Source organism: Lolium rigidum, chromosome 2 (assembly GCF_022539505.1).
Source record: "Lolium rigidum isolate FL_2022 chromosome 2, APGP_CSIRO_Lrig_0.1, whole genome shotgun sequence".
Taxonomy (NCBI): domain Eukaryota; kingdom Viridiplantae; phylum Streptophyta; class Magnoliopsida; order Poales; family Poaceae; genus Lolium; species Lolium rigidum.
This window is the reverse complement of record NC_061509.1, coordinates 216,490,129-216,562,217: the sequence shown is the minus strand read 5'-3', so window position 1 is coordinate 216,562,217 and position 72,089 is coordinate 216,490,129. Positions and strand designations below refer to the sequence as shown.

Here is a 72,089-nt window from a genome sequence, read left to right as displayed (position 1 = left end):
CCTAGGCCTTGTTCCTAAATACTGAAATCACTGCTTGTTTACTGTTTTACTATGTTTCTACTCGCTCGCAATATTACCACCATCAACTACACGCCAGCAAGCACTTTTCCGGCACCGTTGCTACTGCTACTATTTATTCATACCACCTGTATTTCACTATCTCTTCGCCGAACTAGTGCACCTATTAGGTGTGTTGCGGACACAAGAGACTTCTTGCTTTGTGGTTGCAGGGTTGCATGAGAGGGATATCTTTGACCTCTTCCTCCCTGAGATCGATAAACCTTGGGTGATCCACTTAAGGGAAACTTGCTGCTGTTCTACAAACCTCTGCTCTTGGAGGCCCAACACTGTCCACAAGAATAGAAGCTCCCGTAGACATCAAGCACTTTTCTGGCGCCGTTGCCGGGGAACGAAGGAAAGCTACACCATTTCCTCCCTCGTCAACCACGCGCCATCAAGACACTTTTCTGGCGCTGTTGCCGGGGAGGAAAGGTAAAAGGCACTCATACTCCGGTTCCAGGTAATCGTACTTTTCTGGCGCCATTGTGTGTGTGCTCGAAGCTATTTCCTTTAGATCCTGCAATTGCATCTTTTTGTTTCTTGTTTACACTAGTAAGGCATAATGGACAACAATGAGCTTCTTATTCTATTTCCTGATTTAAGACATGGATGGTTTGATCCGAAAATTAAAAAACCCATGGAACATATTAGCATGAACACATTGAACACCATTGTTGCTAATGATATGGAAAATTCTAAGCTTGGGGAAGCTGGCTTTGATGAGCATGATCTTTTTAGTCCCCCAAGCATTGAGGAGGAAATTTACTTTGATGATACTTTGCCTCCTATTTATGATGATTATAATGATAGTGGTCTTTTGGTACCGCCTGTTATGGAGGATAAATTTGATTATGATTACAATATGCCTCCTATATTTGATGATGAGAATAATAATGATAGCTACTTTGTTGAATTTGCTCCCACTATTACTAATAAAATTGATTATGTTTATGTTGGGAGTAGTAATATTTTATGCATGAGACTCATGATAAGAATGCTTTATGTGATAGTTATATTGTTGAGTTTGCTCATGATGCTACTGGATATTATTATGAGAGAGGAAAATATGGGTGTAGAAATTTTCATGTTACTAAAACACCTCTCTATGTGCTGAAATTTTTGAAGCTACACTTATTTTATCTTCCTATGCTTGTTACATTGCTCTTCATGAACTTGTTTATTTACAAGATTCCTATGCATAGGAAGCATGTTAGACTTAAATGTGTTTTGAATTTTCTTCTTGATGCTCTATTTTGCTTCAAATACTATTTCTTGCGAGTGCATCATTAAAACTGCTGAGCCCATCTTAATGGCTATAAAGAAAGAACTTCTTGGGAGATAATCCATGTGTTATTTTGCTACAGTACTTTTGTTTTTTATTTGTGTCTTGGAAGTTGTTACTACTGTAGCAACCTCTCCTTATCTTAGTTTTGTGTTTTGTTGTGTCAAATAAAGTCTTTGATAGCAAGGTTGATACTAGATTTGGATTACTGCGCAGAAACAGTTTTACTGTCTGTCACGAATCTGGGCCAAAATTATCTGTAGGTAACTCAGAAAATTATGCCAATTTACGTGAGTGATCCTCAGATATGTACGCAACTTTCATTCAATTTGAGCATTTTCATTTGAGCAAGTCTGGTGCCTCAATAAAATTCGTCTTTACGGACTCGTTCTGTTTTGACAGATTCTGCCTTTTATTTCGCATTGTTTCTTTTGCTATGTGGGATGGATTTTTTTGTTCCATTGACTTCCAGTAGCTTTGAGCAATGTCCAGAAGTGTTAAGAATGATTGTGTCACCTCTGAACATGTGGATTTTTGATTATGCACTAACCCTTTAATGAGTTGTTTCGAGTTTGGTGTGGAGGAAGTTTTCAAGGGTCAAGAGAGGAGGATGATACAATATGATCAAGAAGAGTGAAAGCTCTAAGCTTGGGGATGCCCCGGTGGTTCACCCCTGCATATATCAAGAAGACTCAAGCGTCTAAGCTTGGGGATGCCCAAGGCATCCCCTTCTTCATCGACAACATTATCGAGTTCCTCCCTCGAAACTATATTTTTATTCCGTCACATCTTATGTACTTTACTTGGAGCGTCCGTATGTTTCTTGTTTTTGTTTTTGTTTGAATAAATGATTGTGTGGGAGAGAGACACGCTCCTCTGGTTCGTATGAACACATGTGTTCTTAGCTCTTAATGTTCATGGCGAAGGTTGAATCCGCTTCGTTAATTGTTATATGGTTGGAATCGGAAAATGATACATGTAGTAATTGCTTAAATGTCTTGGATAATGTGATACTTGGCAATTGTTGTGCTCATGTTTAAGCTCTTGCATCATATGCTTTGCACCTATTAATGAAGAAATACAAAGAGCTTGCTAAAATTTGGTTTGCATAATTGGTCTCTCTAAGGTCTAGATAATTTCTAGTATTGAGTTTGAACAACAAGGAAGATGGTGTAGAGTCTTATAATGTTTACAATATGTCTTTTATGTGAGTTTTGCTGCACCGGTTCATCCTTGTGTTTGTTTCAAATAGCCTTGCTAGCCTAAACCTTGTATCGAGAGGGAATACTTCTCATGCATCCAAAATCCTTGAGCCAACCACTATGCCATTTGTGTCCACCATACCTACCTACTACATGGTATTTCTCCGCCATTCCAAAGTAAATTGCTTGAGTGCTACCTTTAAAATTTCTATCATCTACCTTTACAATAAATAGCTCATGGGACAAATAGCCTAAAAACTATTGTGGTATTGAATATGTACTTATGCACTTTATCTCTTATTAAGTTGCTTGTTGTGCGATAACCATGTTCCTGGGGACGCCATCAACTACTCTTGTTGAATATCATGTGAGTTGCTATGCATGTCCGTCTTGTCCGAAGTAAGGGAGATTTACCACCTATTTAATGGTTAGAGCATGCATTTTGTTAGAGAAGAACATTGGGCCGCTAACTAAAGCCATGAATCATGGTGGAAGTTTCAGTTTTGGACAAATATCCTCAATCTCATATGAGAACATTAATTGTTGCTACATGCTTATGCATTAAAGAGGAGTCCATTATCCGTTGTCTATATTGTCCCGGTATGGATGTCTAAGTTGAGAATAATCAATAGCGAGAAATCCAATGCGAGCTTTCTCCTTAGACCATTGTACGAGGTGGCATAGAGGTACCCCTTTGTGACACTTGGTTAAAACATGTGCATTGCGATAATCCCGGTAATCCAAGCTAATTAGGACAAGGTGCGGGCACTATTAGTATACTATGCATGAGGCTTGCAACTTGTAGGATATAATTTACATAATGCATATGCTTTATTACTACCATTGACAAAATTGTTTCTTGTTTTCAAAACCAAAGCTCTAGCACAAATATAGCAATCGAAGCTTTCCTCTTTGAAGGACCCTTCTTTTACTTTTATTGTTGAGTCAGTTCACCTATTTCTCTCCACCTCAAGAAGCAAACACTTGTGTGAACTGTGCATTGATTCCTACATACTTGCATATTGCACTTGTTATATTGCTTTGCATTGACAACTATCCATGAGATATACATGTTACAAGTTGAAAGCAACCGCTGAAACTTAAATCTTCCATTGTGTTGCTTCAATGCCTCTACTATGAATTATTGCTTTACGAGTTAACTCTTATGCAAGATTTATTGATGCTTGTCTTGAAAGTACTATTCATGAAAAGTCTTTGCTTTATGATTCATTTGTTTACTCATGTCATTACCATTGTTTTGATCGCTGCATTCATTACATATGCCTACAATAGTATGATCAAGGTTATGATGGCATGTCACTCCAGAAATTATCTTTGTTATCGTTTACCTGCTCGGGACGAGCAGAACTAAGCTTGGGGATGCTGATACGTCTCCGACGTATCGATAATTTCTTATGTTCCATGCCACATTATTGATGATATCTACATGTTTTATGCATACTTTATGTCATATTTATGCGTTTTCCGGAACTAACCTATTGACGAGATGCCGAAGGGCCGGTTCTGTTTTCTGCTGTTTTTGGTTTCAGAAATCCTAGTAAGGAAATATTCTCGGAATCGGACGAAATCAACGCCCGGCATCCTATTTTTCCACGAAGCTTCCAGAACACCCGAGAGTCGCCGGAGGGAGGCCACAGTGGGCCCAGGAGGGTGGCCGGCGCGGCCCAGGCCCTGGCCGTGCCGCCTTACCCCCTCACCGCCTCTTCGACCCTCCGACTCCGCCTCTTCGCCTATATAAAGGTCCTCGACCTAAAACCTCGATACAGAAAAGCCACGGTACGAGAAACCATCCAGAGCCGCCGCCATCGCGAAGCCAAGATCTGGGGGACAGGAGTCTCTGTTCCGGCATGCCGCCGGGACGGGGAAGTGCCCCCGGAAGGCTTCTCCATCGACACCACCGCCATCTTCATCAACGCTGATGTCTCCCATGAGGAGGGAGTAGTTCTCCATCGAGGCTCGGGGCTGTACCGGTAGCTATGTGGTTAATCTCTCTCCTATGTACTTCAATACAATGATCTCATGAGATGCTTTACATGATTGAGATTCATATGAGTTTTGTATCACAATTCATCTATGTGCTACTCTAGTGATGTTATTAAAGTATTCTATTCCTCCTGCATGATGTAAAGTGGACAGTGTGTGCATCATGTAGTTCTTGGCGTAGTTTATGATCGTGATCTCTTATGGATTGTGAAGTTAACTATTACTATGATGGTATTGATGTGATCTATTTGGTTATGTTAATCTATCTTGCACTCTAAGGTTATTTAAATATGAACATTGAATATTGTGGAGCTTGTTAACTCCGGCATTGAGGGTTCGTGTAATCCTACGCAATGGTGTTCATCATCCAACAAGAGAGTGTAGAGTCTAGCATTTATCTATTCTGTTATGTGATCAATGTTGAGAGTGTCCACTAGTGAAAGTATGATCCCTAGGCCTTGTTCCTAAATACTGAAATCACTGCTTGTTTACTGTTTTACTATGTTTCTACTGCCTGCAATATTACCACCATCAACTACACGCCAGCAAGCACTTTTCTGGCACCATTGCTACTGCTCATACTTATTTATACTACCTGTATTTCACTATCTCTTCGCCGAACTAGTGCACCTATTAGGTGTGTTGGGGACACAAGAGACTTCTTGCTTTGTGGTTGCAGGGTTGCATGAGAGGGATATCTTTGACCTCTTCCTCCCTGAGATCGATAAACCTTGGGTGATCCACTTAAGGGAAACTTGCTGCTGTTCTACAAACCTCTGCTCTTGGAGGCCCAACACTGTCTACAAGAATAGAAGCACCCGTAGACATCACCCCCATAATAGCTTTAGACCACGTTTAAGATAAACTCTAGTTCATAGTTGATTGCTTTGCAACTCTATTGAATCCCTACACCATATTGCCTTGATTTGGTGTAATTCTGAAAGTCTTGTGTGATCTGCTGTTCCATTGGGAATTAGAAGGTTGCAACTTACCGCTTCGTGGTCGGCGGCTACGTGCGCAAGTGTGTGGAGTTACGAATATCTTGCAGGGTTGAGAGCTGTTGCATTGGCGACAGGGACCAATCGATAGATCTCGTTGCGTCATACAAGTTATCATCCACTTCATCATCAAGTTATCTCCGCTGTGTTCACCCCGTGATCATCATCACCACCGTTGCTTACTGAGAAGATCGGGCCACCCTTATCACTACAGGACCTGCAGTCGGCCATATACTACGCCCGTGCATTCGAGCAGCGCGCGTTGGCCCTACAGTAGGCCTTCCCGGCCTGAGGCGTACGGATTCCCCCCACCCTGCACCGACGGTCCCCAACCAGGCGCGGCCCACCCTACCGGCCGCCCCTGCGGTCGCGGCCCCGACACGTCCCTTCCGTCGGCTCACCACGGCCGAGCAGCTCGAGCGTCGCCGCAAGGGGATGTGCTTCAACTGCGACGAGCCCTACGCGCCGGGCCACGTGTTCTCCCGCCTGTTCTACTTGGAGACCGTCGATGATGGGGATGTTGCGGCCCTCACCGAGGAGTTCGACGCCGCTACACTCATCGAGTCCGACGCCACGACCCAAGGACCGGTCAACGCGACCTCTTTCGTCTTCTCCCTTCATGCGATGGCGGGAATCAAGACGGAGAAAACTATGCTACTTCCGGTGACGATCAACGGCGAGCGCCTCATCGCACTCTTGGATACGGGGTCTACACACAACTTCCTGTCCGGGGACGCCATGCGTCGGTTGTCGCTGCAGCCGTCGGGCGCCGAGAAGTTCAGCATCACCGTCGCCAACGGGGACCGCCTGGCTAGCCAGGGCGTGGCTCGACAGGTCCCCATCATCATCGGCGATGAACACTTCTCCATGAACTGCGTCGGCATCGACTTGGGCTGCTTCGACTTCATCCTCGGCGTCGACTTCCTGCGCACACTAGGTCCCATCCTCTGGGACTTCGAGGCCCTGCCACTGATCTTCTGGCGCTTTGGTCGCCGCATTCAGTGGGAGGGCATCGATGGTTCCTTCTCAGCGACCCCTCAGCTCCAGCTGATGGCGGCCGCGCTCGACGAGGCGCACCCCCTCCTGGCCGATCTCCTGCAGCAGCACGCTGGCATTTTCGACGAGCCGTAGGGGATCCCGCCGGCACGCCCTTGTGACCACACATCCACCTCCTGCCGGACACTACCCTATTCCCCGTGCATCCATACCGATACCCCCAGCTGCAGAAGGACGAGCTCGAGCGCCAGGTGGCAGTCATGCTGGCGCAGGGCATCATCCGGATTTCGACATCGCCTTTCTCCGCGCCGGTGCACCTGGTCCGCAAGGCCGACGGCACGTGGCGGTTCTGCATTGACTACGGCACCCTCAACGCCCGGATGTCCAAGGACAAATTTTCTATACCTGTCGTGGACGAGCTCTTGGATGAGTTACACGGGGGGCACTTCTTCACCAAGCTCAACCTTTACTCCGGCTATCATCAGGTGCGGATGCATCCGGACGATATCGCGAAGACGGCGTTCCGGACTCATCACGGCCACTTCGAGTTCTTGGTGATGCCATTCGACCTCTCCAACGCCCCGGCCATGTTCTAGGCCTTGATGAACGACATGCTCCACCCTTACTTGCGCTGCTTTGTGCTTGTTTTATTTGATGATTTTATCTACAGTTCGTCATGGGCAGAGCACTTGCAACACGTGGCCATCATCTTCAACGAGCTTCGGGCACATCATCTTCACCTCAAGCGCTCGAAGTGCTCGTTCGCCACGATTCTATCGCATACCTGGGACATATCATCTCGGCGGAGGGTGTTGCGATGGATGCTGCCAAGGTCGCAGCCGTTGCGGCCTGGCCGACCCCGTAGTCGCCTCGGGCTCTACGCGGATTCTTGGGCCTTGCCGGCTACTACCGGAAATTCATCCGGGAATTCGGCCTCATCGCCGCGCCCCTCACACGCCTCCTGCGCTGCGATGCCTTCTCATGGGACGCGGAGGCGACGGAGGCGTTCCAGGACCTCTAGCAGGCCCTTACGACAGGGCCAGTGCTCCAGATGCCGGACTTCGAGAGGTTGTTCGTGGTGGACTGCGATGCCTCCAGCGTCGGCCTCGACGCCGTCCTCCACCAGGGCGACGGGCCGCTAGCCTTCTTCAGCCGCCCGTTCGCTGCTCGACATAACAAGCTCGCGGCGTATGAGTGCGAGCTCATTGGGTTGGTCCACGCCGTGCGTCATTGGCGGCCCTATCTGCGGGGGCGGACCTTCCGTATTCGCACGGATCACTACAGCCTCAAGTTCTTGTAGCACCAGTGGATCAGCAAGCTCTTTGGCTTCGACTGCACCGTCGAGTACCGTCCGGGCCGTCCCAACACAGTCGTCGATGCCCTGTCACGCCGCGACACTGAGGACGTCGCCGCCTCGGGCATTGTCCTGTGCATCCGCTCCGGACCGTCCTTCGCCTTCATCGACGACATCCGGCGGGCTACCTCGACTACCGCAGACGCCTAGGGTCCACCAGCGCCTTGAAGCCATCGAGCTGGTGGCGCTGCGGCGCCCGGACGATGGGATGCTTCTCCACGGGTGCCGCCTCTTCGTGCCGGACCACGACGACCTTCGCCATTAGGCCCTGCTCTTGCACACTCTGCTGGCCACGAGGGCGTACGAGAAGACACTCCACCGTCTCCGTGCTGATTTCTACATCTCGGGCAATCGTACGCTGGTCCGCGGCTGGGTGCGGTCTTGCGTGACGTGCCAGCGTAACAAGACGGAGACACTGCGGCCAGCCGGACAACTACAGCCGCTTGATGTGCCCTCGCAGGTGTGGGCTGATATTTCCATGGACTTCATCGAGGGTCTCTCCAAGGTGGGCGGCAAGTCTATCATCCTCACGGTGGTTGATCTCTTCTCCAAGTATCTGCAGTTCATCGCTCTCGACCGTATACAGCCGCATTTGTGGCGCGGGCCTTCTTCGGCGGCATTGTCCGCTTGCACGTGTTTCCCTCTTCGATCGTCAGCGGCCTTGGTCCGGTGTTCACTGGTCACGTCTGGCGTGATCTCTTTCGGCTGGCGGGAGTGAAGCTTTGCCTGAGCGGAGTACTGCTACAACACCTCCTATCACTCCGCCCTGCGCACCACGCCTTTCGAGGTGGTCTACGGGCGCCCTCCTCCGTCTATGCTGCCTTTCGAGCCCGGGACGTGTCGGACCGAGGCCGCCGGCGACCTACTCCGCACCCGCGACGAGATCTTGGCCGAGGCAGGCCAGCGTCTTCTCTAAGCATAGCATCTGGCCAAGAAATACTACAACGCTCATCACCACGAGGCGAAGTTCGCGGAGGGCGATTGGGTGTGGCTGCGCCTCCTTCACAGGACGACGCAGTCCCTGGACCCGCGCGCCACAAGGTGGGCCCTCTCTACGCAGACCCCTTTCGTGTGCTGGAGCGTGTCGGCATGCTCGCATACCGTCTTCAGCTGCTAGCGGGCACTCCCATCCACGACATCTTTCATGTGGGCTTGTTGAAGGCCTACTGTGGTGAACCACCAGCAGCGCTGCCGGCACTTCCTCCCACTTCTGATGGACGCCTGCTTCCATGACCTGCTAAGGTATTGTAGGCGCAGCAACGTCGAGGCGTGTGTCATCTGCTAGTCCAGTGGGAAGGCCTATCACTGGAGGACGCTACCTGGGAGAAGCTCGAGGAGTTTCACCAGCAGTTTCCAGATATCTAGCTCGAGGACGAGTTGTTTGCGCAGGCGGGGAGAGATGTTATGACCGGGCTCTAGTATACCCGAAAGAGGCCCAATAGTGGGTCGGTTTAAGGGCTTAGGGCATCACTAGTAGTACCCATAAACCCTCAAATCCTAAAAAATAACCGCTATTTTACAGTTTTCGATCGAAAAACGACGTAGACTAGAACCCCTTAACCCTCGAACCCTCAATTTTTTTTAAGGGACGGACCCCTATTCCTCCTCCCAACCTGTAGTTGTAGTGGTTGGAGAGGACCAACCCCTACAACCTCTATTTCCCCACACGCGCGCGCGGGAGAGAAGTTTCAGCCCCGCGCCCCGCCCGTCGCCCCCGCTACTGCCGGCCGCCCCACGCCATGGAGCCGGCCACCTCCGCCCTCCCACCCGCCTCCTCCGTCGCCTCCCTCCCCCCGCTCCAACTCAATTCCGCCCGGCCCCGTCTCCTCCCTCGCCCGCCTCCGCGACGCCAGGCTCCGCCGCGGCCGGAGGGCCGCATCCCGCTCGGCCCCGCCCTCGCCGTCCACCTCCGCTTCCTCCGCCCGCATACTCGGGCGGGGTGGCGCGTACGCATACGCCGGCCCCGAGCTCTCACCAGGTAACCATCGCCTCCTCCTCCTTCGTCCCCTCTCGCTCTCGGATTGCTGCTCGCTCCGTGCGGCCGGCGTGTCTGCGTTCTCCTGCTGCTTCTGGTCTTCTACTCAAGGGGAATTCCTCTCGAGCGTGTGCTGGGGCAGTCGGCCGATTCGGTGCCGCGATTTTGTTCCTGCGGTGGCCCAACGGATTGCGGGGTAGCTTAGGATTCATGGCGATTTCCTAGCAACTTTTCCACCACGGGGGCTTGCTCGTGTCGCTGTTGCTCCAACCAGTTCCATGCTGCCGTGCTCGCGCAGGCAAGCTCATGTGTTCGAATTTGGGTGTTGGGTGCAGTTATTAATACACAGAATTGGTTGGACAAGTCCGACGACTGATCAGGGATAATTGTGATATGCATTACTAGGGGATATTCGATAATTGATGTCACAGTTTGAGGGTTTGAGGGTTGCAGCAAAGACTAGAACCCTCAAATCCTTAAAAGATTGAGAGTTTGAGGGTTCTAGTCTTTGTCCCTATTTTCACCCCTCAAAAGTACCAAAAAAATGTTAATTCTCAACCCTTAAAATGCTTTGAAGATTTGAGGGTTTAAGGGCTCTACTAGTGATGCTCTTAGTTCAAGCTATCTAGGGTTTTGGACTAGCTAGCCTATTATATAAACACATGTAATCCCTACGTATGAAGACAAGCAATAAACATATTTGTTGCCGGCTCCCTCAGGAGTCAAAGTCCCTAAACCCTAGCCGTCTCCCTGTTCCACTGCCTCCCTCCTCCTCGCGCGGTCACGGCGCCCAGCCGCCGTCGTCCACGCCACCCTCCCTTCCACCCCTACAACCTGAGACCGAGACATGGTAGGACCCTAGTTCCTATCAGCTACCTTGATATAATGTCCAAAATTTTCTCTGGCATGCTTCCACCTTCTCTCGAAACTTTTCCTTGCATGTTAGCTCCGAGGTAGAGGTTCAGGGAACTACGCCATAGCCTGCAAGGAAGCATTACGACTGTATTGTGACCTGTAATGCCCAAAATTGAATGCTGTAGCAAAAAACATTAAGAAGTCGTTTGGAAGCTAGATTTTTATTTTATTTGTAGCATTTTGAAACCATTTACATTGTAATTCCAAAAATAGACACTTGTTTGGTTGCCATAGAAATTGCAAATGACAGCAGAATTCAATATTGAATTTGTAAATAGCTTCCATAGAGAAACGTGAATGAGAAGTCTCAGCTCGGAATTGTGTTTACCCATGGCGTCATTTTGCTGGATTTTCTAAATAAAATGACGGTCCAATTCTGTGGCAACCAAACAGCCCACCTATAAAATTCCAAAATGAATTTCAGGATTTGAAGGCCCAAATGATGGATACCAAAACAACTTCTGAGATAAATGAAGCGCAGAAATAGCGGAATGCTCTTTTGCTAAATTCAGTGTTGCACACATACGTATATATGGGTCAGAGAAAGAATAGCAGCCGTTAACATGCTGAATTCTCTACAGTTATTTCAACGACTTGAATTCTCCAAACCACATGGCACCAATCAAGTGAAGTTCAGAAATAGCATATTAATCTTCTATAAAATGATCACAAGGTGTCCCTTTAGCATCCTAACTTCAGGAAATTATTTTCCGATGAACTGTCCCATGAACAAAATACATTGCACCTGCATTGAATAAACTACTCCTTACATTCTAAACGCCAATTAGCTTGAGACTTTAGGAGAAGAGCATGGATATTAATATACACATGCTAGTTACAATTATGCGCCTGGGATTTTCACATGATAAGACTCTGAAGTAGAAGGACATTATTATAACCATATGTTGCTGAATCTGGGGTTCTGCGTTCTCCACATGATAAGAGCCTGGCATAGCCAAGAATTTGGTATTTCCACAAATGTTTCTGTTTCTGATAAAATGCAGAGGTCTACTATCCCGCTATCCTACTTATGGTATTTGGGTTTACCATAAAATTCTATGTGAATCCTTTGCATCAAAGTTGGTGCCACCGCTAAACTTAAAGAGGCAGGTGTCCAGCACAATACCCAAGAGCATATGAGTTACATGTTCTACAAAAGGATATTACTGGATGAGAAGTCGTTTGAAGGAAGAATACCTCAATGAGGCATTCCAGGAAATACAGGCAAGAGGATGCAGCAACAGTAAGCCTGAATCCAATACATTTAGAATAACGGTGGAGAAGCAAGCTGGTACAAGAGGTGATACTAAAATCAATAAGCTGTATATGGTCGGCATGCCTCGGTGGCTACTGTGGTCACCTTGGGGCTTGATCTGCAGCCCCGCCTTACCTCAGCTGCTGGGGCCGAGCTTCTCTTGGTGCGCTGGATCATCGACGGCACACACCTCGGGTTTGACCCCGACAAACGCTTCATTGACTCCCCTTCGACGTCTCGCTTCTGCTCGCGTGAGGCTTACCGTATGCTCTCTCCGGTCCGCCCCCGGGACGCATCCGCTTCCGTTTCCTGATCCTTGCGCCTCCCATCGAAGTTGATGATCTTCGCCTACCTCGTCGACATCGACCGCTTGAGTACCCGCGCCAACCTCTTCTACAAAAGCTGTGCCCCCTCCGATATTTGCGCCGCGTGCTCCGTTGTGGAGTCGGGTAGACCGTAGACACCTGTTCTTCGACTCTCACCTGGCGGCGGATGTTTGGTCTTGTCTGGATGTCCCAATCCCAGTCTGGCGCTTCTCATTTGGGACCTCCGGCCACCTCTCCCTGTGCCCGACGCTACTTGGCACATGGGGGCCGCGACGATCCTCTGGTCCATTTTTTTTTCGATCAAGGAGCATAGCCCCAGCCTCCATGCAATGCCTTACAAGGGGAATACAAAGATCAACTCGAAGCCTCCTTCCTAGCGACAACTCGCTATACCTACGATGAAGGGGGATCATGAACAAGGCCATACTCCCCGACGGTACACCAACACACATCATCCAAAAAGCAAAACCCCGAGGGTATGCCATTACACACGTCGCAGAGTTCGCAACCGCCATCTATCTCGTCCATATGGAAGAGCCGCAACAATCTCGTCTTGAACGGAAGGTCCTCCACCTCGAGGTCCGCGGCGGAAGGCCCTCCACCTTGCACTCTGGCGGTGGCGCCTCCCGACCGCCACCCGGGCGGCGTTGGATGTGTTACGGTCTTACATTCTGGCTACCTTATACATATAGACCGGCTGCTTAGCTCTATATGATGTTTCAGTTAGTAGCATTGCAATAGCATCATTTAAATCTCATATGTAAATCAAATTCAACTTCAGCTGTCAGTTGAACTTTGAAAGCACCAAGTGGTTCCCAGTGGTACAATAGTTTTTGTAGTAGTTACTACCATATGCATATGCCCAAAAGGATTCTGAAAACCAAATGGTGCCCAAGTTCTCTCTTTCCAGAACCAGCACATCTCCAGGTTCCATTTAATCATCACTTTTGTATCAAGTCATAGACAATTTATATTTACATGTAACTCTCCAGTTATAATCACTATAGGGGTGTACATCAGGAGATAGTGTGAAAGTAGTAGAAACCTCTGAAGTTTTAAATTATTTTCTTAGATGAAGTTTATAATTCAGGTAACTACAAACGGATGAAATTTTCAATGCAGTACAAACACCTAACTAATCATTAAGTTATCATCCACCAATCTCCATCGGCTTCTAATACCGCAAAATAGAGATAATATAGGTATGCTGCTAAATTAAATGCAAGAATAAAAAAGTGTTCAGATAATCAAAGGGCAAAATAACAGAACGCTCTTTTGCTAAAATTTTCAGTTCCACTAACTATTAGTCTATTACTACAGTGTCGCAGACATGCATATATACAGGCCAGAGAAAGAATAACAGGTGCTTACATGCTGAATTCTCAATAGTCACTTCAAGTACCTGGATTCTCCTAAACACATGGCACCATTCAAGTGAAGTGCAGAAATAGCATACTTATACAAAATGATCACAAAATGTACCTTTAGGACCCTAACTTCAGGACATTAAATTTTTGTGAACTGCTATATAATAAAAGGCATGTCACCTATATTTAACATACATTCTAAACACCAATTAACACTTGACACTCCGTTTTAAGTTTATAGTAATTGTTTTTGACGATCGGAGATAATGCCATGCGCTAAATAAGAGGTCACTTAGCGATATGTTCATGGAGTGCTAGATTTGTGGGTGCTTTTTTATGTTGGTAACGGTGGATGTATGATATTGATGGAAAATTTTGGTGGGCTTCTTGATTTCAGAGTTCTATTAGGTCTCTGGTTTAATCGAAAGACATGTTGGCATCTACTGAAAAAAATTGATTTATTTCGATGAATGCCTTAGTGGATTGTTATTGCTGTTGGTAGTATTGGGCCATTGGAACAAGTAACTAATGATCATCTCTTGGGAGGAGGTTTGGACTATTGTTTTGGTTATTTTAGCAAGCACAACACATGTCTATAATTTAGTTAATAATGTTTGGCCCACAATATCATAAGAGGGGTATTAAATCCTCTTGCTTCACTTTCGTCATGCAACATCTAAACACTACTCTTCTTTTTACTATTTTGTATATAGGAAATACATTGATATAGAGCTGTAATGGTCACACATATGAAACAATCTTCATGGCAAAGACCTAAAACAATGAACATGAATTATTGGTGCCTCAAAAAGGCTGAATTACCTAATGGAAATATAAATAGCATGAATACTTAATGGATGTGACTAGCATCTAGTGATGCCCTCCGTACAATGCATGGATATCCTCATCTTGCCTACTACAAGAATACTCTGGCGGTCCATTAGTTTCCATGGAAGATTGGCCTACATTGGTACCATTATAGCCCATGCAAGCCTCCACCCCTAGGAATCCATTGCGGTATACATTATTTGAGAGAGGATAGCCCCATGAGTCACAACCAACAAGGCCATCAATTGCAAAATTATTGACACCGGAGTTGACTGATAATGCAGAGTCCTCCAGATTATGCTTGAAGGTTATGTTATGACTCACGTAGTTCTGTTGTGGTTGCACCGTGTTGCAAGGACTTGGGTAGCACGGAAGGTGTCGATCTTGCCGTGGAGGTAGCTTGTGTATTAGATGAGGAACCGGTTGTAGCAGGGAAGTCAATTGTTGTGGCGAAGCTGATGGTGCAGTATGGAGAATTTTTGGTACCTCCACAGTGTGAAGTGGAGCCAATGTTTGTTCTGGTGGTGGTGGTGATGATAGTGGAACCGAAAGCAACTGTTGTTGCGAAGGATGGTGAGACCATGGCGACTGTTTCGACAAACAAGTAGCCTGCATGTGATCATATGATAGGCCAGCTGGCGGTAGCATGTTCCTTGTCATGCTTTGGCGGCTAATTTGGGCCTGATGGCCATGATGCAATGGAGGCAAGTCCTCCTGGACCCGCGAGAGGTCATTGAAGAGTGTACTGAGATCTTCCAGATCAAGATCTTCATCCTTCAAGAGGATAAGGTTTGCTGCAATACCTGGGTTCTCATCTTGCATCTTCTTCATACGGTCGATGTAGATTTGCATTGTTTTATCCTTGGTTGTGTTCTCCATGTCCAACCGAGCCACTTCACTTTGCACTTGTGCAATCTTCGCTTCTTTCACCTTGTCGATGTATGGAGCTGTTCCTGATAAGTAAGCATCAACAAGGGGCTTCGCTGATGGTGTACCAAATGAGTGAATCTTTCCATTGTCCGTCTCTAGTACGACAGAAGCCCTAGCGCCAGTGAGGGCAGAGAGGTCAGCGGCACTTTTAAATAAGCCAAAACGTCTCTTGTAGAAAGTGACGTCACGCTCTTTGTCATTTGCGATGTGAACGACACCCGACCGCCTCTCTCTTCTTGGCATACTAACCTGGATAATTTGAAAGAAACTTATTACTACAAGTAGGTAGCACAAGGATCTAGAAAAGGCTAAAGATTTACGGGTATTATTGGCTAACGACATACTTTTGTGTGAGATATGAGGAGAGATATACTACCCTTATATAGAAGGAAAATTGTTTTGAATAGAAATATCATAGGTACAAATTGATTAGAAAATTATATACGACCGTTACTATATGATCGAGTAGACGCATATCCTGTAAATCTTTGGTAAGTATTTAACATACACCATTTATAAACATTCCGGTTCATAGATATTTAATTATTAGCTAATTATCCCATAAGTAAATTAACATCCTTTTTTTGGAACCATTTAAAGCAGTACTATGTTATTGTTATCACGTCACATCTTATCTACTACATGATAAGAAACTACTATTTAATTCCATAGTACTGGTTTAAATGGTGGAACCCTCTAGCCCATGATAACAAAACGAACCATTTTTTGACGGCGGGCAGGCGGCGGAGGAACCCTCTAGCCCATGATAACAAAACGAACCATTTATTTATATATTTATTTTGACTAAGCGGTGGCTTTTGCTGTATTTTAATATCATTACACGAGGATCTTCTGTACGTATATGTGGTGTGATAAAACGTCTAGCCCATGATAACAAAACGAACCATTTATTTATATATTTATTTTGACTAAGCGGTGGCTTTTGCTGTATTTTAATATCATTACACGAGGATCTTCTGTACGTATATGTGGTGTGATAAAACGTCTGATTGATGTGGTCAATGTGCTGTCAGTGTACATATACATTAGTTATAGCTTAAGGCATTGTTTACTTCTAGTGTATTCTAAGAGTATTCAAACAGATTAGAGGGGATTATTAAGAAGTTTTTTTTTTAGAAATATTAAGAAGGTTCTGGATGGCCTAATCCGCTTGATGTGGTCCATGTGCTGTCAGTGTACAAGTGTACATTAGATTAAGTTCAAGGTCTTGTTTACTTCTAGGGCATTGAAAGTGTATTTGCGGCTTGTTTGGTTAATCCCCAAACCAAGTGAACTGAAGAGTATTGGAGTTGATTTGGGGAAATTTTAACTTGCAAGGTATTGAATATCCCTTAACCTCCCTGAATCCACTTCAAATCTCATCTAACCGAACAAGGTCTTAAGCATACTGGAGGGGATTATCCGTGATCCTGAAAAATCCTCGATACAAAGAAGACTTTGGATGGCCTAATCTGCGATCCTTCCTAAAAACCCTCTCATTTTGATAGTATCAAAAAAAGGATGGCCTAACATCATACTTGTGTATTGAGGTGGAAGTGTACTTGAGGGGATTAGGTATAATGCAAGGATTCATAAAATCCACTCACATCCCAAAACTCTAGGTGTGAAAATAGAGGTAAACAATGCCTAAGGCCTACGCACTAGACGAGTTACAATAATAACCGTGTGTTGTGTGTCCTGTGATTGCCATTAGTCCTAGACCACACTATCTTCCTAAATCCTGGTCTTGTTTTCTACGTACCTCCATACTCTACGGACAGAGGCGTAGGTATGTTTAGCCGGACGAGTGTTGAAAAAATCTTTGAACCAATTCAGATCATTGTTTAGAAAATCAAAGCTGAAGCAAACCAGTGGTCCCTGGTCGTTGCTTTCTTCCGGCGCCATAACTTGCTAGAGAGTTCTCGCCTTTTAACTATAGTGTTTTCCTACTATATCGAGGTGTTTCCTGTTTTTGTAACATATAGATCGTGTCTGGTTGCTTGTTTATCTCTCCTTCCTGGACTCCTGGTCTTCCCAGGCAGGATATGGTGACGTCAGTGCGAGTGTTTTTTCTCCATCTTGAAGTTGTTTTTGCAGAAGAATTCCTACTAGTTATAGGTGTTTATTTCATATATGTTTGGATGGTTTTGTCCCATTGTTGTTTATTCTACGTAGTTTATTGATGTTTTAGCCTCGATGGCTTGTATCATCTTTAGTATTACCATGTGTGCATCCCCAAATTATGTAATACCTTTTTAAAAAATGAAGTTCAATCGGATGAAGGTCCAACACGTGGTTCATTAACAATCTTCTGACAGTACTAACAGGCGATGCACGAGCTAGGGTACCTACATGTTCGTCCTTCACTAGCTTTGATCGGCAGGAGGGGACTCGGTTCCAGAGATCTCTCAAGGCCATCGAGCATGAGATTCGCTTGGGTACGAACTTCTCCATAGAAGATGGAGAGGGATACCCTTTTTTGTTAGACTCATGGTTCCATGGAAGCTCGCTAGAGTTCCAGGATCTCTACACGGGTTGCTCGCACCGGCGCACCATGGTGTGCCACTACTACCACACCAATGCTAAGTGCTAGCAGTGGCGCGGTGCACCACTCGTAATCCATATACCAGTGATGCACCACATGGTGCGCCACCGCTAGCCCTCCTTGGCGTCACTACTAGCTCTTAGGATGCGCCATTGCTATTTTTGAATTCTAGATCTAGATCCGGATCTATTTTTGCGATCTTTTTTTGCTTGTTTTTGTTTTCGAACTATTTGTCCTGTTCATCTAGCACCATTTTTGCTCATTTTTGTTCTCCGAATTAGATGGTCCGTGGGAGAGGTTGGAGGAGACTAGGCCGGAGAGGAGATGATGGAGAGGAAGAGAGGATGGACAACGGAGGAGAAGAGAGGATGGAAGAGAGGACCTCCAGAGAGGAGGGACACCGGAATGGAAGGAGGAGAGGAGGTTGGAGAAGAAGAAGGATAGGATGGAGGAGATAAGGAGAATGAGAGAATGTAGGACATGAAGAGGAGAAGAGGATGGATGAAGAGGAGAACGAGAGGAATGCGTGGAGGAGGTATGGGGAAGGTGGATAAGAGGATGGATGAGAGGAGAACAAGAGAAATGTGTGGAGGAGGGAGGTGAACAAGAGGGTAGTAGGGGTAGATGGTGGCCGACCATTTTGAATTCTGGAGGAGGGAAGGTTAATTTTTTTCTTGACATTGAAAAAACTCCTATTTACTTTTTAATTTTGAGGAATCTAAAAGTTGGTAAATGGCCGTCGGCGGTTGGTAACTTTTTCGTAGATACATTTTTATAGATTTTTTTTCATCGGAGGTCGTATGCACCAGAAAAGCCATTTTACCGAAGCATAACACCATTTTGCATAATATATTGAAATTCATGTTTGTTAATTTTCCTAACAACTAGACCACATAACACATGACCATCTCGAAAGATTTTATTTTTTCAAATTTCTATCATTTTTTTCAAAATTGAAAAGGCGATGGGGTGGGGTGGGGATTTTGGTACCACATAGCAGTGATGCACCAAGGCATGGTGCGCCATGCTATGTGGTCCCATTTTTCAGCCCCCCTCCCAGACATACCAATAGCGCACCCCGACCTAGTGCGCACTAGTATGTGAGGTACTAATGGCGCACCAATGCATGGTGCGCCATCGCTATGTGGTCCCATTTTTGGGCCCCCTCTTAGACATACCAATGACGCACCCCTGACCTAGTGCGCCATTAGTATTTGAGCTAGCAATGGAGAACTTGATAGTGGTGCGCCACTGCTATATAGAAGTGGGGCACCACTATCACCGTGCGCCATTGTTAGCGATATTGTGGCTAGTTTTTTTCCTTGTAGTGTCGTATTTGATGCTAATTATTTCGTTGGCGACCTAAATTTGGACTTGGAGCATCCTGTTTCGAAGCACATTTGGATCGGAGGAAGCCTTAGCTTGGACAGAGCTGCGAGAGTCTCTGCCAAATCACCATCGGGATACCTAGATGTTATATCTTGGCATTTATCCTCCTAGGAGATATTCTTGGCCATGTCGTTCTATCGTGCCCTATTCTGTTGGCAGACTCTGGCATTGAACTTTCCTTTATGGAAAGTGCCACCGCCTTTGAAGGTTAAAATATCTATCTGCAGCTTCTTAGAGATTGCCTTCCCTAAAGTGTCGAGGTGGCGAAGCGGTACAGGTTGGGTGATGGCATTTGCCCCCTCTATGTGGTTCCCGAGCTCGTGATCCACATCCCTTTCTCGTGTCATGGTACCTCGCTTCCTATGGAGCTGAGTGGCAGGCCTGAGACCTACCAATAGGAGGAGGCACTTCTTCGGGATAGTGCTCGGGGCTAACGTGAACCCTATGAACCATTCAAAAGAAAATGGTTATGGAGCAGGTCTTCTTACACCGTGTCTCTGATACGTGTTAAAACAAATTATTTTCTAGAAATCTAAATCTTGTTTGGACGTGATTCTTTTATTTATTATAAATGGAGCGAAATCAGTTTTCAAACTCCTGAAATTTAGACGACATATAATCTCATGTATATATATATATGTCACGCTTCCTAAGAGAATCATGGTTGGGAGTCAGGAAAGGTCGGGATAATTTCTTTTAATCATTAGGCAAGTAGTACGATAGCAGCTCAATTATAGCATGCACAAGGGCTTGTGCATAAATAGGCACCGAGGGGACCTCAAGAGAGAGCCGGCCACCATAGTTGATACCGCCCACCCTCATCTATCCTCCTGGCCGGGGTATCCCTCTCCCCGCCTCCCTCTGTTGCCTGGCCAACACATGGAGGAAAACCAAGACCAGGAGAAGGCTGCTGCAGAGAGCGGCGGGGGCAGTGGCCGGGGCCCAGTGCGAGCGGTCTGCGTCTTCTGCGGCAGCAGGCCGGGAAACCGGCCGTCCTTCAGCGCCGCCGCTCTCGACCTTGGAAGGCAGCTGGTGAGTTAGTAGGCAGACCAGTAGCCGCGCGCGCAGCCACCTTGAACCCAGAATAGTACATGTCTCTCTAGCGCTGCAGGTTCCCACTCGGGCGCCAACGTTTCTGACTCGATCCCCATGTCCTCTCCTTTGCAGGTGGAGAGGAAGCTCGACCTTGTCTATGGCGGCGGCAGCGGCGGCCTGATGGGTCTCGTGTCCAAGGCCGTCCACGACGGCGGCCGCCATGTCCTCGGGTAAATCCAACACTACACAGCTGCTCCTACCTACATTGTCTGTCCCTCTCTCTCTCTCTGATTCTGAGCACATCGAACCTGCCTATAGCTCCATGAATGTAGCTTGTGGTTAACCCGATCTAGCCTCATATCTATGCAGGGTCATCCCTAGCGCTCTCCTCCCCGAAGAGGTATGTAGTGCGCGAATCTCTCCTGCTATCTCTGAACGAAATGCATGTGCGTGCTTGATAAAAGTTACGAACTTTTTTGTTTTTTTGTTGCTGCGACCACACACATGAAACGTGTTTTTGAATGTGCATATTTGTACTATGTGTACGTACGTACGGGCCGCTTCCTAGGTATCAGGGGAGACGTTGGGAGAGGTGAAAGTGGTCAGGGATATGCATGAGCGCAAGTCAGAAATGGCGAAACACTCCGACGCCTTCATCGCCCTGCCTGGTACGTCACACACTGCTGCTCTTAATTAGCCACTATACGACTCAAGTCATGCATAGTGTACTCCTGTGTATGGAGTTAAACATACGTTTAAGGAAGATCGAGATAATAACTAAGCGCAGCTTGCTTAATGAAATAACAGGCGGTTATGGGACGATCGAAGAGCTGTTGGAGATCATAACGTGGGCGCAGCTCAGGATCCACAACAAACCTGTAAGCTTGTCGTATTTAACTGACGTCTTGCATTATTCTCATGTATTGCCGAGGCCAGTGGTCTTATGTGTGTAGACATTGGTTGGCATCGGCATTAGCCAGTGATTTGTAGGGCGCTAGCTAGCTAGCTTGATAGCTCGGATTTCCCAACGAAAGCTATGTGTAACGTACGGTTGGTGTGTGATCCATTGCATTAGGTGGGATTGCTCAACGTGGATGGCTACTACAACAGCCTGCTTTCGCTGTTCGACAAGGGCGTCGAGGAGGGCTTCATCGATGAGGCGGCGCGCAACATCTTTGTCGTCGCCGACACTGCCGGGGAGCTGCTCACCAAGCTCACGGCAGCAGCGGCGGCGGCCCCGGTTGACGACGACGACGGTCAGAAGGGCGCGGCGGCCGCCGGCGTCAAGAGGAAAAGAAGCTAGCTTGTCCGGATGTCGTTGTCTAGCTAGCCTGGTCCGCTTGTATATTTTCCATCCACTACCTAGCTTATTGTTCACTTGCCTAAGTACGTAGTCTAGTAACGTGTTCAGTTATTTATCTTGTTATATGCATGTAATGTCAAGCGTTCCCTAACCCCTGTATCGAGCAAAATGCCGTGGCAGCACGAAGAATAATGCTTCTGTGCTCCGCCGTAAGAACAGGCGAACAATTAAATTGCATGGGTGCCGTGTACTTGTAGCTTGCAGTGTACCAAGCAGTAGCAACGTACTACCACACGCTACATTACAGCAGGAGTATGTGTTTTCTAGCTACCGTCTGAATATGCACGTCATGTGAGCAGCAGCACACAAAGCGTTGTTTCTTTCAAGCAGTACATGCCGTACGTGCATATTGCAACTTGCAAGAAGAAATAAATGGTCTGCTTGTGCTAAGATATTTCTACTCTAGCTACCACAGTGAGTTGTTTGGCAACACCGCCACAGGAGCGATCCACACACTCAGACTTTGACCCCCACAACCGCTACTTTGTGTTCATGTCGATTTGGAGTCTGAACCGAAAGGACAAGCTTACTTTCTTGCTAACGACGGAATGTTAACTTCTAAAATATGAGTAACAAGGAGGTAGCTAGAGAGAGGCTAATCAAGGGTTTATGCCCTGAATTTGTCCCTGGAGGCATGGTCTGCCTCCAATATGCTGACCATACTCTACTTTTCTTAGAGAAAAATAGTAGAATTGCAACAAATATGAAGTAGATTGTGACAAGTTTTGAACAAATTTGTGGTATGCACATTAACTATCATAAGAGTGAGCTGATCCCTATCAATGTAGACATAGAGCAGTGTTCTCCTTTTTTGGATATTTTTGGCTATGTCCTCGGTTCTTTTCCTATTAAATATCTTGGGATCCCTTTACACTATGATAAGTTGAGGAGAGAGGATTTACAACCTTTAATTGATGCTCTCCTAGGTAGAATGACTGGCTGGAGAGGAAAACTTTTGTCCTCTATATCCAAAAGAGAATTAATAAGATCTATTCTTTCTAGTATTCCTATATATCTATTATCTTTCTTTAAATTTCCTAAGTGGGCTTTGAAGCTCATTAATACTCAACTAGCAAATTGTTTGTGGAATGATGAAGAGGGAAATCACAAGATTCATTTAGCTAATTGACCCTCTGTATGTATGAGGAAAGAGTTTGGAGGTTTGGGTATTCCTAACCTGCAAGATCTCAATGTCTGTTTACTAGGATCTTGGGTTAAGAGATATATACAAGGTGAAGGGACTCTGTGGAGAAAAGTGATAGATAGCAAATATAACACTAGAAATCCAAACATTTTATGTTGCCATGATACTCACCCATCAACCTTTTGGAAGGGAGTGATGGGAGCTGCTAAAGCTGTGAGTTTTGGTCGCAAGTGGAAGATTGGTAGTGGTAGAAGTGTTAGATTTTGGGAGGACATCTCGTTTGGTAACACTAATCTAGCTACACAGTTTTGGGATATCTATTTTGTCTCTAACCAACAAACTAAAACTGTTTGTGAGGTTTGGGATGGAACAAATCTGAGATGCGACTTTAGAAGAACCTTTTCTGATGAGATGATGGTAGAGTGGCAGGACTTAGTTGCTATTGCTAACACCATAACATTAGATGCTGAGGAAGACCAACTTATCTGGTCATATGAAACTAATGGAATATATTCTTCAAAGTCCATGTATGCTTTAGTTAATTTTTAGGGGTATAACTCCAATTTATCTTCCTGTTGTTTTGGATCTCAAAATTCCTCCCAGAGTCTAGGTGTTTCTTTGGTTGTTTTCCCAGAACAAGATTGTGACTAGAGATAATCAGAGACATAGAGGAACCCATGGAGTGTTCCTTCTGTAAAGAATTTGAGAGTCTGCATTTGTGGCTAAAAGCATTTGGCTTTTGGTATAAAGTTGCTTTAAGTATAGGATTGCTAAATTTGTAGATGTAGCTGGTAGATGGATATACAATAAAAGATTCTTACAGTTTAATTTCATTTCTTTTGTTGTCTTGTGGGGGATTTAGAATTCTAGAAATAACATAGTGTTTAATAGACTGATTTTGATGGATTTGAAACAAGTGTGGAGATTGATTCTATCATATCTGAGGAATTAGAAAATTCCTTTCAAGGATCAAACTTGGAAGGATGTGGATATGTTTGTGGAGGCCCTGTTGAAACTCATCAAGGCACCACGACAATGATGTCAAGCTGAAGTGCACCAGCTTCGACTGGATTTCCTCTTGGACCCCTGCCTCAAAGCTGGCGCATGGTGGAAGAGCTTCTCTGGCTTATCTGAAGGAACATCCAGAGGAAGACTCCTCGCTCCATGTCGTACTGGGTTGATCTGCTTCAAATAGCTTGCAAAAATAGGGCTTCAGTTGTTGGTGTAATATAATGTCTGTGGTGGTTTTTGGATAGTTTTTGGCTAGAGAGTTGGCGTGCTTTTGCTGGCGCTGAGCTGAGGTTGGTTCAGTACCCCTGATGTGGGTGGTAGTGTTTAGTTTAAAACGTCATTCCATTTCAAAAAGTTGCGTCTTTGTTTTTGCTTTTCATTTTGAACTCTGAATATGTTCCTGAACACTTGTTTCTTTTATGATATAAATGGAACCGGCGAGGTTGTCTCCGTGTGAATCTAAAAAAAAGATTAACAATATAAACTTTCAGCGGTTATCATTTTATTGAGTCTTGAAACTCCATATTTGTTTTTCTTTTCTCCTCTGCTACACTAAGGGCTGCAAGAAGATCTCGAGGCTTGAGATTGACTCGAAAAGAAATGAGCCAAGTAAGAGCCTTCTTCCGTAGTCCCCACATACACTAAACAGCGTACTTCCAGCTTTCTTGAGAGTAAAACTATTTCAACTTTGACAATTATACACAAAAATATACCAATAGTGATTATATCAAGTAGCTAAATAGTGATTATATCAAGTAGCTATATAATGATTTTTTTATCATAAAACTATTGATTTTCATTTGATGGTATAAATATTGTTGGTGTCTTTTTGATAACCACGGTCAAACATAAAAAATCTTACCTTTCCAAGAAACTTGGAGTACATTGTTTTGTGGGCGAATAGAGTAACTGGTTAGAAAACAAATCGAGCTTTCGAGGCAAAGAGTTAGCTTGCCCTATTTTGATCGAAGTAACATACAATAGTAGGTAGTTTTATCTTTGATACATACAATGAAAGTTAAAACCATATGTTATCGTCTATGTTTCCCGAATTCCATATGAAAATACATGTTAGCTTTTAACATGTGTGAGATTTCTTATAGTTGTACAAAAAAAAGCAAACATCATTTCTTAATTTAGTCAATTGGGTTATCATCACCCGTTAATTTTTGTATGCTTTTACCTAGGCCGAAGGAGGTTCGGGATAGCTACAAGGTGAGTAAGAGCCAATCCTACACCTCGAGCTTGTTGAAAAAATATGCAATAATTTAATAATTAATTTTAGAATATTAAACATGAGGATAGCATCTAGTACTATGCGAAACTCGAACATACCACATGCAAACATCAACATGAATAGTAACAATGCATACACAACAACAACAACCATAACAAAAGAGTATATCGGAATACGTTAGACATACAATTCGGTTGTAAATGAAAAAGCCATTGGTGTAGTGTTGACATTTTTCTATGACATCGCTGGTGAAGATTGGTTGAAGAAGATGGCGAAGGAGACGGTGGTTTGCGGGACCGCTAGACTTGTCGGGACATGACCCATGATAGATAAAGTATTCTAATTCCTCCTCCACTATCAATGTAGGACTAAAAAAATTCAGCTCCACCTCTTGCCACACATGTGGGCCTTTGAGATTTACTTAGGGTGTGTTTGGTAGCCCGGGTTAACTGAGAATATATATCTCTTATCATGCATGCTCACCCTAGCTAAGCTGAGATCAGACTCATCACATGTTTGGCAGCTCCGGATGTGTTGAGCTAGGCTGATATGGGATGGTGTTTGGTACAATTTGTGCTGAGGTGAGCCGGTCTCATAGCAGTTTTACAGAATGGTCCAACTTTTTAGCAAAAAGGTCCTAAAACAAAGAGAGAGAAAAGCAATCAGGCCCTCAAGATCTCATCTCACGCCATGGACATGCTGGGCGGCGCGGTGGCCGGAGCTGGGCAGCCTTGGGCGGAGGCGGGCGGCCTTGGGCGACGGCGGGCGGCGCTGGACGGCGGCGAGCGGCCCTAGGCGAGCTTGGGCGGCGCTGGCCGAGCTTGGGCGAGCGGTGTCCAGGGGAGGGGGCGACGGCGGCCAGGGAGGGGCAACGGCGGGCGGCGAGCCGTGTGCAGGGGAGGAGGCGACGGCGTCCAGGGGAGGGGGCGACGGCGGCCAGGGGAGGGGGCAACGGCGGGCGGAGAGCCGTGTGCAGGGGAGGAGGCGATGGCGGCTCCCAGAGGCGACGGGAGCGAGCAGTTTCGTTCGAGGCAAATGACAGGTTCAGGAGAGGGTCTGGGTGTGCGTTGGTGGGCCCCCTAGGTGGATTGCGGGATCAACTCAGCTTGGCTGGGTTGTGAAGCTCGATTTGAGCTTCACAACCGGGCTAGGCTGAGGGACGTTTTTTGTACGAGGTGGGCATAGCCCATCTCTAGTGACCCGGTCTAACAAACACAGTTTTCTCTGAAAATCTTAGATGAGATGAGATATTCTGGATAGGCACGGGCTACCAAACACACCCTTAGGAATTTCATAAGCATGCTCATGGGCCCAGCCCATTTATTATAACAGAACTTTAGCCGGTCAATGTGAGCTTGCTACTTGTATCACGATATTATCCTAAAATAAACTTGTATGACAATATGATGCGATCTTAGTCTGGATCGCTCGAACCTGGTCATTTTATGATCGGTGACTCCTTTTAAAGTTTCAAAGTCCAACTTAGAAACTTTAAAGAGTCGCTGCTCTCAAAATGAGGAATTAAATTAAAAACATGGTATTGTTTTTTATGACTTACATTTCCATGCATATTGAGTCCTAGATCTATGCTATGTTGAGTTTTCTTTTCTCGACTTCATTTACAGTAATGTCTTTGGTATATTATATTATATTGGTGCCTATAGCAACTTTAAACTAAATATTGTTTTTGTTGTTTGTACTAAATTGCAATAGTTTACTAGATTCACTAGATTTTTGGGTGCATTCCACTCCACACTTTTGCGCTGAGTCTATTGTGTTTTCGACTAGAATCATCTTCATATTTTAAATTGGTTGTGCTAGGGTAACAAAAATGATGAAACTAATATATAATTACAAAATTTCGTAAGATTGTTTATGGTAAAAAGAGCTTCAAAATCTATATGTAAAAATATATAAGTCTTTTGAAAAGCTCCTACATTTTCAAATGAAGCCTTAGCTAACTAAGACCCATTTTTTGGGTTTATATACAAGGTTAAGTTTAGCTTTACTTATTGTACTTTGCAATTGTTTTCTCCCAGAAGAACCGGTGGCAATTACATATCGGGCTGTTGGCTGTCGGCTTGATTGATTCAGACAAACCACTTCCTTTTGGGTGGATCTCGATAGTATATATGCCCTTCTAAATATCCAAAATAAGTTATACGTTTGTGCGAATTCAGAGCAGCCCGCATGATAATATCCTCCCAAGTGCCAAGTGTTGGCCGCGCTACCTACGTGTTGCGCCCGGCAGCTTGAAACGTTTCCCGTAAAACGGAGGTGAGCAAAACGGGGGGTACAGCCGACGAAAAGCCATAGGCCGGCGTCAGCGCCCGGACGGCTGGACGCACTGGCTGCTCCGCCGGCTGCCGCGCCGGGCAGGCAGCAAGTGAGTGGGGTTCCTTTCTGTTGCCACAAATTGACCACGCCCCTGGCTCTGCTGCTACGTGCTGCCTGCCGTCCCCCCGCCCCCGGCCCGGTGCCTGCGTGTGTGTCTCCTCGGTTGGCCGCTTGCCTGCGCCCCGCTCGCCGGGGCCGGCTGCCTCTGCCGCGCCAGCCGCGCGCGTACACTGCCACACGCATACAATGGCGCTGCCTACCTGCCCGCTCACAGCGCGCACCGAGACAAGGGCGAGAGAAAAGAGGGCCGGATCAATTATTGGGGCTGGGCTACACGCCGGCGCATTGGACGCCCGATCCTGGTGCGCGCGCTCGCGTTGCTACGTCTGCCAGCCGTGGTGCGCACGCGCCGGCCGCCGTACCTCCACTGGGCGAGGCGGCTCCCTTTTCTGCTGGCGACCGGACGCACGCCGCATATGCTTGCGCTGCACCACGCGCCGGCCGGACTCCCCGTACGTACCATGCCTCCACTAGGAGGAGATGCGCTTGCGGCGACAACAGGCAATCCACGCGACGCGACCGGTGAGGCCGGCCGGCCGCAGCCTGCACGCAGGCACGCAGGCGCCTAGCTAGCTTGTCTTCTTCCCCCGTATCGGCGTCCGATTATTTGCGCGGCCGAGAAGTCGATCGGCAAGAGGACAAGTGGTTCGTGCTGCTGGTACGGCGTGTACTGGGCCAAGTACGTACGTGCTGTACTAACTACCAGTGAAACGTTCGCGTCGCCGGCGCTATGTTGGAGCCGCCGGACTGAGCTTGCATGATCCGTCGGATGCAGATAATATTCTGCCGACGGATCATTGGGAGAACACACGCCCGGCAGATCATATGTCGGCACGTAATCAGGATTTCTGTAAAGTCCTTTGAGTATTCATAGCATTGCTCTGCGAAGCTTCATGCCTTCATCTTCATGGGCGTCGAGGGTTCATATATACGCGCTCGACCTTTTTTTTTATTGTCCTTTCTACATCCTCTTACATCGGGTTTTCTCTTTTTTTTTTCACCCTTTGCATCAGCACTATCTAAATGTTCATTTCTTTGGTGGAGTTTCTTGATCCTCAACTCCCGCTTCACACTATGCTCAAAACACCTTCCAACAAGGATCGTGCTGAGGATCCTCCGGAGGATCCGAACTCTCGAACCTCCGGTCCCGCGCCGTCAGATCCTTGCGTGTGTACGGTCGTGATTGGTTGTTGACTGGTCAGCTCACGCGCACCGCGTCATCTTCACCGGAAAAAAGAAAAAGTAGGACCCCATCACCTCACGCGCTCCCGACTGCTCGCCTCCCCGCCCTGAAAAAGCTGATGTCATCAGCGATGCTTGTCACATCAGTTCGCCGGCAAAGGAAGCTCCGCCTCCAGCTTGCCGAGGCGGCCGGCCTGTAGAAGATTGCAGCACCGCCGCCTGATGGTTGTAGCTCAACCGTAGGCGATTGCAGCTCCCATGGGGTACGTTAGCAGCTCCCGTGGAGGACTATTGCAGCTTCGCCGGCGGGGCCTGCAGCTTCGCCGGCGGGGCCTGCAGCATCGCGGCGGCGCTCGACGGGCGGCTTGCAGCTCCAGCCATGCACCATTGCAGCTCCCCCGACACACCTTCGCAGCTCCCCTGGTACACCTTCGCAGCTCCCGCGGCGCACTGCCGGTGACGGGCGACAAACATTTGCAGCTCGGACGACAGACATTTGCAGCTCAGGCGATAGGCATTTGCACCTCACGTGGCGGACCATTGCAGCATCGCGGCAGCGCTCGACGGCGGGCTTGCAGCACCGGCGACCGGGCTTTGCAGCAGCCGCGGCCGGCCAATGAAGCACCGCCGGAGATCGCTTGCAGATCCGACGGCCAGCCTTTGAAGCACCAGCGGCCGGCCTTTGCAGCTCCGGTGGTCGGCATTTGAAGCACGGGCGGACGGACTTTGCAGCACCGCGGTGGTCGCTTGCAGCTCCGGTCATCGACCCTTTCAGCACCGCGGTTGCGTCGCCATTAGCAGCAACAGGCGAGCACGGCGGCTGCGGCCTGCGGGTCCGATGACCCACCTCAAGCTCCGCCGACGCGCTGCTCGGATCTCCGCGGCTCCACGGCTGGGAGCTCCGCCGCCCAACTCCTCAGAGCTCCGCCGCCTCGCATCACGGTGGCGCCTGGCAGCAGCGGTGTGTCTCTCTGCGGTGGAGGCAGGTGGGAGAGGAAAAACTGGGAAGAACGAGTGGAGGAGGAGGCCGATGAGAAGATAAGGTCACGTTGGTGGCCCCCATTGATTTCTCCCGATGGAACGGGACACGCGGCGCGTGGTGGAGTCGGAGGCTGCGACAGCGCGAACCTCCGAAGGAATTAAAGCGTTTTCCTTCCAACAATGGTATAGCATAAATGACCGCCGAGTAGTTCAGATACTATAGCACGAATCTAGTAAAAGCCAACCAACCACGACATGTGGATTTCGTTTCTGTGGCAGAAAAATGATGTTAAAAAATGAGGAACCTGGTTTGTGGTTTGGAGTGCTGATTTCAAGATTATTCCAATATTGGCGCTTAATTGAGCTCTATAATTTCAGCTTTATGGGAAGTGAACACTTTTGCGATGCTGATGCAGGGTGTTAAATAGGTAGATGGTTTATCTTCTATGTAATCATCATGACCTATTGCCGTGAAAGCAGGTACGGATTCAAGGGGGGATGAGAAGGACTATGTTTCTGGCTGAAGAATGAGCGGCGACGGCGCAGTCCAAGGTAGCAGCTAAACCGACGTTACCGTGCAAATGGTCTGTCCCTGCGTTAGGTTGGCACAAGGCGAACACAAATGGTGCTATGCCCCTGAGTGGAGCTTATGGAGGTGGCGGTGTGGTCCTTCAGGATCACCATGGAGGCTTTGTTGCTGGAGCCTGCCATTTTTTTCTCCTCTGTGTGCGATGCTGAGAGGACTGAGCTCCTAGCGTGTCGTCGAGGAGTACTCCTTGCTCGCGAGATGGGAGTCGCCAAACTGGAGCTGAAAACGGATAGCATGGGGGCGGTCACAAAGCTGCAATCAAGAGAGGTTGACAGGTCAATTCATGGGCCTTTGGTCGAGGAGATCAAGCTTCTCTTGCGAGGTTTTGCTTATCACTCGGTATTGCATGTGCGTCAGGCTTGTAATGGGGCTGCACATAGTTTAGCAAAAGATGGATGTGAGAATAAGCGTTGTAATTCGTGGGTTGGGGGTACCCCCGGGGTATCTTGTGAACACTCTGGCACGTGATGATGCCATGATTTGAATAAAGTCGCAGCTGTTTGATCTCAAAAAAAGGAGCGATTACTGGATCGCAAATATTTAGCTGTATTTAAGGCTGCTCGCTATTTTTCGCCCCCCTATGGCCAGACAAAGGCTGATTCACTGAGGCATAAACGGCAATGCCCATTAGGAAAAAGATAGAGAAATCAGCCTAGGCTGCCCAGTTATTAATTGGGCCTATGAGCTAGGACAACGGAATTACTTGATTTGCAGCCTTCGCTAGTACGCTAGCATCCAGATCAGATCGATCGATCAGTTCCTGCACCCAGTAAAGCATATACATCGACCAGGTCGGCGCCTGATAGGCACCGCATACCCCCCGTGCGGGTGTGGGCCTGGCCCAGGTAGGACTTTTTCCCCTTTTTCGTTTTTCGTTTTTTGTTTTCCGTTTTCGTTTTTCTTTTCTGTTTTCTGTTCTATTTTTCTGTTTCTTTTTTTGTTTATTTTCCGATTCGAATAATATTAAAATTTTAAAATTGTTCAAATTTAAAAAATGTTCAAATTAGAAAATTGTTCAAATTCAAAAATTGTTCAAATTTGAAAACTGTTCAAATTTGAAAACTGTTCAAATTCGAAAAATATGTGAAAAATGTTCAAATTCGAAAATTGTTCATATTTCAATAATATTCAAACTTGAAAAGTTTTCAAAATCTAAATTTGTTCAAACAAATTTCTGTAATTTGTTCAAATTTAAAAATTGTTCAATTTAAAAAATCGGATATTTTAATTTTTGTTCAACATTTCGAACTGTTCAAATTTAAAAAAACAATAGTTTTTTTCTAGAAACAAAAATATTAGAAAAAAGATAGAAAAAGCAAGAGAAAAAACGAAAAAACAAAGTGTTACCTGTTGGGCCCGACCCTACTCGGGCGGAGGGTGTGCGGCGTCCCGCTCCTACCGACCAGGTCGGTGGCGAGGACCCCCTGCACCCACCGCGGCTTGGCTTCTGCCTTCTGGCCTCCTCCGTGCCACTCGACACCTGCCGATGAAGGTGAACCACAACAGCGCTCACGCACTTAGCTGAAGACCTGAAGCTGCGGCGCCAAAACGCATCTCGCCGCACCTCGGTATTCCATTATTTAGCCCCTCTCATGTCTATAGATCATATAAAATTTAGTTCATCATCATGTCAATTGTTTTCTGCATTTGTTCGACCAAATCTTGATGATAGTTTGTGAACACCTCATTGTTCACATACTCCCTCCGTCCACAAATAAGTGGACATCTAGCTCTAAACTTTATCCACAAAAGAGTGTACACCTATGTTTCCAATGCACTTTAATTGCTTCTCTCTCTTCGCACGGAAATCAAACCCAATAATATGGAGCACATGTTCTTCTTGTTTTCTACATGCACTTAGGCTAGCCATAGTGCTAGTATCATACACATTGGTCCCACAAAAATGCTGATGTGGCAGCTAATTAAGGAGGAGAGAGAGAAGATTAGAGTAACATAGGTGGATACTGTATCATAGCGCATGTCACGAGAAAAGTTAATGCCAAACAAATCTTGTGCACACATTTGCATTGAGATTCTAAAAGGTAATAAATATAGCATAACTATGATACTACTTCATGATACTAACCACTATAGATATAGTACCATACACAAGTATCATATGCATGATACTACAACATGATACTTACCACTATGGCCAGTCTTAGCTCATTGTAGTAAAAAAAATTAAAAAGGAGAGATGCATGTTCCCAATGTATTTTTTTTACTCTACTTTATAATTTATCTTGGAAACCCACATGTACACTTATTTGCGGATACATGGAGTACATATTTAGGCTCTAGTACTTGTATACATTGTGTACAAGTCAAACAATAATTGGCGATTTATCTTCTACAGTGTTAAACCTGGCTCCGTCCCTGTGAACTAGCATCACAGTAATTCGAACTAGATGGTCTAAGGCTACTACAAACATATATACAGTATACAGTACTACTCGTTGGAAGTTGAGGCTTGGCCCGGCCGTTTCATGTTCTCTACCAGAAGGACACGACCGAGATGACTCTCTTTTCCCTTGGCATGCACACGCCCACGCAAGACTTGGCCGACTAGACTACCAGGAGAAAGCTCTGCACCTTGCCGCTCACCGCTTCACTTGTGCTGCACGGATAATTTCTGCCGATATCCTTGAATCCTGGAGTGTCTAACATGCAACAACGCCACACAAAAACCAAATGTGGTGACTCGGCCACTATATCTTCTTATATCATGTCACTTATCTACATCCTCTCCTTGTATTCTCTTGAGAGGTTTGTTATATAAATTGTTCAGGCTGGCATAAGCCATCGTAGTTAGGGTTAAAAAAAATTAATCCGTAAAGTTGTCGTGGCTTTGAGGAGAGGCTATATAAAGGAAACGGAAGGCAACCCCACATCAAACAAATCTACTCTCGTATTTTGATAAAACAAACCACTGATCCAGCTGCAGCTACGTAGTGGTTTGTGTGGTGTCGCCATGAACATCCGTGTGCGAGTTCTGAATGTCACCCATGTCCAACCGGCGCAAACCACCAATCAGCCGCGACATGGTGCCATGATCAAGCTCTCGCCCTTCGACGCTTCTTTCCTCGCGCTCTGGCCGCCCCAGATGCTCTTCTTCTACGACGGCACGAGCCTCCCGCCATTCCGGTCACTCGTTAGCTCGCTGCGGGTCTCCCTTGGCGCCACGCTCGCTGTCTTCACACCCTTCGCCGGCAAGGTCACGGCCTGCTCCGATGACCACGAAGTCGTCATCGACTGCTCCTCGGACCCGGGCGTGAGGTTCGTTGAGGCAGAGTACTCCGGCGACGCCGCCGACATGCACCGGCTCGCCCGCGACAAGGAGCACGACATCGAGGCGTTCTTGCAGCTCGTGCCGAAGCTCGAGGTGGGCAGGCTGCCTGCCCCCGCGTTCGCGGTGCAGGTCACGCGCCCAGCAGACGGAGGAGGCGCCGTAGCGGTTGGGGTGGTCATGCACCACTCGGTGGCCGACGGGCGGTCCCTGTGGCAGTTCATGCGGGCTTGGTCGACCACGTCGCAAGAGGGATCGCTGGCTGCCGCTGCTGCGCCAACGTTTGACCGGGCGGGGATCATGCGGCACCCAAAAGCACAGGCTGGGGCGCGAAATTTGGCTCGATTCTGCGGGCCGGAGTTGCCCAAGGTGAACAAGTTCCCAGATCCTGACTGGAGGAGGCTGAGCCAACGAACCTACCTTCTCACCGCTGGCCAGATCCAGTCGCTGAAGCGGCGCATCCAACTCCTTCAGGCCAAGAACGGCGACGGCGAACAGAACCACCCGCCGGAGCCGCCAACAACCTACGTCGCCATCGCATCGCTGCTGTGGACATCCATCGTCCGGGCCAGGTCCGTGAACAGCGCTGCCGCGGAAGACGACGACGATGACGAGTACGTGTCGTTCCCCGCGGATTGCCGCCATCGCCTGCGCCCGCCTCTGGAACCCGGCTTCTTCGGCAACTGCGTCAAGGTCCACTACGTGCGTGCCACGACCGGCGACCTCCTCTGCCGCGACGGCGACAACGACAAAGGGCTCGCGCATGCTGCGGCAGGGTTTCAGCGGGCGATACGCGAGCACGTGGAGAAGGAGGACCCGTTGGGCGACGCTGAGCGGTGGGTGGAGATCATCCGAGGACTAACGCGGGAAAGGCTTACGGTGCTAGGTGGGTCGAACCGGCACATGATGTACGAAGTGGACTTCGGGTGGGGGCAGCCGAGCCGGGTGGAATATGTGTTGATGATATCACTTTTAGGAGCGCCGGGTGGCGGGGTCCATGTGTCCGTGCCGCTTCCTCGGGACCACGTGGATACCTTCGAGGCCAGTTTTCTCTCGCATGTCTCATTGCATGTATAATAATATAGCCACCTCGAAGACATATGCAATTTAGTGGTGGACCTAGGAATAAACTGGAGGGTGGTCACACCTCCAAAAATAAATGGGGGTATCTTGTGTGTCATTTTTTTCTCCAAATGAACAATAGATGATGTATAATAGGGCATCTAAAAACTAGTGGCTTATAGATTATATAGTACCAAAAAACTAAAATATCGAAGTTTTTTTCCAAGCAAGTTAGGGTAGGCTAGATATATGGAATCAAAACATGAGGGAGGGAGGAAGAAGAAGGAGTAAACTAAAGATGTCCTATTTTCATGCGGCCCTATCAAGAGCTAAATCTTTAGAGACATCTCTAAAGATGCTATGACATCAATCCGCGTCTTGAGGAAATAATCTGATCGAACATATGGCATTTTTGGTTTACAAGGTGATTCAAAATAGAGCATGACCGTCGAACAAGATGATGTTAAATAGGGCTCGATCCGCAACTCAAAGGGTGACGGTGCCTCATCTCCCGTAGGTGGCAATGACGGCATGAGATTCTCCTGGTTGGTGGCAACGTCCTAGGCATTTTTTTAGCTTACATCCACGTGCAACCGATAAGTCCGTCTTATCTTAACCCTGCAAAGTAATCCAGATATAACAATAAAATATGATGTATAATTGGCAACGCGGATTTTTGGAACCTGGGGACGCGGGAGGATGAAATCTGCACCATTAATATAGGTTCAAGATGAGCAGATAATATAGGCCTCAAACATACTCCCTCCGACCCAAGGCTTAGGGCCTATAATTTTTTTCAAATTTTCCTCACTGCATAAGGCGCACGATGTGGTTTGCACGTTTTCTCCCAATACTATCCCTGAAATCCGTTTAAAAGCACTTAAGTATCGGAAGGGGAGGAGTAATTTGGGCTGCTGCCATTGGCCTACCATGTTCATGCGGGAAGCTGAGCAGATAATCCGGAGAGGAGCATTTAGTGGGCGGCTGTTTATTGGCCATGCATGTGCATACGGTGAAAGTGGGCAGTTAATGTGAAATTGGAAGGCGAGAAAGAGGAGACTTGCATTTGCATGCAGAGATAAATTAGGAATCAGCTCACAGTTAGAGGAGAAATTAAGGAACAAATCTAACGATTTAATAGGGGCATGTTTGGAAAGATTTCTCTCGCTGGATTCTCCTTAATCGATGTGCTAATTTTTTTTACGCCTTAAGCCTTGGATCGGAGGGAGTATAAGGTTAATCTAGATAAACTGTACTCTAGTAATACACCCTTATTAAATGTTTACAATAATTAGAAGTAAACGATGGTGTGCTTTTTCTGGCCAGTCTAGTGAATGGCTCTGCAGTAACTAGAAGTAAATGACTCCTGACAAATCAAGCTACTAGATTAGTTCCATAGCCACACATTTAGCAAAACCACATGGCTAACCACTATTGTGAAAAGGCTTATAGCTCGCATGGTGCGAAAGTGAAAGTCCGCTGGTGTTAAGTCGAACCACTGACGGGCAAAAAAAAAAAAGATCGGCAGCGGTAGCTCGTAAACTGGTCTCCGCGATGCGTACCGGTGACACGCAAAGTAAAAAAAATCTGGCGTTGATTCTTGGTTCAGGGTCCGTCCTGAGGGCCTGAAAAAATCGGTGACATAGCACTATTTGCCGGCGCCCCGGGTCAACCAGAAAAAAGTGACAACCACAAAATTTGGTATATCGTCGTTTGCATCCGAAAAGTGGTGATGTCCTTGTTCTTTTCTTTGTCAATGACTTTGTGTATTTGTGTGACAACCACAAATATGAAAAGTCAGTTGTACTCATCGGCAAATATCGACCTGCATGGTCGACCCCGTTTGGTACAGATTTTTGCTATAGTTGTGACATTCTCATTTCCAACATGGCATTGCTTCGTCGTGGTAGGTTAGTCCGAACTGATGGAAAGAGACTATGCAGTGTATTTATATTCAACACTCTCCCTCACGTCTAGGCTATTTTAGTCCTTAGCGTGGGTTCGGTGCGTGCCGCAGAATCTTTTTTCTTTTATTTTTTAAAAACTGCGTGAGCAGGGTCTTGAACTTGAGACCTCTTGGCTCTGATACCATGAAAGATTGCTGCACTAGCCAATTGAACCAAAAGTTCGAACTGATGGAAAGAGATTAGGTAGTGTATTTATATTCAACACATTGCCACCGATCTGGATGCTGGAGCGGAAGAATCACTTCTGCCGCTTCGATTCGCACGGGAGGTGCCATTCGATTGAGGATTATAAGTATGTTGTATCCTCGGGAAGGAATGTGCGTCCATAGTCAACCGCTCGATCAATTCAGAATCTAGAATTATCGATCTCTCGATTCTCCATTGATGGCTCGGCAATGCTGTGGTGGACAGGACCGCCCTCCCCAGCGACCTAATGAAAAGATTGGTGACATGCTCCTGCCCACGGATGACCTCGACTACTACGGTGTCTTCGATCTGGGCAGTCTCTGTGTGGGCTGGCGGCGCCTGTGCACACGGGAGCACTTCATACCTAACAATTCGATGATTTTGGAGCTGGAAAACTGTTTTTTGAGTGGGTCGGCCGGGTAAAAGAACTTGGAATCGTCGATCTCTCTTCAGGGTAGAACGAGATGAGAATCGATGTTGGTCCATGTTGTGAGAACACTTCCTGAGATGTCGAATTGCAAAAAACAGCAGGTTGTCGATCTCTTCAAGCTAGAACGAGATGAGAATCGATGTTGGTCCATGGTGTGAGAACACTCTTCCTGAGATGTCGAATTACAAAAAAACGGCAGGATTGTTGCTCTCTTCAAGCTAGAACGAGATGAGAATCGATGTTGGTCATTGGTGTGAGAACACCTTTTGAGATGTCGAATTGGAAAAAACAGTAGGAAGATAATATCCTAGATGCTGATCTCTTTGACCCGTCTCAGGCTGGTAAAATGCCACGATTTATTTCGTCTTCCTTCCTTGTACAACACAGTTATGATCCGTTATCCTAACATCCGGGACCCAGCACGTCAATAGTAGACGGCGCGTACGAGGTTAGTTGGGATTGGATCAGAGTCCTATTTTTCTGGGAAATTTACTATATATGTCGTTCTAGTTGGTCACCGGCCACGAACAACCATAGCATCGTCGCCACACTCCCTATTTTTTCACTCCCACTCGCTATCGTGTCGTCGCCCACCGTCGTGCACCTTCCACTGTCCCTTTGCCCACCGTTCTGTGCCTTGGCTTCATCAACACGCTCTCGTCGAAGCTTCAACCCCACCACCACCCCTTTTCAGGCACTACCGCCACCTACCAGCGCTTGTCGTGCTATGGAGGCTGGATGTGAAGCAGGTCTAGGGGATGAGATGGAAACGACAGGTTTGGAGATCATGGGCGGGGGCGGCACAGCGGCAGAGGACGCAAACACTAATTGTTTGCAGCTCAAGACACCGAAGGATGCGGCGTTCATCATCAAAGAAGGGTAATAATTCAGTGTCATCTTAACTATTTTATCAGCCATCCGAATGCCCTCACTAATCATGTTGATTATACGTTGCTTCTTACTGCAGGAAATATGGTGCATCCAGATTTGTAAATATGGAATGTTATCTTGATCCAAACTTTGAGTCTGACAATGGTAAATGATGAGGACGAGGATGCTGAAGATGAGGGAATGGGTCGCAAAAATGATTATGTAGATGAGGATAGGCGTGTCATACACTTTGATAAGATCAACCCTACAATTGTAGTGGGGGTTGTTTTTGAGAGTGTGGAAGATTGCAGATATATGCAATTGCTACTTTTGCAATAAAATTTGGGTTTGACTATATCACAGAAAAGAGTGACCAAAAAAGACTAAGGGTGCATTGTAGGGACAAAATGTGTAAATGGCGACTCCATGCATCCCCAATGAGGGACGGATATCCATTTCAGATCAAAGTGAACACCCAGCAACACAATTTCTCTAGTACTGCTTTAAGTGAGAAAATAAGATCTGCTACAACAGAGTGGATTGCTGCTATTGTGCTTGATTGGGTGAGGGAGGATCCAACAGTTGGAACCGCTGAATTGATAAAGAAACTTAGTGATAAGTTCAATGTGGTAATTCCTTACCATAGAGTTTTTTATGGGAAGGAGATGGCTTTGGACCTGATGTAGTGCAAGTGGAATGACAATTTCCACATGTTGTACAGATTCAAAGTTAAGGTGGAGAAAACATCATCTGGGAGTGTTGTTGACATTGATTAAGAGTTTGTAAAAGGAAACCAAAAATTCCAAGAGGCGGGAGGTATATGATGGCTGATAAGAGATGTTTCAGAAGATGTTTTGTCTACCCGATGGCATGTTGGAAGGGGTTTTTAGAGGGGTGCTGGCCAAACTTGGCAATAGGCTCGACTGCTTTGATAGAGAAGTTCTAAAGGCAGCTAGCTACAACAACTGTTGTATATGTCAATAATTGGATATTTCCAGTAGCTTATGCTATTATTGAGGGTCATTCTAATGAAAGATGGACATGGTTCATGAAGAGGTTGCGTGGAGTAATAGGTCACCCTCCAGGCTTGGTGATACTGACGCATGCAAGGGACTACAAATAGCTGTTGATTCTATCTTTCTTGGGGTTGAACATAGAGAATGCATGAAGCACCTCTCTGTTAACTTTATGAAGAAGTTGGAGGTAACATCTTTGAAAACAACTTATTGCCAGCATCATACACATATACCCCAAGGAGGCATGCTACTTACATGCAGAACATGTATACGCAGCATGTTGTAATTGCAGCCGCTTCTGCTAGCTTGTGCACATCAACCTATCGAGCATATAGGGTTTTCTTTGTTCACTATGTAATCATGATATTTGCTATCTCCCACGTATTTGAATTTTTGTCAGGTTATTCTTTGTTTACCTGTCAAGCCACTGATAATTGATCTTCATTTAATTTGGGATAAGGAGGTGCATATGGGACAATGCCTATGCCTCTATCCTATGCCTATGCCTCTATCTTAGTTATTTGGTTGAGTATAAGTATTTGGTAACAATTTGGAAGCTAAAAACACTAATAAGCACCTCCTTCAAAATCATATTCTCGTATTTCCATGCAACTGTTCTCCAGCAACAGTCTTTTTACAATAGTCAACATTTGATTATTCTCTCTGCAATTTTTGTGCCAAATTTTACACTGAAGTTTTTGTATAGTCTATCCAAGTTATAAGCCACTCATTCAGCTGATATACCACATGCCACTTGCCTATTTATGCATACAAAAAGGACTTATGTAGAGGGATTCAGTAACGTTGTGTTACCGTTTTGTATTTACGTTGTTCTTTTACTTTTTTCAGTCGTAGCGGCTCAGCTCGACCGTTGGTGATTTCTATTGGTTTGAAGGGTCATTCCCAGGTAAGAGTTGATGATCTACATAATATGTGCACTACAATTGATCTTTGCTTTCCAACACCTCTAAATTCTCCTGTGACTACACATAGTCAGCTATTACTGTGCATCTCAATGTGGACTTAGACAATTTTGTGTTGAAACCATCCTATGATATCGCAAATGTTTGTCTGATGCAATTTTGGAAACTATGCAGAGAATGCTTAAAGATGTAATTTCTGGCAACATTGAGAACCGCCTATGGTGATAAATTAGAGAATGCTGAGAGGCAAATACATGTTCGCTTAATCTACAGAGATGTTGATAAAAATACACTGTTTCAGAGCAAAATCAGCCCTCCTTATCATGTATGTACCTCTATTTTGTAACTAAGAATTTATTCCTAGTCCTAACTTGAGTTGGGTTAATTTCCCCTAAAAAGGTCCATGTTTCTGATTTGTTTTTTTGTGGAAGCATTCCATACATATTAATAAACTGACTTGTCATCGGTTTTAATGACCCATATTAGTTCAATCTTATGCAGAGTTTCTGTTATTCATAATACTTTTTCTTCAAAACAGTGTATTCAACCAAACATTGTATTGTATAGGCACTGTTACACAGACGAAACAAATAAAATTCACTTCTTCTCATCCCATTTCCAATACCAGCGTTATTTCATTACCGCTTCCAGTTCTATGTCTGAACCAAACACCTTGACCTCCAAGTTGAGGGGCTGCCAAGTGCCAACTACACTCTTGCAACATTCACTTGAAAGTATTCAGAAGATCTAGAAAACCAGTCATCAATTTATCATAATCAACACCAATTCATGTTCACTAAAGAAACTGAATATCACGTATGACACCATAGCAATAACTAATTAGTTAATCTGTCGGCCCAGTGTGACCAAACACCATGGAATATGAATTTGATGACTTAATTAGCTGATACTCATTTTAGTCTAGAAAAAAATTTAACCGCTACTGATTGCTCTTGCTACTCTAAACCTGATCGTCAGGATCTGCTTCCTCTGTCGACATCGCCGCCTTGTCGTCCATGTGGCCCAATAGCTCGTCTATTGTGCATGTATAGTTCTCTTCGTCCATAAGCATCGGCAAGTCGTCGTCATCGTCGAGCATGGGTAACCAGCAGGGGCTCGCGGCCGGCTGTTCTTGCTGCATCTCGCATAACACCTTGAAGTCATTATCCAGGTAGTCCCCCTCGGCAGCCGTCCCTAGCACTGTTACGACTGAAGGTGCGAGCGTCGTCAGCGGCTGCTCATTCGAGACTGCAGGTCCTGGATACTCGGCATCCTGTTGCTGCGACATTGGCAGGCTGTGCCCAATGGCTTCTGACCCTGACGCCGTCGACGGTGCTAGCAGGGGAGGCAGAGATGGCGGCTTACTGTCCCAATCTGCAAGCTCGAAGTCGTTGCCAGCCTGCTGCGGCGGCCACATAGGCGTGCCGGTTGCCTGCTGCTGCGGGCAGTAATTCACGGCGGTTGGCTGCAGCGAGGGTACCATCAGTGGCGCGTCGGCAAACACATGGTAATAGTCATTTGCCTGTGATGTCGAGGGCACGGGCATCCCTCCGTCCGTCGGACACGGTGATGGCAGCTCCTCCGACTTCGGTGAACCGTTGGCTAAGGTAATAACGTGCTGGCCTGCTTCATTCTTCTTCATCCTCTTCTTCTTCTTCTTCGGTGAATCGTTGGATAAGATACGAAAGTGCTTGCCTGCCTCCTTCTCCTCCTTATTGTAGAGACGGTACAAAGCCAAATCTGCGACCTGCAAGATACAAGGTGGTGGAAACACAACTAAGGTGTCAGAAAATTCACACTTATAGTTCATTTGGAGATTTCTAGTTTAAACTTTAGACTAAAATTTGAACTAGAAATCTCCAAATAAACTATAAGTGAGATTTTGGCGGTTATCCTGCTTGCATATCTAAACACAACCTTCGTTAATGGAAGGTGATCCAAGAAGATGTGGTGATGTATAAAGTAAAAAAGAAGAAGCTGTAATGTGGCTGGTATTGTTTGCCTCTTTGGTTTCCTGAGGTGGAGCGGCCCAGCGGTAATGAAACTTGTAATGACAGAACTCACAGGCTATTAGTTTCATTATGGAAGAATATATGTTATAGAGACACTCGTGTAATTCGTGTTGTGCATCAAGGTTCTTACATATTTGATGCTTGAAGCATCCATACCATGCCCCTATATGTTGTTCCCACAGGAAACCAAACACCTGAAACTCCTTACTGAATGAGCAACTCTGGTGCATGCAGTTTTAGCAGCGGCAAATTCGGACTTATCAAAAAGATTGCGTAACAATTAGTTTTCATTTGCACTTCTCACAATATGAGATCCCCAGACGCTACGGACACATACTAATTGTTGCTTACCATAAGAAACTAGAACCACTCAACCCAACCCATGTATAATATGCATTGATACGAGTTGATAGTCCAGGTATACTAGTACAGAATTTTGATCAAGAGCAATGAAAACTATAATAAGCTTACTAAATAACGTAGAAAAGAATCATTGATTTGGGCAATGTTTTCTTGCAAAGAATCACCACAAATACAGGAAGGATGATTACGTACCTGCTTGTCCTCGGGTCCAATGATGCTGGTGTACTCGTGCATGGCCCAGTCGGTCTTACCCTCGGACTTGTTGGCCTTGTTCTTCTTCTTCTCGTAGAACACCATGGTGTGCTTATAGCCGACGTCCACGCCACCGCGCGTCACGGGCTTGCCATGCCCGGAGGCCGTCCAGTTGCCGTCCTTGGTGGCGCGCACCGGCCGCGTCCTTTTGGCACCTGGGAACTTCCTGAGGCTGAAGAAGTAGACGCACCCGGCCTCCTCGTGCTCCTTGTACGTCTCTGCTCCACCGATTCACAGTTTAAATCCTCATCACGTCAATGTTAGAGGAAAAGAAGAAGTAGAGGAGGTGGAGGTGCGTACCGTAGAGGTTGGCGGGGTGGTAGTCGAGGATCTGGATGTCATGGAAGATATTGGGAGGGTAAGGGAGAGGGCGGCCAGCGAGCTTGTCTTCCAGGACGCCGATGAGCTCTTTGTTCCTGGGAACGAAGTGGTAGCCCCGCGGGTACCCGTGCCGGTTCATCCCAGGGTCGTCGTCGACGATCTCCATGGCAGACACAGCTGGGCGGCTGGTGGTCGACGGGGTGATGCAGATTGAGTCGAACTCCGGGACGGATCGTGGCCGACCGTCGACGTACGTGCCTGACAAGGATGTGCCTGGGCGTGCTTGCAGACCCCGGTGGGATATTTGGGCGGGGAAGGCTGCGTGCGTGTTTGATTTAATTTCCAACCGGAATCAGTTTGACTCAAAGGCGGACAAACATTGAGACATCGATCTGACGGGTCTGACAAGGAAACCGGCCTAGTTGGGAAAGGACTGGATCAGGACGAAAAACAATTTAAAAAGGAATAAATTTAATTGAATTCTAAAAATATTTACCAAAATCAAATCTATTTTTATTTTTGTTTGGAATTTTTTGAGGTAAAAACTATTTTGGTAGCCACCAAAATGACCGACCTTCATCAAAATAGTCTCAATTTGTACCCATCTCTAGCAGAAGGAGTAAATCCTCTCCCTAAATGTTGTTTGTTTTTACAAATACAACTACTTCATGCCTCTAAACAATTTTGATTGTAATCTGATTAAGATCACAATTGCACCCAATGTTGATGGGGTTCGCATCAGAAAACAATAGTTTGTCTAAGTAGTATACTCTGATTACCTAGATCTATCTACGTATGAGTAATGATGTAACAGAGAGAGATTTCGGTGACATACCGTCCAAGACTGAAAGCGGAAACGTTTCACTGGAACGTGAATGATGTAGTTGTATTTCGTTGCCGACCACAGGGTCGAGATGATCCTCGTACAACAACAGGAGCCACAATTAGCAGCACCTCTGTGGTCTCGCACACGCACGGTGCTCGATGATGAATCCCGGTTCTTTGATCTAGCCGAGAGTGCGGAATTAGATCTTCTCGATCAGAAGACTAGCAGCACGACGGTGTGCTAGGGTGAAGTCAACTCTCACGTGTGCAGATGATATGGAATGATATGAAATGGAGGTGGCTTTGGTGACACGGCCAAACTGGAGAGATCAAATTTTGCAATCAAAACTTACCTATGATGGTAGGTGGGTATTTTAATATTATTAGAAAGAAAGAGGAGAAGAATAACGACAATTTTAATGCACGATGACCTTTTGTTTTTAATACAATAATTCAAACTCTCAACTTAAGGGAAATTGCACTTTCAGGAGACAATATACATGGGCTAGTCGCCGTGATAATCCCACGTATGAAAAGTTAGATAAAATATTGGCCACCGTGGATTGGGAATAAAAATTTCCATTAGTCTACGTGAGATCTCTATCAAGGATAAGGTCTGGTTCTGACCATAAGCCTCTCCTTATAGACTCTGGCATTAAAGCTCATAATGGAAACCAGCCGAGATTCTCTTTTGAGCTGTTTTGGTTCAGGCGAGAGGGTTTCTATGAGATGGTAATAAAGGAATGAAATTATGTTACCTCAGGTCGTAATCCTATTGAGCGGTGGCAAAATAAGATACGACACTTGAGATGCTCCTTAAATGGCTGGGCTAAAAGTATGCGTGGAAATTATAAAAAAGAGAAAGAGAGACTAATTGAAATTATTGATGAGTTTGATCTAAAAGCAGAAACATATCCTCTGAGTCAGGCCAAAAGGGCTACTCCAAAGGATGCTAACGAAAAAATAACCAAACTGAGGAGGGATGAAGAGACCAAATTGTCTCAAAGAGCTAAAGTGAAACATATTCAACAAGCGGGGAGTAATACTAGATACTTTCACTTGATTGCTAATGCCAAAAAAAAGGAAAAAAGAAAATTTACCATCTTGAGCAAGAGGAAGGAACCATTGTTGGTGAAGAAAATTTGAGGGTTTTTATATCCGAATTTTATAAAAAAAAACTCTTTGGGGAACCAATTCCGTCAAATGGTTATTTAATTGAGGAGGAAAACTAGGATATACCTAAGATTTGTGATGAGGAAAACACTCTTCTTACTTCTCCCTTCACTGAGAAGGAGGTGCATGAAGCTATTTCTCAAATGGAACATAACAAGACTCCTGTTCGTGATGGTTTCCAGATGAGTTCTATCGATAGTTTTGGGAAGTAATCAAGGAGGACCTAATGGCGCTATTTGGTCAGTTGCATATTTGGGATTTGTCTTTGTATAAACTAAATTATGGCATCATTACTTTACTTCCCAAAAAAGAAAACGCAGTCCTATTTGTTTGCTTAATGGAACCTTTAAAGTGTTTACTAAAGTTGGTACTAATCGAGTGACGAAGATTGTTTCGAAAGTGATTAGACCCACTTAAACGGCTTTTATGCCGGGTAGACATATTTTGGAAGGGGTTGTTATATTGCATGAAACTATTCATGAGCTGCATTCTAAGAAAATGGATGGGGTTTTATTTAAAATTGACTTTCAAAAGGATTATGACAAGGTTAAATGGTCCTTCCTACAACAAACATTGCGCATGAAAGGTTTCGCCCCAGAATGGTGTCGTTTCATTAAGGACTTTGTCCAGGACGGTAGCGTCGCGGTTAAGGTAAACGATGATATTGGACACTATTTCCAAACTAGAAAGGGGCTGAAGCAGGGCGACCCTCTCTCTCCCATCCTTTTTAACATTGTTGTAGATATGTTGGCTATATTAATCGAGCGTGTTAAGGCGGATGGCCAAGTTGGAAGCCTCATCCTCATCTTGTTGAGGGAGGTATTTCAATTCAACAATATGCGAATGATACGATTCTTTTCATGGAACATGATCTGCAAAAGGCGTTAAACATGAAATTGATTTTGTGTATCTTTGAGAAATTATCGGGTTTGAAAATTAACTTTCATAAGAGTGAATTATTTTGTTTTGGAAAAGCTAAGGAAGAGAAGCAGCAATATAAACATATTTTTGGGTGTGGGGTGGGTTCATTGTCGTTTAGGTATCTTGGAGTCCCCATACACTACAAAACTCTTAGAAATTCATGTTGGTATCCGTTAGAAAATCAATTTGAAGGTAAGTTGGGATGCTGGAAAGGCAAGCTCTTATCCTATGGGGATAGAATTGTCTTGATCAATTCTATTTTGACAAGTTTACCAATGTTTATGTTATCCTTCCTAGAGATTCCAAAATGGGTATTGAAAAGATTGATTTTTATCGATCGAGATTCTTTTGGCAAAGAGACGAAAAAAACAGAAATACAGATTAACGAAATGCAACATCATATGTAGGCCGAAAGATCAGGGTGGCCTTGGCATTGAGGTTTTTGAATTAAAAATTAAATGTCTTCTGAGTAAATGGCTTTTCAAATTACTGAATGAGAAAGGGGTGTGGCAGGATTTACTGCATAATAAATATTTATCTCAAAAAACTCTCTCTGAAGTTCAGGCTAAACCATCTAATTCACCTTTTTGGAAGGGACTGATGCATGTGAAAGATGATTTCTTTGCTCGAGGTCACTTTAATTTGGGTGATGGTTTGGCTATTAGATTCTGGGAGGATGTTTGGTTGGGTGATACTACTTTAGCGCAGCAATACCCATCTATATATCACATTGTACAACATAAAAATGTCTTGGTTGCGGATGTTTTAGCTCATGCACCTCTGAACCCTAACATTCAGTTTCTAAGAGTGTTAAATGGGAACAAATGGATGCCCTGGATGCATTTATGTAGACGCCTAATGGAAGTGAATCTAGGTGTTGAACCAGATAATTTTGTTTGGAATCTTACAACCTCAGAAGTATTCACTGTTAATTCTATGTATGAAGATTTGATGAATGACCACACGCCTTTTCTGCAGAAATATTTGTGGAAACTAAAGATCCCACTCAAGACAAAAAAAATTATGTGGTTCCTAAATAACAAAGTGTTGTTAACCAAAGATAATCTTGCAAAAACAAATTGGAAAGGGTGTACCAAGTGTTGTTTTTGTGGTGCACAAGAATCAATTTAACACCTCTTTTTAGCTTGTCCATTTGCAAAATTATTGTGGCGCATGATTTATTTCACATTTGATCTCCCACCTCCAACTAATATTACTAATATGTTTGGCAACTAGTTGAATGGAGTTGACAAAAAAGCAAAAGATCGTATACGCATTGGTGTGGCAGCCTTGTGCTGGTCAATTTGGAGGTGCTGAAATAATATTGTGTTTAACAAATCAACTTCTTTCAATATTTTGCAGGTTATTCATATGGTGGTCCAGTGGGTGCAGCTATGGGCGTTGCTCCTACCTCAAGACTAGCAGGCTATTATGGATACTAGATGCAACCATCTCCAGACGGTTGCTCTGTATATCTTATCCCAGGCTAGATGGTGTCATACTAGTCGACTACAAGATGTTTACTTGGCTTTATTTTTGGGGCTTTGGTGTTTCGCTGGTTGATTTATGTATCGACTATGAGCGATTCGTGACTTTTGTATTACGTACAATTATGCTTTGAGAGAAAACGTCGCATGGGGAGGGGTGAAGTGCTCTCCTCACCAAATGCCTTGGGATGCCTCCAACCTTTGTGCCCCCCTCCACACACAAGCACACACCTTATATAGGGAGAGGGGGTGGCCGACCAAGGGAGGGTGGGCGCTGGCCAACGTGGGTGACGTGGGCATTACCCTTCGGGTAACCAATGTTGCCCTATCCTGTATTTCCTAGTTGGAGGCCCATGAAGGCACTCGACGGCAAGATGGGCCACTAGGACGGTGCAGCGGAAGATTCCTTGAAGTACAAGACGCGGAAGGAGCCGAACAAGGAAAGCCTAGAGATAGATCTACTGTAAACCTAGTCGTACTCGATTAGGCCTCTTGAGACCTGGCCTCCTATATAAAGGCCAGGAGAGGGGCTGTCGAGGGACACAATCAATCTGAGCAATCTTAGCCAACAGAAGCTTAGAACTAGGTTACCCTAGTACTTAAACATCTCGACGAGATCACAGCCGAACTATTCGGCACCCCATTGTAACACATTGTCATCATAATCAAGAACAGACAGGCAGGACGTAAGGGTTTTACCTCATCGAGGGCCCCGAACCTGGGTAAATTGCTCTCCCCGCTTGTCTGCGAACCGATGTCTCGTGTCAGCTTGCAGGATTCCATCAACCCTAAGCCCCTATCGGAGGGCATTGCCGAGGAGCACCCTCGACAATTGGCGCCGTCTGTGGGAACCCTGTCGGCACAAGATCGGTCATCGGCAGATCCAATCATGACACCGGCGACTTCACCGGCAACCTCATCAGCAACTTCGTCGACACCATCATCGCCGAACCTGGGAAGCCCGATTCGGTTCGGCTCCTATGAGTTCACCCAGCACAGCGATTCCTCTCGCTCAAACTTCTCAGATCTACAAGGAAACATGGAGATGACCTTCGGCAGCGTCCACTACAACGTCAACGCGGAAGGAATCCTTCGACTGCTGGTATCGCCCACCTCCAGATCGATGGGTCCAAGCGCATCATCGTCACTCGACCTTTCGGCTGGCCTGACAGGCTCGACGAGTTTACCCGCGCCTTCAACTCCCCGTTCCGTGTCTTCCATGTCGGTAAGATCCGACGATCCCATATCTTCGGAGTTAACTTCGTACTACTGCTTGAACTGCGACACCAGGCACGGGCTGGGATCCAGCGACACGCCGTTCATCTGCAATGCCCAGTACTCATCGAGAGGACAGTATCGACAGCATCATTCAAGGAACCACCCGAAGAATAGCACACCATCAAGTTTATGTCGCCAATAACACAGGAAACACAAGGCACAGAGGAAACGGAGACCATACTCCTCGTTCCAGTAGACGGGCGAGCTTCGAAAACAGCGCCAGCAACCACGACAGCGACTACACCATCAATACTAGAGAAAAACCGGGAGCACCTGTCGAAGGAACAAGCCACCCTCGAGAGACGCCTATCTGCGGTAGATCGATCCAGTGAACGGCGAAGAGGCTCGCATGTGAGCGCCTCTCGAAATACTCAAGGGGCAGGCAAACACCGGTCGAGGCTATCCAGGCTTTCGGAAGATGACGCCAGAGAAATCACGTCCAACCTAACCAAGTCCTTCATGACTACGGACACCGCAGGCATGCCACGGCCGAAAACCGTTGCAGGAGCAACTGCCAACCTTGCTGCATACCTCATCAACCAGCGCCCTGAAGGATCCATGGCTCAAGCTCATCGAGGCGCCCTGGAAAGTCTCGCGATACTGGGAAATAATCTAGTTCCACAAAAGGAAAAGACCACGCTGCAGGGTAGTGGTTCAAAGCATCATGCGAGAGACGCTCGGGATGAAATCACCCAGAGCAGGATCGACAAAGCAAGGCGACGACGCGCCGCTAGGAACGAGAATGACAGTGATTCTTCGGACGAGGATCAGGAGTACGACGGCGAGCTCAGGGGAGCCGACTATCTAAGTCACAAAATCCGCGAGGCGATGCCGCCCAGGAAGTTCAAGCCTACGCCTACCGATGCTGCCAAATACGATGGGCAGCAAGAGCCAAGATTTTGGATAGACGACTACCTGCAGACTGTGATTCTGCATAAGGGGAACCAAATAGCAGCAATGCAATGCTTGCAGCTCTATCTCAAAGATTCAGCGCGAGCTTGGCTAAGGGGACTGCCGAAGGGTTCCATCAAATCATGGGACGACCTAGTAGTCGCCTTCGTTGCCAATTTCCAAGCAACGTACAAGAGACCCGTCGGGGTTGAAGAGTTACGGAACTGCCAGCAGAAGCAGAAGGAGTCGATGCGCTCATACATCGGGAGATTCACCAAACTCCTAAATGCTGCCGAAGATGTATCTTTCGACAGAGCAATCGACGCTTTGAGCGATGGCGTCCGGCGTGAGAGCTACATAGAAGAACTCGGACGCAAAAAGCTTAAAACCATAACCAAGTTAATGGAAATCGCCAACAGCTGGGCTGATGGCGAAGACAACGTGCGAAGGCCACGACAGCGCAGTGACGACGAAGACGATGACCAGCCGAAGCACGACTCGGGTGGCCGAAGGGATCGTCACAAGAGAAGGAAGAACCGCAACTATGATGACAACAACATGGTAGCCGCAGGGTACTCTGATTGGCAGGATGATCGATATGACGACAGAAGAGACGATCGGCAGGACGGTAATCGGAACAACTCCGGGAACCGTGGCAATTATAAACCGCGGCAGCAGAGGGCTCATGAACTGCCTTACGCTGAGCAGATCAACGCCCCCTGTTACCTGCACTCGTATGTCGACTCTAAGGACGGAAGATGTATTCCACCGGCGCACAATCAGGTGCGCCGGCAGTAGTGCTTCCAGCACTGGCGCATGCCACGTGCGCCGGCAGTATGTCATTTAGGTGCGCCGGCAATTAATTCGAATTTTTTTTTTCCAGCTTTTTTCCAGCATATTACAATACATATTTGACAGCAGTATATATTTACAACGCAGTTCATATTTATACAGTATTACATGCAATATGAGAAGCACATAGAGAGCCAAGTTTCATTTCGGTATCGGTACACAAATACGCAAGTCTCGTTTCGAAATGTGTTGATTCATACAACACATGTGCATATGCAACACCGAACGACGAAGTTTCACAAAGTTAGAAGTCTTGGTACATAGTCGTCACAAGTATCGTCATACACCTCACAATGTAGGTCCTAACCTAAACTAGAATCACATAGAACATGACCAACATGGTCATGATGACCATCATCACGAAGGCCATGGTCTTCATCCGGTTCCTCCTCATGTCCCTCATCTCTCCCGCTAGATAACGGGCGTATCTTCCTTCCGCCTCCACCCTAGTGGGGTATCCCTTGTAGCTGTTGCCGCTGAAACGGTGCACCTGTCTCCGACAGTCCTCCCGATCGTCGTAGACTCCGGGAACCCTCCCTTGTACACGACATATGTCGTCGGCATCTCCATTCACAAGATAAGTAAAACGTTAGTACCAATGCAATGAACAAGTGCCAACTCAAATAAGAGACAAGTAGTATGAACTAAATAGCATGTGCCTCATACTTTGTTGGTCGAAATAAATAATAACATACGGGGATGGGGTCGGTGAGGCTAGGTAGGATGCACAATAGATTGATATTTGTGGCCATCACACCAAGCCTCACTGGCCCCACCCCGGAGTGTACAAGTGACCGAACATTTTAATCATCGGCCAATGCAATTAAGAAGTGCGAACTCAAATAGAAGACAAGTAGTACGAATTAAATAGCGTGCCTCATACTTTGTCGGTCGAAACAAATATTAACATCCGGGGATGGAGTCGGTGAGGCTAGGTAGGATGCACAATAGATTGATACTTGTGGCCGTCGCACCAAGGCTCACCGGCTCCACCCCGAGTGTACGATTGACCGAACATTCTAATCATCGGCGAACTCCAAATACGAGGCAAGTAGTGGTCGAGTAAATGCAAATAATTATTAAGCTATGTACGCCATAATCTTGAAATATATAGCAAAGTAAATGAAACTACGGACACATGTTCACATGCACATTCATACAACTAAATAAAAGCAACTAGTCGATTCTATGGGAATATATAGCAATTATTACGGTACGGAAGTTCAAGGACATATCGTTCAAGCTTTAGCAAGTGTTCCCGTCGTAGGATCAGGTTGTACGCCTAGGGGGAATGGACGGCAGCCCTCAAGCGAGTTGAACGGCCTCTCATCACGCGACATCTCCAAGCGGAGGTCTATCTCGTCATTAGGTGGTAGACCATAGCCGTAGAAGAACTCGCCGGACCTATTGTTGACATCCTGCGGGATTATCGTGCAAATGAACTGCTGGATGCGACCCCGGTTCTTTCTAATCTCTCTATCGGGGACATCCGCCATGTTTGCAAACCTGTTTCCGAGATTCTCCGGCAGCAACATGTCATCTGCGTACTTTATGTACTCCTGCATCCGAAGGATGGCGTACCACGCGTCCATCCCATTGTCGGGCGTCGGCTGCACGAGGCGGGGAAGTTGGTTGTGTGGGTTAAGACCAAGCCTCCTCGGGATTTCCTCTCTACTTTGAGGGGGCCTGCCTTGTTGGCGAAGCCGGTGAGAGCATCATTGAGAAGGGCCACTGATGTGGGAGTAGTCTTTCTTGCGGTCCCTACCCGAGTCGAGATAGGCTGCATGCGAGTGTTGCGGGTGCACGACGATGAGGGTGCAGAACTTGTCTCTGCGGAAAACACACGGATTAACCTTTGGAAATGCAAATGGAGATATAGGATAGAATGGTGATGGGGGACTAGCGAGTGATTACTTACTCGGGAAGTAAGGGATGAGAATGGCGCCCTTCTTAATGTTCGCCGACATGAAATCCTCGACCTGCTGGGTGGCAATCGCGCGATCCCCGGGGTTGCGAGATGATGCTCTCCCGCATATAGAAGGGGTCCATTATCGCGATGGTCGGCGTCCCCTCCTTAACAATGCGGGCGGACAAGCTAAGAGCAACTAGGCGAACCACACTAAAGTGGAGCGCTTGCATGCGATAGATGCTGAAGATGTCGTTGAACCGGATGAAGCACAAGTCCGCGGGGTACTTCTCGACGAAGTTCATGCCGGTTGGCACCTTCGCCACGAAGAGAGGGTAACCGAGGATCTTTTGATTTGAGAAGAAGGTTCTCCACATGCAAGACAGTCTCATGCAAGCTCCTCATATCCGGGGTGAGTTTCTTCACGACATGCTCCGGCAGCATCGGTTGACCCAAGTGATGCGAGAGGTCGCCAATTGTTTGGCAACTTGTCAAGGAGTGGGACCTTGTCCTTGGATTTGGCCGCCGCCGCCTTGTCTTGGGCGTCCTTCTTATTTGCCCTCTTCCTCTTCTTGGGTTGTAGTGCTGGACCATCCATCGCCGTAGTGGCCGTAGCACGGAGTGTGTTTGGGCTCAACATATTTTTGACGGCGGCGGTGGCGACCTCCTTAGGATTTTCCTCCTCATCGGCCGTTTCTTGAGAATCGAACAGCTTCTTGGAGCACACATATTTCAAGCCCGGCGCATCCTCATGGACAACTTGTGAAGACGTAGGAATATCCCATTGGAAGTTGTCACGTTCATATTCCTCGGCCTCCGGCGCGGCTGGCTGTTGTGGTGGGGCGGCTGACCTGCGGCGCAGGTGGCCGTTCCGGTGGGGCGATGACCACGGGCGCCGGCGGCTGTCGTGGAGGGACGCCGACATGTGGCGCCGCAAGGTGCTTGTCTTTGCTTGCCGTCGACCCCGAGTAGGTGTTGATCCGAATTAGGGTCTTCGGCCATAGCAGTAACCAACCCTTCAGTGAGGCCAGATTCAACGGGCTATCGTCATCGGCACCATGCGGTTGATTAGGAGGAAACAAATCCTCATAGCCCGGTAACGCCCGATCCACTTCAACCCGGTAAACGTCATCCGCCATATCTCGTGTGTGCCACTTCTTATCCGGGGGCCGAATGATGGACCCCCTCGCGACGTCTTTGAGTTCGTCGTTTACTCTCATCAAGAAGGTGCATGGCGTCGAGAGCGCCTGCGAGAACATGTGTATGGCGTTAGAGAGAGGGCAAGGATGACGAAACTAATATATTAACTTGATGTACACATTAGTTAATTACCGTGAGGGCGTTGAGCTCGGCTAATGTCGACGGGCCAGCACATGCGGCGGCGGGCGTGCAAGTGACGGAGGGGCTGCTACCCGGCATCGACGGTGAATCCCTAGCACCGGCGACATTGCCGGCGGCCGGAGGAGTCTCCATTATAACATTGTCATTGCCGGCGGACGGCGGCACCATCGAGTTGCTGCCGTCGAAGCTAACCACTTGCATTTTCGGGGGGGGGGGGCCTTGTTTGCCACCCTCATACCACGCGTGTAGAGCGTCGAAATCTGCTTGGACTGAAGCGGCGACTTCAGCTTTGACTTCAGGTACGAGCGTAGCTTTGAGTTGCGGTACCAGTTGCGGTACCAAACCAGCTTGGACTTGGGCTAGGATTGAGTCCCTCATTTCCTCCGCCTCCCGCTGCTTCCTCTCATTGCGCGCATTTTTATCGGCCACGGACGACAAGCCGTAGTGACCATGCTTGTAGCACTGTACGGCGCCAGCCACACGGCCTCTATGCGGCCTTCTCGTCGGTGAATGCTCATTAACGATGTTTAGCGCCCGTACGAGAGGCTTGTCCCGAGCTACCCTGCCCGTCGACGCACTGGGAGGAGGAGCCTTCGTCACATTGAGAAAGTCTTTGTCTTTCTTCTTCCTGCGGAAGAAACGCGAACCATTTAGAAATGTTGCTACTATTATATGAACGATACTTGATCTAATTAAACCGGTAAATTGCTTACCAGTTTTTTCTCCAACGCCGGGACCTTACGGTCGTTCGTGAACCAAATTATGTCGGTTACGACCTTCGGGTCCGTGACAAGTTCCCCGGTTAGTTTCTTCTTATGGTACCGGGACCTGATGAATCTTCTTTCAAGCGGGTCCTTGTACTTGAGCCGGGGGTTCTCAATGCCGGCATTTACATACGCCTCGTCCTCCTTCGCCCAATAGGGCTCCTTTCCCTCGTACCCACGGCTCCCAAGGTTGTGGTTGCCGATGTTAAGCTCCCGCATTTCCTTCCCCCACAACTTGCGATTCTTGGTTGCTTGTAGCTCTTCATTGGCCACAAAAGCATCAAAGTCCGCTTGGGTGACATGCGGAAAGGCGGAGTGGACCTCTTCGAAACCTTTGCCCTCAGCAATCAGCTTCCGCACCATGTACTTATAGGCTGCTGAGGTGTTTGGTGAACTTCGGGAGGGCTTGTGAGTTCACAATGTTGTTGGTTTGATGGCTGGAGGCGTAGTCGCCTAGGAACTTGTATCGTGCGTGCAACCTCGCAATGGGCTGGGCTCGCAAAGGCGCTTTGCTCTCGGCTCGGAGGTCCGTCTCGTTGAGATTGACGACCTCTCGGAGGATACATGCCAGTTGGTTGCCGTACCCCTTGGCAACATCCTTAGGCTCCACCGGCAAACCACTGGCGGGGTCCACCTCTTTGACTGTGTCTCTGCCGGTGCCGGCCGTGTTTTGGCGCCTTGCCTTCCGCGGCCTCTTGGCTCCACTTGTCCCGGTGCCACTACTCCCGGCGGCGCCGCTATGATCGTCGCCGCTTGTCTCGCCGCCACCCCCGGCGGCGCCGGTTGCCTCATCGCCGCTAGGCTCGTAGGTACTACCCCCGGCGGCGGCGCTTGCCTCGTTGCCGCTCGGCTCGTCGGCACTACCCCCAGCGGCATCCTCCATCTCATGGTCCTCGTCGCCGCCAACACCGGCGGCCTCGGCATCCTCCTCCGTCCTAAAGAAGTGCCTATTGTAGTGCTCCTCTAACTCTTCTTGAGACGACATGGTGGCTTGCACTAATAGAAGATGAAAAAGAGTTAGAATTCACGGAAAAATTCGGCATGACCTTTGCTAAAAATTGGTCATGCCGAGTGCTAGAATTGCCGGAACGGAAATGAATCGACATTCCGGCACTCAATAGCAACTCAATCCCTGTAACGAAATGCAATTCACATATATGATACATTTTTCATTTTCATTTCTTTTCCAACCAGCATCGGAGAGTGAACATAGCAACAACATGTGTCATTTCTCATTTGTGAACACTTGACGACATACTACGGTAGCATCATTTCCGGTGAGTCGGTGATGAGAATTTCATCATGCTAGCCACTGGATTCAAACCGGAATCCAAACACTAAAATAAAAACCATAACCATTTTACATCAACACCATGCTACTCTCGGCTACAATTAAGTAAACCGGTAGCTAAACCGGTAGTAGCATTTGCTACGCCAACTAGTGTTTAGGTAATACATAACGGTAACTAGGTGTATTAGAAATACCGACTATGTTCTACGTATTAAGAATGAACCCATCTTTAGCATGAAGCAAACCAATGAATTTTATATTTCAAATTCTCTAGGTACTGCAAGCATAAAAAACCCTACTGCCTAGCTACCTAGGTACTGCAAGCATTTTTATTTTCATTTTCTTTTTTTTTGCAAGAAATGATAATATGTTGTTGTTGCCCTCGTGGGACATACTCTCATAGTTAGTCAAAAGTTCTCCCTGAGCTCCTTGTTGATAACAAATTTTGTGAAATTTCTTGTTAACTAATTCCTCTACTTACAAATCTTGTCCAAGCAATTCCTGTCTATGTCAATGAGGACATCAAAAGACCCAAAATTTGCATAAGGGCCAGTTTGACTGTAAGTGCAAGAAATGTTCATCATCCTGGATTCCTAAATTGCAAAAGAGCAACATGAGCATGAATAGACGATATCATTTTATACTAACAAAACCTAAATGAGCTAAATGAACCAGAGAACAAATTTATTTTCTTTTATTGTTTACCTAAACATTACTTGCTTAATTACAACAGAAATGCACCCTTGGTCCTAGCATCAACCATGCATAGCACCAATTTAAATCCATTTTAGCAAACCAGAGAGCAAAACCGAGAGAGCATTCTTTTTTGGCGGTGAGCATGAGCATGAGCGGTAGCATTTCAAAACCATTTCAAAATCTTTATTTGCAACCGAGTGAGCATCAACATGAGCATTCATTTCATTTCCATTTCCATTTTAAATAGTGAAGTAGCAATAGTGAACTAAACCGAGAGAACTATTTTAAATGAACCGGTAGCATTTCCATTTCATTTACACTATAATAAAAAACCCCAACTCAATTTCTTTTCTCAACGGCACTTAGTATATAAAGCATTTTATTAAAGCATTTTATTTTTATTTCCATCTCAACCAGAAGCAAACCAGAAGCATAATGCAGCAGCAAACACTAAAATAAAAATCAACTAAATGAAACTAGCTACTTGCAAGTTTATATAGCAAAACCGAGTTTAGCATTTAACTAAATCAACTAAAACAAGAGAACAATTTTTAGCTATTTACATTTTTTTCATTTAGTTATTTCTATATCACCAAAACAAGAGAACAATTTTTAGCATTTAACTAAATCAATTAAATGAAACCTACTGCTAGCATTCAAAATTTTATGTATAACTTATAATGAAAAATTGAAACCTACTGCTAGAATTTGAAACCAATTTTTAGCATTCAAAAATTGAAACCTATTGCTAGCTTGAACCACCCTATTTGCATTTAACTAAACCAAACAATTGCCAATTTTTTCAAACCGAGAGAACCAATTGGTTTAGGGTTGAAAAAATTCAAACCGAGAGAACCCTATTTCCAATTTGAACAAGGAAATTGCAATATGGTTCATTTAAAAATTACTACATTTTCATTTGCATTGAACCAATGAACAATGCAATGAACCCTAATAGCAATTTCGTTAGGGCTACTGCAAGAACTGCAAGAACTAAACCAATACCAATTTCGGAGGCGGGGAGAGGGGAAGGGAGAGGGGAAGGAAGAAGGGGAGGGGAGGGGAGGTGGAGGAGGTTCTGGCGACGTTGGGGAAGGAAGAGGGGAAGGGAGAGGGCGGTTCTTACCGGCGTTGAGCGACGGTGGCCGGCACGCGTGCGACGCCCTCCTTCTCCTCCGCGTGCGACGCCCTCCTCCTCCGGTGGCGACGGTGTGGAGACGCCTGCTCCTCCTCCTCTCGGCGGCTCTGCTCCTCTCGGCGGCTCGGCGGCACGGGGGCGAGGTGCGGGCGGCGGCGGTTAGCTAGGGTTACGTGGCGGCGTCGAAGGAATGGGGAAGAAGGAGGGAAATCGAGTTGGCGTGCGGTTAAGTCCCAAGTATACACGGAGTGACTTATTGCCGGCGCACCAGGGCTTTGGTGCGCCGGGGACGGGTGGACCCCCGGCGCACCAAAGCCCTGGTGCGCCGGCAATAAGTGTACCCGTGTATACACGGGACTTGGCCCGAATCACATGCAATGACCTCCCCAACTCATATTTTCTTTTGTTTTTCTTTATTTCTTTTCTGGCCTTTTCTATTATATTTATGTTCTTATCTTTTCAAGATAATAGCCAAGAAATATGCATGAGTTATATATGCAAAAACAATTTCAAAATCTTAATTAGGCATTACAAAAAAATATGAGTTATATATACATACACAAAATATTGACGAACACAATATTAATTATTCATACATAAAATATTGGCCATGACCATATGAGTAGTTATGAATTACACAAAATATGAGTTATAGATTGCAAATAAAGTTTTACATCATCGATTGAGAAGAGTGTTTCGCTTTCTTCTTGCTTTTCTTGCTCGTCGTTGAATAATTTAGCCCCGTGTCGTGACTTCTTCTTTTGAAGGGTCGACCGACCTCGGTAGCGTGGTCCTGCTTCTTCTTGTGGTGTATGTTGTGTCTTCGTCCTCGGATTCTTCCATCATTGGGTCTCCGACTTGTCCTTCGAAGTCTTCCTCGTTGGCGACTCCATCCATTCCGACGATGGTCCTCTTGCCTCTCCTCACGATAACACGGCTAGGCCTGGATGGGTCGGTTATGAAGAAGCATTGGTGCACGTGTTCTGCCGGTACCCAAGGCTCATTCTGCGCGGTGGCGTTCGTGGACTTTGATTTGTTGGCTTCGGGTAGAAACATGGTGGTGAAATACCGGTCTTCTTTTCGACGCTCTTAGCCCATCGATACGGAACATCGGCACTTTCTCCCCGGCGTAGTTAAGCTCCCAGATTTCCTCGATTCTTCCGTAGTATCTAGTCTTTACGTCACCCGTCCGGGAATCCATCGTTACCCACGAGTTACGGTAAACACTTGTTCTTGTCTTTTTCTTCCGTGTAGAATGTGTACCCGTTGATATCGTACGCTTGGTAAGTCATGATGTTGGGCGCGGGGCCATGTGACAAGGCCAATACTAGTTTATCCTTGTCGGAATCCATTGGTGGGGGATTAGCATCAATGTGGTCTTTGAACCAGCGCGCGAAAGAGGAGTTGTGCTCTCTGTATATTTACGCTTCCGTCATCATCGGCTTGCCCTTGTTCTCTATCATGGTTTTGTGCTCTTTCAACCAAGGATCGATCAAGTCAATGTGTTGTAGCGCTACTAAGTTGGCCCTGTCAAAGTCGGAAGCCCGACCGGACATGTGCACGTGCGAGTTCCTTCCTTCCATTTTTGTGGCCTACTCCCTCGAACCTGCGGAGGTGCTTGTTTTGAGGCAAACCAACGGGGTCCTCGATGTCTAGATAATTCGTGCGAAAGAGATGCACTCTTCGGTGAGCCAGCCATGTACGATGCTTCCATCCGGATGTGACCTGTTACGAACGTATCCTTTAATGACCCCATTCATTCTTTCAAACGGCATCATGTTGTGTAAGAATGCCGGCCCTAGACCGACGATATCATCCATGATATGGACCAACGAGATGGACCATCACGTCAAAGAATGCGGGCGGGAAGTACATCTCCATCTCACATAGGATCACCACGATCTCTTCACTGGAGCCTTGCGAGTTTCTTCACGCTTATCGACTTCCGAGTTATGACGTCGAAGAAGTTACTGAGCCCGATCAGCGTTGCACGGACATGGTCATCCATTATACCTCGGATTGCAACCGGAAGAATCTGCGTCATCATCACGTGACGAGTCATGAGACTTCATGCCGCTGAAGTTTCGTTTCTTGGGGTCCATGTATACGCTTATTAGCCGGAGTAACCGAAGGGCACTCGACTCCTAGAAGGCAATTGAAAAATTGATCGACCTCGGCCGGACTAAAAGTGAAGCGGGGAGGGGGCGGTAATAGTCCGGCTGCTTAATCCTTTTGCGCTTCGACCGCCGTCCGCCTCCTCCTCCGACTTGTCCCTCTTGGGCCGGCGGGATCCGAAGCTCTTCCACGATGCCCAAAACTTTCAGGTCGTGTCTTGCTTTCGGCCCATCTTTGGTCCGGTCCGGCATGTTGAGAAGAGTGCCAAGCAAGCTCTCGCACACGTTCTTTGTAATATGCATGACATCAAGGCGGTGAGGTGTATCGAGAATTTTCCGATACGGCAAGTCCCAAAACACGGACCTCCTTTTCCATACACCAATGAGCGGCGTCGTTTCCTTTTTCTTCTTCTTCTCTCCAGGCTTTTGACGAATCTTTCCCGGCGCGGGGCACTCCTTCCAACCTTTCAGTAATGTATCGATCTCTTCGCCGCTCTTCTTACGTGGAGGTCCTCGGGGTTCATTTGTACCATCGAACGGATCTCCACGCTTTCTCCACGGGTCGGTCTTACGCAGCCACCTTCGATGCCCCATGTAAGCTGTTTTCGAAGAGCCGGGATCCTTACCAAGCTGCAAAAACATCGTCTCTTCCATGCACCTGACACATGCCTTGTGTCCATGGCACACCTGGCACGAAATGTAACCGTATCCGAGGTAGTCCTGCACCGTCGTGATCAACGCGGCTCTCAAAGGGAAATATTCTTCCGCGACGGTGTCCCATGTATCTACCCCTTCCTCCGCCCACAACGTTTCAAGCTCCTCCTTTAATAGTTCGAGATACATGTTGATATCGTTTCTGGCTGTGTCGGCCCTTGAATTAGCATACTCATCCGTATGTACTTCCTCTTCATGCACGGCCGGGGCGGGAGGTTGTAGATCCATACAAACACGGGCCATGTGCTATGTGTGCTGCTCTCGGTTTCCGAACGGATTGAATCCGTCCGTGCTCGGACCCAACCTGATGTTTACGGGATCTGCCCCAAAACTTCCGAATTCATTGTCTAATGCTTTCCACCGGCTTGCATCCGAAGGGTGCGTCGGCCCTGGGTGCTCAATCCGCTCTTTATCATTCAACACTGCCTCCTTTCTTTCTGCGTGCCGGCGCATGAGCTTTGCTTCCTTGCGGTCCGCGTAGAACCATTGAAGCCGGGGGCGGCGGGAAGTACCACACAACTTTCCGAGGAGCTTTCTTCTTCCCTTTCTTGTACCGTTCAGCTTCACACACGGGACATTTGGTCTTGTCCATGTGCTCCTTGCGATACATGATACGATCGTTGATGCGGGCGTGATACTTTTCGTGGGGTAAGTCGAGAGGGCACGTGATTCTCTTGGCCTCGGCTAGACTACCGGGACACGTGTTCCCGGCGAGGAAGGAGATCTTTCACGTATTCCGGGATGTCGTCGACGCTTGTGTACGTCCATCCGTGTTTCGCCTTCATCTGCGGCACATCGAGAGCTACTCTCAAGCGAGACTCCCCCAACCCGCGACCTGAGTCGTACAACGGAGTATTCGAGTCTATCTCGAGTTGCTCAAGCTTTGATTTCCGCTTGGCGCCTTTCGTCTTTTCGAGAAGCGGATCTTGAAGATGAGGGTCCCGCACGGCCGAAGCTAGCGGCACCTCTTCGTCGTCGTCAAGGTTATTGTCGTCGTCAAGGTTATTGTCGTCGTCAAGGTTATCGTCCTGTGCGACAAACTCTTCATCGTCATCAATATCATGATGCCCTCCTTCTTGCCGGCCATTTTTACCACCTGCTGCCGTCGCCCCATTGACCTCCGCGCCATCATCACTCATCCATTGAGTGTGTCCATGCAAGAAACCATTAGTGAGCAGGTGCCCCTGCAATTTGCTCGAATACGGGTCAAACCATTTCCCTCGTTTGCATCTCCGGCACGGACACAATACCTCCGTGCGGTTATTTTCATACATGTCGATGATCGCGTGTTTCAGATATCTCATCACGATGCTTTCACTCATCTCGATAACCATTATCGCCTGCATGGTAAGATTACATAATTCATTAGAACCATGCATCCGTCGGTAGTTTTCACGGAAAATTTCGGCATGACCTTCCTACACGGTAGGACATAGGAGCGCCAGAAATGTGCCGAAACGGAAACTTAAAGAATCAACATTTCGGCGCAACGTTGGCAACTCATTTTCAACGCGAACACACACAAGCACAAGCACAAACACAACATATATATATATATATGCCACACACGAGCTTTGCTTCAAATTAATGTCCAATATACGTTGATTTCATTCCTCAATTTGTTCATTAATCACCTATTGGTTTGATATACTCGTCAACAAGATGGAGACGTCGCGCCGCTACCACGGCGTATGAAAGCCGACTTTCTAGATCTAGATCTAGATTGAGCGGTCAATGCGGGATAGTAGATCTAGATCTACATAGGGGGATGTGGGAGATGCATGTAGGAAGGGAAGATTTGCTCAAAAAATATGATTTTGTTTGGTGAAATTGGTGAAATTGGGGATAGAAATGGGAAAAAATGAGCTGGGTTGGGAGAAGGCTCGGGTTTGTGTGGAGGAGTGGAGTGGTAGTAGTGGGGGAGTGGTTGTTGAGCAGAAATAACTGCCCAGGTTACTGCCGGCGCACCAGGGCATGGGTGCGCCGGCAGCACATAGCCCTTTCGGCTATATCACCCCCGGGCCAGGCCCAAGAATCATTGCCGGCGCACCGTCCCAGGGGTGCGCCGGCAATAGCAAATTTTCCACCGGCGCACCCGTGGGCCGGTGCGCCGGCAATGATTCTTGGGCCTGGCCCGAATCGGCCGGGGCCATGCCAGGAAATAGCGCCGGCGAGCCTGCTCCTCCGGTGCGCCGGCAGAAGGCCCCCATCCCCGGCGCGTCTGAAAATAGGTGCGCCGGCAACACTTGTCACCGGCGCGTGTCCATGGTGGTGCGCCGGTACCCTCTGCCTCCAACTATAGCCTTTTTCCTAGTAGTGTGAGCATGATCCATAGGACAGGTGTCTCAAGAAGAGAGATGAAGAAGCTCACCCGAGAGATTAACCTGGCAGAAAGCATCATGGCGAACATCCCCGAGTATGTCGAGTGGTCCTCTCAGAACATCACGTTCAGTCGAGCAGATCACCCGATGACCATACCAAAACCGGGACACGCTGCCTTAGTAGTCGAGGCACAAATCGGGGGGTTCAAGATGAGCAAAGTTTTCATGGATGGTGGAAGCGGATTAAACCTGATATTCGTTGACACAATCAAAAGTATGGGGATCACCATGAAGATGCTAGAAGAAACAGACACCTGCTTCCATGGTATTCTTCCAATTGCACCGGGCTACTCTGTTGGCAAAGTTTACCTGAACATAGTCTTTGGCAAAACCGACAATTTCAGAAAGGAGAAGATCGAGTTTGAAGTGGTGAACTGGGAGTCACAGTATCACGCTATACTCGGGAGACCAGCTTATGCCAAGTTCATGGCTGTGTTGCACTATGCATATCTCAAGCTGAAAATGCCTGGGAACAACGGGACAAACATCACAGTCTATGGAAGTTTTTCACGCTCGGACAATTGTGATCGCGACTTTCAAAGGATTGCTACGAAGTTTGGGTCACAACGAGAAATTGTCGACCCTCTGCCCAAGCTGTCGATACGAGACATCAAGGAGGAAAAACATGTCAGGGAAACCAAGAAGAAGCCAGCCGACCTTGCTCTTGAAGCTTCGGTAGTGGAAGCTTCGGCAGCAAAAGCTTCGGCAGCTGATGGCATAGAAGGCACAGGAGACAGCAAGACGCTGGCAACCATTGCCCAGACCCCTGGCGAAGTCAAAAACGCTGCAGCAACCACTAACGTGGTGAAAAAGCCAGAAGATGAGAAGAACCCCTTCCTTGCTTAAGCAATTTATTAGCATTTAATTTTTTCCCCTTTATATAAATAGGGCCTTCCTTTTTCGCCCTTTAGTCTCGTGCTTACCTTATTAATGAGAACTTAAGTTTCGATCCTTTGTTCAGCATTGCAGTATTTCAAAAAACATCTAAGCCGCATCACTATGCAAACATAGTACGAGGCAGAAGATCGTGCTCCAAAAAGCCTCTACGAGTGCTAAAAGACACAAAGCAAACAAAGGTGTTAACCTTTCCCTCTGCTATAGATGCCTCTACGAGTGCCGTAAATAGCAAGAGTTCGGAAATACATGAAAATACAACCTACGTTCGATATTTTACTTATGGAAATATCAAAGGACAACGGGCTCATCGGCAGAATCACTGCACCCGAAATATTCGGGAGTGACTGTTGAAACATACATCGGTTGAAAGCAAAGTTGCGCATACAACAGGTTTAGCAAAACCTGCAACACGAGCTGATCACTCAAATGATTTGCTAACCAACCAGTACACATACATTTAAACGAGCAATTCAGATTTGCTCAGTCAAAATTTGCCAATGGCATTAGCACGGTAAAAGTACATATACATGTATCTACCGAATAAAAAGGCTCCATTACATAATCCAAACACTTGGATGAAGTAGCCAAAATACCTATTTACAAAACAACCTTAACCTATGAAATCACCCTTGCGGAGCTTCTCTTTCCCCAGGTACCTTTGAATACTCCTCAAGCTTGTCGACAATTATATTGGCAGAAAGCAATACCTTCGGATACAAAGTATCGAAGTCACCAACAGCGTTGGCGATAGCGAGCAGATTCGCTGAGGGATAACCTGCAAGCACAAGGGCAAGCGTAAACCTGGCCCCTGCGAAAACCTGAGCTCGCACCAAGTCTCGAATCTTCTTGGCATTCCAAAACTCAGACATCAAAGTCAGCAGCGTAGGGGGAATCGCGTTTAAAGGGAACATCGTCTTCCAAACTACCCTCATAGCTTTATAGCACTTGTCGAAGAAGTGGTGGACTTGCTGAACCCGATCCTGAAATAATGCGACAGCCGAGGCCTTCGAGTGCTCCCGCCAGAAAATCTCTTCGGCTGAGGACAGCTGGGTTAAAGCGTGCACACGCTCGTGAACCCGTTTGTTCTCTTCCGCACGGCTCAGAGCTATGACTGGCAAAGAAATGAATAGAGGGTCAGACAAGGCGTCGTTGACAAAAGGGCGCAGGGATCAAGAAACTTACAGTTCAAACTCTCGGTAGCCTTATGCAGCTCAGTAAGAGCGTACCGCTCCACTTCGGCTGCAATTTCGCTCTTCTTGTTGATAATAGCAGCTAAAGCATAAGTGCTGCGCAGGTCCTTTTCCATCTGAGTGATCCGATCCTTCATACGCTGGATCCGATCACCTTCCGGAAGAGCACCCGAAGAGTCGTCGACAAATGACGGCACTGGGAAAACCTGCATGAAAAAGACATCAAAGGCATGACAGATCGACTCACTCAACAACAGAAGGAACTCCCATCGGGAGAATACAAGAAAAAATCATAGCAAAGAGTGTGCCAACAACATTGCCAGCATAAAGTTTATTACAAACAGAAGTTATCCGACAAAACATTGTTTCACAACAGTTCAAAGGAAAGTTTGCTACAGAGATCAAATGGCTTGGGTTTGAGTCGATAAACTAGGGCCGACCGAGGTCTTCTTTGATGACACCAGCTCGAGAAGCTGGCGGGCACACTTAAGAGCCGATATCTTGAAGGAGCTTAAATCGACGAACTGCCCATCTTGCTCCTTCGGCAGCTCTTTAGACATTTCTTCAATGTTAGCCTTAAAGCCGTGACCCATCATAAGTTGGAAGGCAAGGAGGGCACCATAGGTACGCGAGGTGCGTTTGAATACCTCGATGACTTCCTTGGTGTCAACCACGAAGGCGTCAATCAGCTGCCCCAAAGTTTTGTCTTGATTGATCTTGGGAAAGATCATTGAGTGCATCCGCGCCATGGCGCCTTTTCCCTTCTCAAGAAGCTCCCGTGTAAGCTGGTGGGAGGCGAGAGCCATCGACACACCGTTTGACGGAGAGTTGTTTGGAACTTTGTCCAAGGCAGCGGCAGGGATGTTGGCGGCTTCTACAAGAAAATGAATTGGAAAAGGTCGTTGACAAAGGAACGAATTCATAAGTGCAATAATCAACAGAGGTGTATAAAAGAGATTACCAAGAAGAGCCAAAGAAGACTGACGAAGGAGCTCATCCTTTTCGGCTGCCCGAGCTTCCTCCTCTTTCAGCCTCTCCTTCAGTTTGCCCAGTTCCTCCTTTAGGGAGTCGACTTCCTAGCGAGCTATGGCAGCCTTTTTAATGGCGCCGTCCAACTTCGAAGAAGAAGATTTAACCTCCTCCTGCAGTCGAACTTTGTCTGCCTCCAGGGAAGTAAATTGAGAGGCAAAGGCTTCCAACGAAGATATGACACCTCGCAGGTCCTTAAGGAAGAAAGGCGTGTAAACAAAGAATCATTAAACAAAGAACGCACCAGGAAAATTTAAGTCGAAATCAAAAAGGGACTCACAGATGGAGGAGTCGCGGCGGTGGCAGCTGAAGGAACATCTTTCCCCTTAGAAAGGGAGGAAGCTGTCGATGCCTGGGCCGTGGGGGTTGCCTTAGGAGCCGAAGCTTCGGAAGCAGCAACGTCCGGCGGAGCAGCAGACTTGGCCTTCTTAGACGGAGGCTCAATGATACCTTCGTCACTACAAAAAGGGAAATAATTGACAGGAGTTATGAGAAGAATGCAAGAAATAAGAGGACAAACTGTGGTATCAGGGAAGAGGGTGCTTACATGTCGAAGAGATCATCTTCATCGGCAAAACCACCGGCCGATCTCTTCACAGGCGAAGCCCTGGTCGCCTCCACAGCTGCATTAACAAAGGCATCACGATCAGCGTCATCATCGCGTACTGATCCCTCTGTGTCGCAAGCATCATCGGTTGAGGGAGGAAGATCGGTGTGAACAGTTTCGGATTCTATTGGATCATCATGATCGCACTCTGGGCCAGTATGCTCGACAGTGTGGAAATCAACGGGTACTGAAGAGCCTCTACCCTCAGAGGTATCGTTAGCCGAATCATGCAAATCTACAGGGGCTATGGGGATCTGTCGAAGAGAAAAACGAATAAGAATAGTGGTATTTATGTTGACCAAGTAAAAATAGCCTGATAAGGATTTGAAAGGGAAAGTTACCTCTGGTGGTGGATGATCGGCATCTAGAGGGGTGTAAGAAGATATCAATGGGATCGAGTCTTTTTGACTAAAGAAAGTAAGGTGACGGACTTCATCAAGCAGTTCCTTTTCCGATAGTTCGGCAGCGTTAATCCTGGTCTCATCCTTTGGACCTAAATACAACCACATCGGACGAACTCTGGCCATGACTGGTTGGACTCGACGTTTCAAAAACACTGCTGCCACCTCTGTGCCGACCATGGTTTGGCCATCGGCCTCTTTGATTCGAAGAAATTTGGCAAATAATTCATCGGCTGCTACTCTTTCTTCGGGTGAGAGAATATTCTTCCAGGAATTCTTAGGCTTGGCTTCAAGGACGTCGGCAAAGCAAGGAAGCTGGGATTCGGGTGACAAGGAATCCTTGACGTAAAACCATTTCAATCTCCACCCTTGCACAGATTCTCTCATTGGGAAATTGAAGTAATTAACATTCGAACGAGCTACGAACCCCACCCCTCCGGTGACAAAGGATCCATTACTACTGCTGTATCTCTTCACATAGAAGATCTTTTTCCACAGCCCAAAACAAGGTTTGATGCCCAGAAATGCCTCGCAAAGGGTGATGAACACAGCAACGTGGAGGATTGAGTTGGGAGTGAGTTGCCATAATTGGATCCCGTAAGTTCGCAAGAGATGGAGGAGGAATTCATGAACAGGGAGCGAAAGACCCCGATATAGGAATGACAAGAACATCACGGTAAAGCCAGCAGGGGATTAGGCCGAGAAATCGCACCTGGAAAGATCACATTCCCCTCGTCAGAGGAGATTAATCCCAGGCTTCGGGATCTTTTCTCGTCACGCTTGGTGACGGTTGAAGCTATCCAATCTCCGGGCTTGGCCACCGAACTTGGCGGCGCTGGCGGCGCCGGAGCTGGGGGAGGGGCGTTCGGAGCGCTCCCCTTCGGAAGAGAAGAGGAGGACTTGGCGGCGGCGCCTCCGCTAGTGGAGCTGGCGGCGGCGGTAAGATTCTTCTTCTTCACCATTGCGAGATCTGGAAAGAATCGAGAAAGCGGTGCTGGCGGCGCAGCAGTTGTGAAAGGGAGAAGAAGAAGAACGAACAAGGAAATGCGACGGAAAATGTGGGAGAAGATTAGAGATTCTCGCCCTTTGGAGATTTTAAGGAGAACTTGGGAGCTGTGTAGGCACGTGTCGCCGCTACCAGTCCTTTCAGTGGATCTTTAATAGAAAAAGATTGCAGGAATCGAGGAGACGCCTTGGTGACTGTGCGCAAAGGGCCAGACAAAGAAAGAATAGGCCCAGCAGGTTACGTCCTATCAGTCCAAATCATGATATTAGTAAAACGTCATCAATGACGTCATGAGAAATGCTCAAAGCATTCGAAGGAATGAAAAGGTATCGGATGGTCAACTTGAGTCTACGCACGGATTGCCAGCATCCGCACCTAGACTCGGGGGATACTCCCATCGGGAGCGCTGACGCGCACCCGACAGAATGAAGATTCGAAGAAATTGAAAAGAAGGCCTTGCGAGAAGAGATAACTATTCGACTCGAGTCTGCACCCGGTTGCGAGCACCCGTGCCCAGACTCGGGGGCTACTCCCATTGGGAGCGCTGGACGCGTACCCGACAGAACTTTTTTCGAGTCCAGGATCATGCCCGGGGACTTGATTCTGTGTAGGGTAATGTTGTTTTGTCATCGGCAGTTAACCAGCAAAAGTTGGGCACGTTACTTATTATCCCTTGAATGAGGAGAATATATCGGATGACCTACGAAGACATGCAGAAAAACTTCGATAGAGAAAAATGTTTGAGTGGTACAACTTGAGTCTACGCACGGATTGCAAGCATCCATACCTAGACTCGGGGGCTACTCCCATCGGGAGCGCTGGACGCGCACCCGATAGAAGAAGATGATGCTGATTCAAGAAGAACAAGAACAATCAAGGAGAAGATCATTGGGTGGAAGCATGCTTTAGTCCCTACCCGAACTACCTTCGACTAGGCACTCGGGGGCTACTGACGTGGGCATTACCCTTCGGGTAACCAATGTTGCCCTATCATGTATTTCCTAGTTGGAGGCCCATGAAGGCACTCGACGGCAAGATGGGCCACTAGGACGGTGCAGCGGAAGATTCCTTGAAGTACAAGACGCGGAAGGAGCCGAACAAGGAAAGCCTAGAGATAGATCTACTGTAAACCTAGTCGTACTCGATTAGACCTCTTGAGACCTGGCCTCCTATATAAAGGCCAGGAGAGGGGCTGTCGAGGGACACAATCAATCTGAGCAATCTTAGCCAACAGAAGCTTAGAACTAGGTTACCCTAGTACTTAAACATCTCGACGATATCACAGCCGAACTATTCGGCACCCCATTGTAACTCATTGTCATCATAATCAAGAACAGACAGGCAGGACGTAAGGGTTTTACCTCATCGAGGGCCCCGAACCTGGGTAAATTGCTCTCCCCGCTTTTCTGCGAACCGATGTCTCGTGTCAGCTTGCAGGATTCCATCAACCCTAAGCCCCTATCGGAGGGCATTGCCGAGGAGCACCCTCGACAGTGGGCCTAGCCCCAAACCCAAACCCTAGTCGCACCACTTCCTATTCTTATTCATTAGGGGGAGGCACCGGCCCTTAATGGGATCCCCTCTCGAAGGGGCCCATTAAGGTGGGTTTCTCCTTATTTAATTAAATATAATATATATTTAACATTAATTCATTATTAATATATAAATACATACTTCCTCCGTTCCTAGATATAGAGTGTATAGTTTTTGGCACGGAAATTAAGAAATGCACATTGAGGACAAGTTACATGAATTTTCGGAAATATCACTCCTAAATTACTGCTTTGAGAAAATAGAAGAGTTTGCATGAGCTAAGAAAATAAAATCGATTCCGTAAAAAAAATGTCCAAGTGAGTGGTTCTACGCAATACACCTTATATTTTTTAGGTTTTTTTTCGAAAAAAACTATACACCTTATATCAAACGGAGGGAGTATTATTTATAGTAGTCGCGGGCCGAAATGAGGTGGGCTACCATTAAGGTGGTATGGCATGTTGCTAGTATTTTGGCCTGACCTGTGACCCACTAGCCAAATATTTTGGAAGCGGACGGGAAAAGGGAGTCCGACTGGTATGGAGGTAGCGTGCCTTCATTGGCACGTGCTAGCTGCGGGAAGTTTCTGGACCCGAGTGCAGACAGGGATCACCTAGTACTCGTGCGTCCTACTCTCCTCTCACGAGCATATTAGACGCGTGCTCAGATACCTGCGCTACAAGTGAACATGCCCATATAATGTTTTTCCTATATAAGCTCAAAAGGACAAAAACAAATTCCATACTTTCACTACCATATTATGATTAGGATGACATGCATGGCTCCTAGTAGAGGATTTGGATGCAATTAATGTGATGATTCAAATTTTTGGATGTCCAATTAATACCAAAATAGTTTAACCACGATTGTGTTATGGAATTAAATAGTAGTTTCTTGGATTCAACACCTTGTTAAAGCTTGAATGTTTCTAGATAAGGATGTGTACATGATAACATAGTAGTGTTTTATTGGTTCTAAATAAGGATGTGAATAGATATACATAGGATAATTAGCGAATAATTAAAGTATTTATGAACCGGATTATTTATAAATGGTGTGTGTTAATACTTACTAAAGATTTATAGGATATGTGTCTACTAGGATGGTAATGGTCGTATATAATTTTATAATCAATTTGTACCTAGGATATTTCTATTCAAAAAAAAACTTTCCTTCTATTTAAGGGAAGTAGATCTCTCCTCATATCTCACACTAGCAAGTCGTTAGCCAACGGTACCTATAAACTTTAGCTTTTTCTATATCCTTGTGCTACATACTTGTAGTAATAAGTTTATTTCAAGTTATCCGGGTAAGTATGCCAAGGAGGGAGAGGCGGTTGGGTATCGTTTACATCGAAAACGATAAAGAGCGTGACACCACTTTCTACAAGAGATGTTTTGGCTTGTTTAAAGGTGCTGCTGACCTCTCTGCAGTCACTGGTGCTAGGGTTGCTATTGTTCTAGAGGAGAAAATGGAAAGATCCACTCATTTGGCACGCCATCAGCCAAGCCCATTGTTGATGCTTTCTTATCAGGAACAACTCCATATGTCGACGAGGTGAAAGATGCCAAGATTGCATGGCTGCAAAGTGAAGTGGCTCGGCTGGACATGGAAAACCCAATAGAGGATAAGAGAAAAGAAATATCCATCCAACATATGAAGAAGATCCAAGATGAAAACCCAGGTATGGCAGAAAACCTTATCTTCTCAAAGGAGGAAGATCTCAGTCTGGAAGATCTCCATAAACTCTTTAATGGCCTCTCGCGGGTCCAGGAGGACATTCAAAGTCGGTTACCTCTATTGCACCATGGCCACGAAGCTAAGATTGGCTCCAAAAGTATGAAAAGTAGCATGCTACCACCAGAAGGCCTCTCATATGATCACCTGCAGACTGCATGTTTCTCACAACACTATTCTTCTAGCGGGCAAGATGTGGATATTCATGCACTATATGGAGGACTTCGCTAGATGCTAATTTGCGCTTCCATTAAGTGCTCTAGAGAGTGAAAATCTATTTATATTTCCATTATGTAATTCAGCCTTTTTGAGGAAACAATAATTCATGTTGAACTTTTTAGGTCTTGTTCCATGAAGATTATTTCATGTGTATGACAATTACATCTCTGTATGATGTGTGTGCTATATAATAAAATAGTAAAAAAAAGTAGTGTTAAGACGTAGGATGGTGAAGGTTAAGCAAGAGGATTTAATACCTCTCTTGTGATATTTGAGCCAAACATTAAAGAAAAGGCATATGTTTTGCTTGTTTATATAACGGAGAGTCATAGTCCAAAATTTCTCTCTTGAGATGATCAGTTTTTTTTACTTGTTACAATAATGGAACAAGACTACCAACAACAATAACAATTGACTAAGACATTAATCGAAATAAGTTGATTTTTTGTTAGTAGATACCAAAAAGTCTTGCTATTAAACCAGAAACATAATATAACTCTGAAAGCATGAAGCCAACCTGGATGTTCCATGCATATCATATATGCACCATTACCAACATAGAAAAGCAACCACCAATCTAGAACTCAATGAATATATTGTAAAGTGACTTCTAATTTGGCGCATGAAGTTAGCTCTAGTCGTTAA

At 46.6% G+C, this 72,089-nt stretch overlaps 3 protein-coding genes and 1 pseudogene across 3 annotated transcripts; 3 read left to right on the top strand and 1 right to left on the bottom strand.

The window, feature by feature from the left end:
- Positions 1–15,260: 15,260 nt before the first annotated feature.
- Positions 15,261–21,764, top strand: LOC124690558 (probable cytokinin riboside 5'-monophosphate phosphoribohydrolase LOG4). The gene is made up of 7 exons (XM_047223929.1): positions 15,261–15,270; positions 20,322–20,458; positions 20,594–20,691; positions 20,831–20,861; positions 21,030–21,129; positions 21,269–21,339; positions 21,537–21,764. Exons 1-7 carry the CDS (start codon positions 15,261–15,263, stop codon positions 21,762–21,764), a joined length of 675 nt encoding a protein of 224 aa, XP_047079885.1.
- Positions 21,765–33,336: 11,572 nt separating this feature from the next.
- Positions 33,337–34,728, top strand: LOC124690557 (anthocyanin 5-aromatic acyltransferase-like). The gene has a single exon (XM_047223928.1). It carries the CDS (start codon positions 33,337–33,339, stop codon positions 34,726–34,728), a length of 1,392 nt encoding a protein of 463 aa, XP_047079884.1.
- A 6,338-nt stretch (positions 34,729–41,066) lies between these two features.
- On the bottom strand, positions 41,067–43,219 carry LOC124690556 (NAC domain-containing protein 46-like). Its single transcript, XM_047223927.1, has 3 exons — positions 43,033–43,219; positions 42,673–42,950; positions 41,067–41,852 (listed from the first exon to the last, which is right to left on the bottom strand). Exons 1-3 carry the CDS (start codon positions 43,217–43,219, stop codon positions 41,067–41,069), a joined length of 1,251 nt encoding a protein of 416 aa, XP_047079883.1.
- Positions 43,218–71,456, top strand: LOC124690555 (annotated as a pseudogene).
- Positions 71,457–72,089: the final 633 nt, after the last annotated feature.

Coding starts and splice junctions, on each gene's coding strand:
- LOC124690556 (XM_047223927.1), bottom strand. CDS start 43,219: ATGGAGATCGTCGACGACGACCCTGGGATGAACCGGCACGGGTACCCG. Junction 42,951..43,032: donor CCACCCCGCCAACCTCTACG/GTACGCACCTCC, acceptor TCGGTGGAGCAG/AGACGTACAAGGAGCACGAG. Junction 41,853..42,672: donor TTGGACCCGAGGACAAGCAG/GTACGTAATCAT, acceptor TGTATCTTGCAG/GTCGCAGATTTGGCTTTGTA.
- LOC124690557 (XM_047223928.1), top strand. CDS start 33,337: ATGAACATCCGTGTGCGAGTTCTGAATGTCACCCATGTCCAACCGGCG.
- LOC124690558 (XM_047223929.1), top strand. Junction 20,459..20,593: donor TCGACCTTGGAAGGCAGCTG/GTGAGTTAGTAG, acceptor TCTCCTTTGCAG/GTGGAGAGGAAGCTCGACCT. Junction 21,130..21,268: donor CGCCTTCATCGCCCTGCCTG/GTACGTCACACA, acceptor ATGAAATAACAG/GCGGTTATGGGACGATCGAA.